Source organism: Cornus florida, unplaced genomic scaffold, assembly GCF_030987335.1.
Source record: "Cornus florida cultivar Cherokee Brave unplaced genomic scaffold, ASM3098733v1 CherokeeBrave_3.0.0_Hap2_Chr10, whole genome shotgun sequence".
Lineage (NCBI taxonomy): Eukaryota > Viridiplantae > Streptophyta > Magnoliopsida > Cornales > Cornaceae > Cornus > Cornus florida.
In genome coordinates, this window is record NW_026775580.1 from 96709473 (window position 1) to 96781561 (window position 72089).

Below are 72089 nucleotides of genomic sequence, written 5' to 3' on the forward strand. Positions count from 1 at the left end.
AAAAGTCGCAAACTCAAATCCTTGACTAATTGAAGAGTACAAGGTTTACGGCTTTGCACGGCTTTGATTGTCTTTAAAAATGGGAAAGAAGTTCAGAAATCAGGGGAAAATGTGCTATTAGAAAGGTAAAGCTTACGAGTACAATTATTTATTTATTTATTTTCCTGGTAAATAAAATCAATTACATAATTGCAGTGTTAAAGTAGGTTTCTGTCACATAGTATGTGCATGTCCTTTCTTGTGAATTATCCTCAATTATATAATAACCTACTTGAGGACTTACAGACAAAACTAAAATTAGCAAATCTCTTTGGGGATAGGCTCATCGTCCGGGATATATTTTCCCCAGAACCAATGTGCCTTCCACACTCTGTTCATGTCTTCGATGGGGATGTTCTTAGTCTCGATCAGGCAAGAAGAAGTAGGCAAAAACAGTCATTATGAACAAGAATCCGGCAGAGAAGAAGAAGAGGCCGAACTTAAAGTTGCAGAGCATAGAGAGGAAGCACTGAGCTATAGTGAAGGTGAAGAACATGTTCATGGAGACGTTGATGGACTGCCCAGCTGATCGAATCTCAAGTGGAAAGATCTCACTCGGTAGCAACCATCCCAATGCACCATAAGACCAGGCGAATCCAACTACGTATAAACATATAAACACCAATGCAAAATCGCCAGCCGCTTTGCTGATGCTTTCTACTTCACCAACTCCAAACTCTTTTCCTATAATGGCTCCTTTAACAACCCATAATGAAATAATGTATGTTAATTCATAGAGAATAATAGAGAGTCTGACAGTAGACACATCCAATTAATTTTATGTAAGGACTGATATGATATGACATCATCATAATGTCAGTCCTCGCTCATATAAATCTTTCAGATAGATAGATACCTGGCAAATGAGCATCTGAATGCCACCTTGAAGGAACAATACCCTTTTCCCGAACTTGTCGACACAGAAGATTGACACCAATATAGCAAAGACATTAACAATGCCAGTTATGACAACACTCATAAGGAAGGCATCGCTACCAAGTCCGAGTATCTTGAAAAGAACATGAGCGTAAAACATGGTGACATTGATGCCGGTGAGCTGTTGGAAGAACGGTATGAGGAGGACCATGACAAGTTGAGGCCTATATCTCGGTTGCCTGATATTCTTCCAGGGGTGTTTTGTAAGATTATTTATTAATTGTGTGGTCCACATGATTTGGACATGTGATATATTTCTTTAATTAATGATTAAGTAAATAGATATCAGATTAAAATTATATTATTTGGTCAACTTATAAATTAATTACTTTTATGGTAATTAATTATTGGAGAAGCGGTTTCCTATTTATTCTTTACTTTGATGGAAAGTGAAATTAAGGTTACTAAAAGGAAAACTGATCATCTCTTTGTCTTTATAAAAGTGCATATATCCCATCAATTATGTACGCTAATGAAAACATCAGGTATAATGTTTATGTGTGCAAAATGTTAAGAGAGATAAATCAGTTTCTACGCTTTGTCAATTGTTTGGAGTTGTAGCATAGTTTGTTGTTAAAGGTTCGCGAAGTTGGACTTGATCTCAATGAGATTTGCAATTACAGATCGAGGTATTTATATCTAACTATTTATTTATGCGTTATAGGAATGCGAGAATAATGAAGTTCTAAGATTTTGGGATTTATGTGTATTTGTGATTAATGATTTGTACGAATAATTAAAGTTTACATGTGGTATAAGATCTTATGGTTTTGGGACTCGTTATTTTCCACTAAAGTTTGCATAAATAATATATATACAAATTTAAAATAAAATTAAATATTTGTACTACATACAATTTAGTTTTTTGTAATCGGTGTGCAATATATGTTTATTTATTTATTTATTTGGTCTGGACTATTTGTGAAGTACAAGGGTATTGTCATAGATTCTTGCTTCTGTGAGGTTGTGTTATAAACTTGTACTTCAGGAACAAATATATATATGTATGTATATATATATATATATATATATATATATATATATGTATGTATATATCTGAATGTGCTAATGTTTTTGATTCCATTAATAAAGTCTTGTCTGTATATCAATTATTGTTGGATGATTATACAGATTCTATTTTATTAATTATTTAAAAAATTAAAAAATTATTGATTAATAAAATACATGTATTTATTTATTTCATTAAAATATAAATTTCTGAAATAATGTGTAAGTCTAGAAATTTAATTGAATATTATTGGACATACAAATAATTTATTGTTTTGTATCCAAACATACATACATGAAGGAAAATTAATTTTAAATTAATTCAATTATAATGTCCAAGTTCGAAATAAAAAAAAATATATATGCTTTATTTTATATATACAGTAAAATGATATTTTTATTGAATTTTCGGACTATTAAGTTTTTAGGATTGAACTTACCTAAACTTGGATGAGTATGTAAGTATAATGTTAAATGGGTAAATTAATGATTAATTAGTTATTAGCTAATTTAATATTTATATTATGTGAGAGTTAGTAGCTACCAAAGTGGTCTAACTATAATGGTTGATGAATATTAATTTTAGTAGTAAATATAACTTAATGATAAAAATGTCACTAAATAATTTAATATTCATATTATGTGAGGGTTGGTAACTGCCAAAGTGTCATACTATGATGATTGATGAATATTAAATTTTAGTAGTAAACATAATTAATGATGAATTAGTAACTAGCTAACTTAATATGCATATTATGTAAATATTGGTAGCTATCAAAGTGGCCCAACCATAATGGTTGATGGATATTAATTTTAGTCGTAGACATAATTGCAATATTTCATGAATTACGATGCTTATGATTTTTTGTGATATTCATAAATATTGAGTTTTTTTTTTTTTTTTTAATTATAAGAAATAATTCCCCAAAGGGAATTGATTTTTAAGTGATTAAATAAAAATTAAGGAGTTGTATGTATTTTTAATTGGATAGGAATATGATATTCAAAGGTAACTTATTTGTTTAATTAAATAATGCATTACCAATGAAGGTATGATATAAATATCAATAAGTATCATTATTAGTATTTTATAGTTGCCACCCAAAGGGATACTATAGTTATACATTATATTTATATTTTAAGTCATATATACATGTTAACTCAAAGTATTATTTTTGTAAGCATTTTATCTTATTATGTTTGTTTTATTACATCTCTTAATTCGCATGCTACATCTATTCTGATTTTCAATAAGACTAACTTTTGATAATGGAATTGGTAAGTTAAGTTCAAAATTTAGGTGTGTTAAATCTTAATTTAGTATTTTAAATTGAGAAACCTGTTGTCATATTGATAAAGACAACGAGGAAGAAAATATTCTCCATAAAGGTTGGGAGAGATCGAACAGATTAAGCATTATGGTTATGCGAATAATTGTTCCCTATAGTGATAGTATAGTGCTAATGAATATTTAATTATAAAAATGCTTTCGTATTGTAGATAAATATCTAAAACAAAAATTATTTTTTGATAACACTACTATGTATTTTTGTTGGTACTCGTATCATGCATAAGCATATTTTTAGATGACTACTATTGCTGCAAAATTGAGAATCTTATGGATGATTGTGGATCATAATTTTCTTATTTAATTTATTTTCAATTTCTTGTTTACTCAGTATAGGTCATTTCGAATTAACACTATTAAGACAAGTGGAAAGTGAAAGAATTGATCATTATGTTAAATTAGGAGGAGTCAAGTGTTAAGCAACAAGATAATCATTATATTCATCTCATGACTCAAGAAATTATAAAGAAATTTGGGAAGAAGCTTGAAAGGACATTAAGTGAGCAACACCCAAAAATAAAAGACTTTGATTAATCTATTAAAAGAAAGGAATGTAATAATACAAAAATGTCATTTATGTATTGAATACTTTTAGAAAGATTACATAAAGCATAAAGAATGATTCAAAAAGAAATGCAAGCCCTTTGACTTTTGTATATTGCGAATTACTTATTAATATTCATTCTAAGACATGATAGGTTGACTTAAGTACTAATGTTTATGTTTCTAAAAGATGTAAAGGTTTCTTATGGCCTAAACCATAAATTCAAATGAGAATTTCTTATTTATGAGAATTGAAATTTTTTTTTGTTGAAACCATTGAGATATTTTGTTTAGTCTTAGATAAAGAATTTTATTGAAATTGTTTTAAATTCTTTATATTTCTTCAATTTCGCATAGTTTGATTTTATATCAAAAATTTTATTTTAATGGTTTTTTCTTTAAATTTGATAATGATGTTTATTCAAGAAATTCTAATTTATGAGTTGTATTATTCTTTTGATGATTTCTTTAAATTCAAACTTGATAGTTTATTTATTAAAGGGCAAATTTCGTAAAACCCCCAATACTTTCATTTTTTGATCATAAAACCCCAACCTGTTTCTAAAAACCCCTATACTTTTAAAAAGTGTTCACATTGTCCCAATATCCGTATCCGACCCGTTAATTGGGCTGTGAAATGACAAATTTGAACTTACCATTTAATATTAAATTAAAAAATAAATTTTTTTTTTTATTAAATTACAAAAAAACCCTTAAATAGGGAACAAGCGGAGAAGAAGGCGGTGGCCGCCGCTTCTGCGGCGGCGGGTGGTGGGGATTCGAAGAGCTTTCCGAGATTGAGGGATGCGGTGAGCACCAAGCCGAAGAAGAAGAATATAAGCTTGCAGGAGTTCACGATGCAACGCCCAGAACCGGCATTTGATTACAAAGGTTTGACGCCGGACAAGATGTTCAGGCTTCCAATCGGGCCGAAGGAGCGGTCTGCAGAAGAAACGCAGTCCGGCCGGCTCGGCAGGGGTTTCTCGTCTTATGGCCGGTACGGTGGAGGACCGGGTCGTATGCGGGATCGAGACGGAGATGGTGATAATACTTGGGGAAGTAATCGGAGATCTTACAGTGGTGGATTTGATGACGATCGTTGGGGTCTGCCTTTTAGGGTTTCGGATTTTGATCAACCTTCGAGAGCTGATGAGGTCGATAATTGGGCATCGGGGAAGAAATCTCTACCGTCCTTCGATACAGGTAGCTTGGTGGTGGTGGTGGTGGTGTGGAGGTAAGAGGCATGTCTAGGGCTGACGAAGTTGATAATTGGGCATCTGTGAAGAAGCCAATGCCTGCAAGATCTTCAACTTTTGGTTCGGGTTTTCGTAATTCCGGTCCAGAACCAGATCGTTAGACCAGGGGAGGATTGCACAAGGAGGATGGGGAGCTGGAGCACTGCCGTTTGGTTTTGGAACCGCCAGGGGTGAGGGAGATAAAGTTGAGCCAGTGGTAAGAATGAATAAGTCGAACCCATTTGGGTTTGCACAGCCGAGGGAAGATATTTTGGCTGAGGAGGGTTTGGACTGGAAAAAGCTTGACTTGGCAATTGAGGCAAAGAAAACCAACAGACCTACGAGTTCCCAGTCTAGCAGGCCTTCAAGTGTGCAATCAAGTCGGTCAGAGGGTCCAGCATTGTAGGGGATAGAACAGTCAGTGAAATCAAGGCCAAAGGTGAACCCTTTTGGTGATGCTAAGCCCAGGGAAGTTTTGCTTCAACAGAAAGGAATGGATTGGAGAAAGATTGATTTGGAATTAGTAAGCATAGGGTTCCGGGCGTGGTCAGTAGTTTATTGACAGTAGATGGTCTGTTTTAGAGAGAGAGAATAGGGTGAAGAAGAAGAAGATTTGAAGGGTATTTTAGTAATTTAAAAAAATAATTTTCAGTTTTTAATTTAATATTAAATGGTAAGGTCAAATTTGTCATTTCACAGCTCAATTAACGGGTCGGATACGGATATTGGGGCAATGTGAACACTTTTTAAAAGTATAGGGGTTTTTAGAAACTGGTTGGGGTTTTATGATCAAAAATTGAAAGTATTGTGGGTTTTACGAAATTTGCCCTTTATTAAAATACTTTTGACCTTGCATCAAATGTTAGAATTAAGCGTAACTCAATTAATGAAAATTCATTTATCTTGTGGTATAAAAGACTGGATAATATTTAGTGAAAGGTTAGCAAAATTAGTAAATGATGCGATTCTATTAAATCTAGACTTTACTGGTTGTGTTGTGTGTGTGAATTGTATTAAGGGTAAACAAACCAAACACACAAAGAAATGAGTCACAAGAAATACAGAGCTTCTTGAAATTATTTACACAGACATTTATGGACCTTCTGATGTTCCATCTTTTGGTGAAAAAAAGTATTTTATCGCCTTTATAGTTAATTTTTCATGTTATGGATAAATCTATTTGTTGCATGAAATATCTCAAGCAGTGGGTACTCTTGAAGTATACATAAATGAGGTTGAAAAATAACTAGATAGAAAAGTGAAAATCATAAGATCATATAGAGTTGGTGAATATTATGAAAAGTATGATGAAACGGGTTAAACTCTAACTGTTTGCTAAATTCCTTGAAATGTATGGTATTTGTGCTCAATACACTTTGCTATATATGTCACAGCAGAAACATGTATCTGAAAGGCGTAATCGTACTCTTATGGATATGGTTAGAAGTATGTCAGGTAATTTCTTGTTACCTATAATCTAAAGGGTACAAGTTTTACTATTCTAAACATAGTATGAGAATTGTTGAAACCGGAAATGTCAGATTTATTGAGAATGGTGAAGTCAGCCGCTTTTCAGAGGTATCCTTGATGAACTCAGGACCTAAGAATCGTTTCTCTCCAACCTCCATCCAACAAACAGGTGATCGACACGATCGACCGTATAACGCCTTAAAAGGTGCCATCCCAATAGTCTTCTGGAAACTATTGTTATAAGCAAACTCCAAAAGTGGCAAATAGTCCTCCCAGTGGCCCTTGAAATCCAGAACACACGACCGAAGCATATCTTCCATAATCTGATTCACCCTCTCAGTCTATCCGTCAGTCTGAGGATGATAAGCAGTACTAAGGTGTAACTCCGTACCTAAAGCCTGCTGAAAACTCTTCCAAAATCCAGATACAAAGCTCGAATCCCTGTCCGATATAATAAACAATGGAATGCCATGTAGCTTCACAATCTTTGAAATGTAAAGCCTCGCCAACCGCTCCGAAGTGTAGTCAGTGCAAATAGGCAAGAAATGAGCTGACTTGGTCAACCTATCCACAATGACCCATATGGAATTATGCCCTTTGAAAGAATTTGGCAACCCTTCCACAAAATCCATAGATATGCTCTCCCATTTCCACTTCGGAATTGGTAGTGGCTGTAGAGCTCCTGGCGGCCTCTGATGATCAATCTTAACCATCTGATAAGTACTACACTGAGAAACAAAAAGAGCAATGTCCCTCTTCATACCTGCCCACCAAAACTGTCGCTTCATATCTTGATACATCTTATCGCCTCCTGGATGAACAGAGAACTCAGAGTGATGAGTCTCAGTCATCACATCCTTCCTCAAATTATCAGCAGAAGGTACCACTAACCGTCCCTTGTACCTTAAACCTCCGTCAGCCCCAACATAGTAGAATGGAACCTCTCCGGAAGCTATCTCTGCGACCTTGTCGACACACTGCTGATCGGTGAGTTGTGCTTGTAAAACCTTGCGAATGATGGAAGGTGTAACCACCATGCAAGCCATAAAAGTGTCTGACAACTCATCTACATTCTTCAAAGCATTCCACTCAGTAGTGAATAGAGCAAAAAGACTACCAACCATGTCGGCGACTGAGTGCATCCGCCACCACATTCGCTTTCCCTGGATGGTACTTGTATAGAAAAATAATAGTCTTTTACAAACTCCAACCATCTGCGCTGTCTCATATTCAGCTCCCGCTGAGTGAACAAGTACTGCAGACTCTTGTGATCACTGAATAATCTGAAGGACTCACCCAACAGATAATGCCTCCAAATACGCAAGGCAAAGACCACTGCTGCCAACTCCAAATCATGTGTTGGATAATTAAGCTCATGAGGCTTAAGTTTCCGAGATCCATAAGAAATCAGCCACTCCTCCTGCATCAATACACATCCAAGACCCTGCAACGAAGCATCCGTGTAAACAAGATACTCTATCCCGTTCTGTGAAGTAGCCAGAACCGGTGCAGAAGTCAGCTTCCTTTTTACCTTATCAAAAGCTCACTGACAGTGTTCACCCTACACGAACTGTACACCCTTCTTGGTCAGATGAGTGAGTGGTCCTGCTATCTTGGAGAACCCCTGGATGAATCTCCTGTAATATCCTGCCAGACCGAGAAAACTCCAAATCTCTGTAGGTGATGTAGGCTGTCCCCACTCAACCACCGCTGAAACCTTGGCCGGATCCACTGCTATCCCCTTTTCTGACACCACGTGACCCGGAAATTTCACCTCCCGCTGCCAAAATTCACACTTTTCGAACTTGGCATATAACTGGTGCTCACGAAACGTCTGCAAGACTATGCGAAGATGTATAGCATGATCGTCCTCCGACCGAGAATAGATCAAGATGTCATCAATAAAGACAATAACAAACTGATCCAAATAAGCCTGGAAGACTCTATTCATTAAGTCAATAAATACTGCAGGTGCATTAGTCGTCCCAAACGGCATAACACGAAATTCATAAGAACCATATCTCGTGAGAAATGCTGTCTTAGGAACATCCTATTCCCTAACCCTCAGCTGATGATACCCAGAACGCAGATCAATCTTGGAGAAGTATGTGGCTCCCCTTAATTGATCAAACAAGTCATCAATCCTGGGCAAAGGATACTTGTTACGAATCGTAACTTTGTTCAACTCCCTGTAATCTATACACAGACGAAGCGAACCATCATTCTTCTTCACAAATAGCACCGGTGCTCCCCAAGGTGATGTACTCCAACGAATAAAACCCTGGCTGAATAGCTGCTGAATCTGATCCCTCAGCTCTCTCATCTCCACCGGTGCCATCCTATAGGGTGCCCTAGCAGTAGGCGCAGTGCCTGGAGCTAAGTCTATCACAAAATCAATCTCTCGACTAGGTGGCAACCCTGGAATCTCCTGAAATACATCCGGGAAATCCTGTATAATCGGTATATTATCCAATGGCACAGTAATCCCCTCCTCATTTTCCTCCTCCACAAGGAACAAATAGGTACTACCGTCCCCTTTAGAACGTGGCATAGCTACTACGTACATATCCTGACCAGGTATGGTAAAAATAATAGATCTATCAAAACAATTAACTTGGGCATGGTAGTGAGACAACCAATCCATCCCAAGTATCACATCATAAGTGTGCATGTCCAGGACCAATAGATTGGCTAAAAATCTGAGTTTGCCAATATCTAGTGTTACAGGCCCATCACTCTCATGTAAAATAGCTGTATCACCCAATGGTGTAGAAATACCCTGAGGTCTAGTGCATACCCTCGTCCTCATCCCTGATAAAGTAACAAAAGTCCTAGCTACAAATGAGTGTGTAGCACCCGTATCAAATAAAACATGTCCATGTAAACCATGAATAGGAAACTTACCCTCAATAGTCTGAGGTGCCTGAACATCCTGTGGCTTGGGGTTATACACCCTGCCATAGTGCAACTGTTGTGGTGCCTGTCACTGAGTCTACGGCGGTGCCGGTAAAGCCAGATGTGTCTGTCCCTGAATCCGTGGAACCTGTGGAGCTGGTAGAGGCACTGGCACCCTCTGTCCCTGCTGCACATGCTGTCCCTGTCCCTGTCCCCGTCCTGTTTTAGGACACTGCCTGGTGGTATAACCATACTCTCCACAAGTGTAACAACTACCCTGGAAAGTACCAAATGGCCTCCTTTGTCGGTTAGCCTGTGGCTGACCCTGTCCTGCCTGTGGTCCCCCATTCTGTTGCCTCTGAATAGGTGCCCCATTCCGGTGAGCATCTGAACCACCCTTGTGCTTCTTCTAAGGCTGTTGTCCCTAGAACTGGCCTTTGTCATTCTGCCGGTGACCATTTCCACTCCTCTTTTCAGCTGACTGATTAGTAGAGTCTTTATCTCCCCGCTTCTCACCATGAGCCTATCTGATGTCCACAGTCAACTGATACTGTTGTAGAGCGGCGTCTACCACCTGAGCATAGGTAGTATAGGCTGGACTACCTGTAATAGCTCTCTTGATAGACCACATTAGTCCCTTAACGAAACTGTTACACTTCTTCTCCTCTGTATCCACCTCCTCCGGTGTAAAGAGAGACAAGCGTGTGAACTGCTGCTCATACTCCGCCACTGTCATGTTTCCCTGCTGCAGATTTAGAAACTCGGTCTTCATAGCTGCCCTGACTGCATACGGAAAATATTTCTCGTCAAAGCGAGCACTGAACTCATCATAAGTCAATGTCATCCTCTCCTCTGGGGTGGTAACTGACTCCCACCACTGTAGTGCATCCCCAACTAGCTTGAATGTAGCAAGCATCTGCTTCTGAACCTCCGTGCACTGATTCAAATGAAGATGACGCTCAATGTCCTGTTTCCACTGGTGAGCTACTCTCGCATCGGTGGAGCCTGAGAACGCAGGTGGACTCCCCTTTGTGAAAGAGCTCCTAGCCTTTCCCCAAGAATCCATTTGAACCACTGGTGCTGGTAGTGGTGCCGGCTGTACCTGAGGTTGATTCTGAAGTGCAGCTGTTACCCCTGCCTCTATAGCCAGAGCAATAAGGTCATTAAGGTGAGGAGGAAACTCTGGATTTCCTCCCTGATCCCCAGTCTGCTGAACTTTCTCCTGCTCCTCATAAAACTGACCTTCATCCTCCTGACGCTGCCTACGGGCCGCTTCCCTTCGTTGCCGATTGTTCCATCTGGTTCTTGCATTAGCCATTCTGTCAACACAGAAAGACAGACATCAGCACGATTAAACCGAACCGTAAAGAATACAATAAATCCTAAACTTAAGCTCTAAACAATAGAGAACGTTACGCAGAAGTCTTATACGATAGAATCCTAGAGACACTTGAACCTGGAGTGTTCTGATACCAACTGTGATACCCCTCGGATCCGAGACACGGGTTGATCAGGCCCAGGCCCAAACCCAAGGGATGTCAAACAATTAATATGTAACCAACACAGAATACAAGATAAAATAAGAAATAAAAAAAATAATAAGCTGGTAGAGTGATAACTGAAAATCCTTAAGATATAAATATTGAAATCCAAAAATCCAAAACTCCATAAGTTTACAACTCGGGAATCCATCCATTGAACCCCTTATTAAAATTCTCCAAAAGATACTGAAATATTAAAAATAAAATCCAAAGCTAACATAGAGAAGATTCCTACATAATCGGAGGAATGAATAGCTGTATCTGCTCTACACGTCCAAACTCTAACCCTGAAACTGATGAGCACCTGAAAAATAAAGAAGTGGGTCAGGCCCACATGCAAGTCCTGATCTACTACAATCCAAACAGTAATCTGATACCCAGATACATCCTAGGAAGACTCAACAATATCTAGAGTAATCCATATCTGTATATAGTACACACTATAGGACGCTCGCTAGTCCAGTAGGTTTGTCTCAGCCTGAATAGAAGGCAACATGCGAATACGCACCCTAGGGTGGGCATGAGTACCCAAACCAACCAAGGAACAACACCTATGTCCAGTTATCCATCCTAGGCGATATGCGGGCCCTAACCATGGTCATGAGACTCAAGCTCATTCCACGGCACCATATAATATATATATATAAAGTCCGTACTCCTCCTAATATACAATACCATCCATCTGTATAGTGGTCTGATATATGTATAAAAAATCCATCCTGAAATTCCAGTAGGTCATTCAATTCACAACTGATATGACACATGTAGATGATGGAGTTAACCTTTATGATTAATCCATACCTTGATCCAAATTAGGTAGGACTTAATGTTAGAATTAGTCCATACCTAGTATGTCACCGTCCCATACCGGTACATACCATCCTCCAGTTAACAGTGTTGATAAAACAGTACTAGATAGTCATCAACCCAACTCCCAAATTATGCACAAACCAAATTAATCCATAATTATAAAACTTAGGCATTCAGTCCAGGCCTAAAAATTATATTCCAACCATTAAATTTGTTATTTATAAAACATAGCATTTACATCATGCAACAAGTCCACTAATTGATAAAATTAACTGATTTGTTATATCAATTTACTTCCAACCAAACATAGCTAATTCCAAGAATTTACTATGCTTAGAAAACTGTGTAAATATAATTTAGACAGTATTAAACCAAGAAATCCAAATTACAGTCCGTTAAATAATAAACAAAGACATGAAATTTACTTATCCAACCATTACCATAACTGATGCAATCTATATCCCGTTTACACGATCAGTTAATTCCATCCATGCATACATTTGACTATACTTCTATATGCTTGTATCACAACATAAACATGATTAGCAGTTTAAGATTTGGCAGAGGAAGCAAAATTCGAAAATCAGTAAACAATAGAAATTTAATTTCCATTCATCCTCCTACCAGTTTTCTATCTAAGCTCGGATTAATTCCATCCTCATTATTCGAATGTAGGCATGTTCCCCAACACTTTTATAAGTTTTAAAACTTAAGTCTCAACCTTCAGTAGCTTTCAATTAATTTTAAAAAAAAAATCAAACCTTAGACAAACGGACCACAAAATGCAATTTCTGGACAGTTTAAGAGAGAGTAGGCTCTAGAAATTAAAAGAGCCTGCTCTTCTTTTCTTCAAAGCCGGCTCTAGGCTCATTAAAGCCGGCTCCACAATATCCTAGAGCCGGCTCTACCTTCTAGGAGCCGGCTCTAAGTGTTTTTCAGAGCCTGCTCCCTTTTCCCCTTAGCAGCTTCGTCCGTTTCATCGTCTTCTCTGATTTCTGTGAGTACTAGTTCTTGTAGTAAACTTTTAGTGCATGTTCTAAGGTCTAATTCAGTTCCAGATTGATTATAAAACAATGATATACCATCAAACTTAAATTGAAAACAAAACACTACATAACGGAGCAAGGTTACAGAACTACAGTTTCTTTACTATCTTTCTGAAATAACGAAGAACAGGTTAAATTTCATGAGTTTAAACATTAATTAAACATGCATAAAGATTATAATTAAGCCTTAGTTTAATTCCTGGAGTCTTCCTAAACATGCACAGAACACAGATTAAAGAGATAGAGAAGAACAAGACTTGCTTTTGAGACTTTAGATTAAAATCTCTAACCGTCGTCTCTATCAAATCCAGCAACGTCGGTTATGCTAAACTACCTCTACTGCTCCTAATTCAGTCCCAAACTCCTCCTTGAATCCCTCCTTTAATCTTTTAAGGTTCTCTTTGTATCTTGTCTCACAAAAGATTCAGTTGCTCTCTGTATCTCAAGGTCTCTCTGTTTTTACAGAATTTGACTTAGTTTTCTAAAACCCTAAACCCCGAGATGCTTATATTTATAGGTGAATCCTGATAACCCTAAGTCCATAAAGATATAACTCGGCCCATAATTACCTAGGTTATAATCAACGTCGGCTACCCATGTAAATTTTAAACCTAACTTACGATAAGTAAATAAATTAAAAAAAAATGAAAACAATTAATTAATAACAATTCTATCAGGTAATTAACCAAATAACACAATTTAATGAAATTAACGCCAAATAAATAATTAAAACAGTTAACTCAAATAATCAAGCAATTAAAAAAAAAAAACATTTAAATAAGACAATTAAGTCAATCAACTAATTAAAACACTTAAACAAATAATTGCTATTAAATAATCAAATTAAATCAATTAATTCAACTAATCACACATAATCAAATAAAATAATCACACATAATCAAATAAAATAATCACATATAATCAAATGAAAAGCAGTTAAATAATAAAATAAAAACCCAGGAATATCCTTTTAAACTAGGGGTATTACATTCTTCAACTCTAACAAAAGGAATTCCGTCCTTGGAATTCGCTCTTACCTTCTTCCAATATTTCAGGAAACTGGGAGCGAATAACATCGTCCCGTTCCCAAGTGGACTCAGCCTCATTGTGATGATTCCACTGAACACGAACCAATGGAATAACCTTGTTACGAAGGATTTGATCCCGACGGTCGACAATACGACACGGTGGCTCCAAATAAGTTGTATCCGGCTGCAACTCAATCTCCCCAACATCGATATACTGATACAGATCCTCATCTCGTAGAAATTGCCACAACATGGACACATGGAATACGTTATGTACGCGGTCCAAATTATCCGGCAGTGCCAACCGATAAGCAACAGCTCCAACTCGATCCGTAATCATGAATGGACCGACAAACCGCGGAGACAACTTCCCTTTCTTCCCAAAGCGCATAACACCCTTCATAAGAGATACTTTGAGAAGAACCTGATCCCCAACCCGAAACTCCAAAGCACGAGTGCGAAGATCAGCATAGCTCTTCTGCCTACTTTGGGTAGTACGCATGCGATCTCGAATAAGAGCAATCTTTTCAGAGGTATCCTTGATGAACTCAGGACCTAAGAATCGTTTCTCTCCAACCTCCATCCAACAAACAGGTGATCGACACGGTCGACCGTATAACGCCTCAGAAGGTGCCATCCCAATAGTCTTCTAGAAACTATTGTTATAAGCAAACTCCACAAGTGGCAAATAGTCCTCCCAGTGGCCCTTGAAATCTAGAACACACGACCGAAGCATATCTTCCATAATCTGATTCACCCTCTCAGTCTGTCCGTCAGTCTGAGGATGATAAGTAGTACTAAGGTGTAACTCCGTACCTAAAGCCTGCTGAAAACTCTTCCAAAATCCAGATACAAAGCTCGAATCCCTGTCCGATATAATAGACAATGGAATGACATGTAGCTTCACAATTTTTGAAATGTAAAGCCTCGCCAACTGTGATACCCCTCGATTCTAGAGCCATGGGTGATCAAGTCCGAGCACAGAATACAAGGGATATCAAACAATTAATATTTAAACAAGCATTGGAATACAAGATGAATTAAAAATAAACAGATAAGCTGAAAGGAAAACTAAATAATAAATTCTTATTTAAAAATCCTCAAATAAATAATGATTAAAATTCCATAATAAAATCCTCCAATCTTCTGATACCAGTAATTAATTAAACTACAACTCGGGAATCCATACTGTGGACCCCTAATAATATCCTAACTGACATAACTGAATCGAAAAAATAATAAGTTACTAATGAAGAAGAGTCCTACGTAGAGTCGGAAGAATGAATGGCTGTCTCTGCTCGGCACGAACAATCTCTAAGACTGGAACTGACGAACACCTTTGTTAGGGGGGAAGAATGTAATACCCCTGATTTTAAAAGGATAGTCTCGGTATTTTTTTTTAAAAAAATTATTTTAATTGCATTTAATTATTTAGTTGATTTCTTGGCTAAATGTGTTAATTGATTTAATTGTTTAAATGAAATTGTGTGTGATGATGTGTATTTATTTAGGAATTTAATTGTTTTATTTTATTTTTATTTTAATATTTTTAGGGAATTGGATATGGATAGTAGTAATGGACCAACTAATTGGGCTCCATGGACTACTTGGATAAGGGGTTTAATGGGTACGGATAATTACCCATGTATATGTATATTTAATAAATAAATAAATATATATATATATATATAAGGAAAGTCATATATATTTATATATTACATATAAAAAGGATTACACATAGATTATACGTACCATATATTTTAGTTACCTTTTTAGTATTTAGATTTTATTTTATTTTTATTATTAGTTTGGCTTGGATTGGGAAAAGGATTAGTGTTATTTTATTTGACTATAAATATATAATTATAGGGTTGTGAAAGAGGTTAGAAAATATATTACGTACTATATTTTAGAGAGAGAAAGAAGGAAGAGGAAGGAAGAGAAAAGGAAGAAGGAGGTTAGAGTTTTTATCTAATCCCTAAAGGCAAGTTTTAATTCTTCTCTTCTCCTTTGATTCATACCCTATGCATGTTAGATTAATTCTAGGTTCTTTAAATAAATTAATTGAATCTAATTATATAAATTTATTTGAAAAATTCAGTTCATGTGTTTTACTAATGGGTTTGAAATAATTTTCATATTTTGATAAATTAAATTTTCATGTGTTGTATTATAGTTTGGGTTTTAATTATGTTGTAATATATTATGGGTTTAGTATAGAGTAATTTATATAATTCAGATGGAATTAGAGTTGATTCACACGCGCCGAACAAGGAAGCCATTGATAGTTGTTTTTGAAAAAAAAAAAACAAACAAACAGATTGTAATGTAATGTTAATTAGAATTTCTGTTTGTTTACTTCATGCACGCGTCACGAGGAATTTCTTTTAGCATTAGCATGAATCAAATTGGCATGCACCAGTTATATATATATATACGAATCTGTGTGGTTCCTTGTATACACGCCGAACGAGGTCAACTAGATATGTTTCCATTAATCAGTTTATGAATGAAGTATATAAGAATTCAAAACTAAATTTTCTTTGTAAATTTGGCACGCCGAAAAAAGAAGTAACCATCAGTTTTGGTCACTTTTGCATTCTAGAATTCTACGCATTAATTGTAAGCAACAATCTGTTTGTAGCAAGATATGACTTTAACATAAACTAGTTTATAATATAATTATAATTGAAATTTGTTTTATTCATAAAGTGTACACGCAGAACGAAATTTGTATAAAGTATAAGTCAGTTTAATACAATAGTATTGGTTTTGCATTAAATAAGTTGTATGTGAATCTGATTAATGCAAGAATATTAAATTAATATTAGTATTATTGATTGATGGATCTGAGTTAAATATTTATTTAATTTAATTAGATTCATTAAGAATTAGAATGCATGATTTAAGTTTTCATGCTAAGTATGGAATGTAATTAATTTTAAAAGAATAAATTAATTAGATATTGTTGGATTATATTATTTTAATCAATTGTTTAGATTTAAATTAATTTAATTCGAACATGGTGATGTACAATTTAGCTGAGATGCATTTTAATGTTCTATGATGTAAATTAAATACATGCTATTTAGAGTTTATATTTTTGCTCAAGTAAATACAAAGGATGTGTATATAATTTGTGTCATATTTATTTGGATTAGTATATGTAAACATTACTGACATTTTTCTTGGATTCGAAACTTGATTATGATATGGATTAATGCACCATTATGGGATGGGGGCATAGTAGGGACGGATTAACGTAAGAGTTAAGTCCTACCTATTTTTAATAAGGGAACGGATTAACCACAGTGTTAAGTTCTACTTATTCGTGTCAGGTCAACGGAATAGTTGGATGACATAGTATTGAAATAATAATTGGATAGTTTATTTTTTAATGTTGGATAGGACGGATTTTAAATATATAATTATACACCATGATATGAGCTTGAGTCTCAGGATCAGTGGTTAGGGTGCGTATATTGCCAGGGATGTGTAGCTAGATATAGCATAGTTGTGTACCCTGGTAGGTCTAGGTACTCATGCCCACTATATGTGCGTTTTGCATGTTGCCTACTATTCAGGTTGAGACAACTCTATAGTCTAGTGAGGTTCCTTTAGTGTGTGTATATATCTATATATGGACTATTTAGTTATTGTTGAATTAATTAGGATGTGTACGTGTATCGGGTCTCTGTTTGGGATGTAGTAGATTAGAACTTGTATGTGGGCCTGACCCACCATTATTTTTCGTGTATCGGGTCTCTGTTTGGGATGTAGTAGATTAGAACTTGTATGTGGGCCTGACCTACCATTATTTTTCAGGTGTTCGTCAGTTCCAGTCTTAGAGATTGTTCGTGCCGAGCAGAGACAGCCATTCATTCTTCCGACTCTACGTAGGACTCTTCTTCATTAGTAACTTATTATTTTTTCGATTCAGTTATGTCAGTTAGGATATTATTAGGGGTCCACAGTATGGATTCCCGAGTTGTAGTTTAATTAATTACTGGTATCAGAAGATTGGAGGATTTTATTATGGAATTTTAATCATTATTTATTTGAGGATTTTTAAATAAGAATTTATTATTTAGTTTTCCTTTCAGCTTATCTGTTTATTTTTAATTCATCTTGTATTCCAATGCTTGTTTAAATATTAATTGTTTGATATCCCTTGTATTCTGTGCTCGGACTTGATCACCCGTGGCTCTAGAATCGAGGGGTATCACAAATGGTATCAGAGCCTGACCCAGCCGGAAATGTGCCGACGGGGATGTCGGGCCTCCAAGGGGGGTGGATTGTGATGACCCTGTGGGCGGGTGTGCCGTGGGCGGGTGCGAGAGACACTGTTAGGCTACCACACTGGCGAGCTACGGGTGCACAGTCCCACATCGCCTGGGTAGAGGAAAGGTGAAGTGCTTATATGTAAGTGTGTCATCTTCAATTGGTATGAGGCCTTTTGGGATGAAACCCAAGAGCAAAACCGTGCGGGCTCAGGCCCAAAGCGGACAATATCATACCATGTGGTGGAGTGGGTCGTTACACCAACTGCTCCGAAGTGTAGTCAGTGCAAATAGGCAAGAAATGAGCTGACTTGGTCAACCTATCCATAATGACCCATATGGAATTATGCCCCTTGAAAGAATTTGGCAACCCTTCTACAAAATTCATAGATATGCTCTCCCATTTCCACTCTGGAATTGGTAGTGGCTGTAGAGCTCCTGGTGGCCTCTGATGATCAATCTTAACCATCTGATAAGTACTACACTGAGAAGCAAAAAGAGCAATGTCCCTCTTCATACCTGCCCACCAAAACTGTCGCTTCATATCTTGATACATCTTATCGCCTCCTGGATGAACAGAGAACTCAGAGTGATGAGTCTCAGTCATCACATCCTTCCTCAAATTATCAGCAGAAGGTACCACTAACCATCCCTTGTACCTTAAACCTCCGTCAGCCCCAACATAGTACAATGGAACCTCTCCGGAAGCTATCTCTGCAACCTTGTCGACACACTGCTGATCGGTGAGTTGTGCTTGTAAAACTTTGCGAATGATGGAAGGTGTAACCACCATGCAAGCCATAAAAGTGTCTGACAACTCATCTATATTCTTCAAAGCATTCCACTCAGTAGTGAATAGAGCAGAAAGACTACCAACAGGTCGGCGACTGAGTGCATCCGCCACCACATTCGCTTTCTCTGGATGGTACTTGTATTGAAAAATGATAGTCTTTTACAAACTCCAACCATCTGTGCTGTCTCATATTCAGCTCCCGTTGAGTGACCAAGTACTACAAACTCTTGTGATCACTGAATAATCTGAAGGACTCACCCAACAGATAATGCCTCCAAATACGCAAGGCAAAGATCACTGCTGCCAACTCCAAATCATGTGTTGGATAATTAAGCTCATGAGGCTTAAGTTTCCGAGATTTATAAGAAATCAGCGGCTCCTCCTGCATCAATACACATCCAAGACCCTGCAACGAAGCATCCGTGTAAACAAGATACTCTATCCCGCTCTGTGGAGTAGCCAGAACCGGTGCAGAAGTTAGCTTCCTTTTCAGCTTATCAAAAGCTCGCTGACAGTGTTCACCCCACACGAACTGTACACCCTTCTTGGTTAGATGAATGAGTGGTCCTGCTATCTTAGAGAACCCCTGGATGAATCTCCTGTAATATCCTGCCAGACCGAGAAAACTCTGAATCTCTGTAGGTGATGTAGGCTGTCCCCACTCAACCACCGCTGAAACCTTGGCCGGATCCACTGCTATCCCCTTTTCTGACACCACGTGACCCAGAAATTTCACCTCCCGCTGCCAAAATTCACACTTCTCGAACTTGGCATATAACTGGTGCTCACGAAGCGTTTGCAAGATTATGCGAAGATGTCTAGCATGATCGTCCTCCGACCGAGAATAGATCAAGATGTCATCAATAAAGACAATAACAAACTGATCCAAATAAGCCCGGAAAACTCTATTCATTAAGTCCATGAATACTGCAGGTGCATTAGTCGTCCCAAACGGCATAACACGAAATTCATAAGAACCGTATCTCGTGAGAAATGCTGTCTTAGGAACATCCTGCTCCTTAACCCTCAGCTGATGATACCCAGAACGCAGATTAATCTTGGAGAAGTATGTGGCTCCCCTTAATTGATCAAACAAGTCATCAATCCTGGGCAAAGGATACTTGTTACGAATCGTAACCTTGTTCAACTCCCTGTAATCTATACATAGACGAAGCGAACCATCATTCTTCTTCACAAATAGCACCGGTGCTCCCCAAGGTAATATACTCCTACAAATAAAACCCTGGCTGAGTAGCTGCTGAATCTGATCCCTCAGCTCTCTCATCTCCACCGGTGCCATCCTATAGGGTGCCCTAGTAGTAGGCGCAGTGCCTGGAGCTAAGTCTATCATAAAATCAATCTCTCGACTAGGTGGCAACCCTGGAATCTCCTGAAATACATCCGGAAAATCCTGTACAATCGGTATATTATCCAATGGCACAGTAATCCCCTCTTCATTTTCCTCCTTCACATGGAACAAATAGGTACTACCGCCCCCTTTAGAACGTGGCATAGCTACTACGTACATATCCTGACCAGGTATGGTAAAAATAATAGATCTATCAAAATAATCAACTTGGGCATGATAGTGAGACAACCAATCCATCCCAAGTATCACATCATAAGTGTGCATGTCCAGGACCAATAGATTGGCTAGAAATCTGAGTTTGCCAATATCTAGTGTCACAAGCCCATCACTCTCATGTAAAATAGCTGTTTCACCCAATGGTGTAGAAATACCCTGAGGTCTAGTGCATACCCTCGTCCTCATCCCAGATAAAGCAACAAAAGCCCTAACTACAAATGAGTGTGTAGCACCCGTATCAAATAAAACACGTCCATGTAAACCATGAATAGGAAACTTACCCTCAATAGTCTGAGGTGCCTGAACATCCTGTGGCTTGGGGTTATACACCCTGCCATAGTGCAACTGTTATGGTGCCTGTCCCTGAGTCTGCGGCGGTGCCGGTAAAGCCAGATGTGTCTGTCCCTGAATCCGTGGAACTTATGAAGCTAGTAGAGGCACTGGCACCCTCTGTCCCTGCTGCACATACTGTCCCTGTCCCCTTCCTGCTTTAGGACACTTCCTGGTGGTATGATCATACTCTCCACAAGTGTAACAACTACCCTGGAAAGTACCAAATGGCCTCCTCTGTCGGTTAGCCTGTGGCTGACCCTGTCCTGCCTGTGGTCCCCCATTCTGTTGCCTCTGAATAGGTGCCCCATTCCGATAAGCATCTGAACCACCCTTGTTCTTCCAAGGCTGTTGTCCCTGGAACTGGCCTTTGTCATTCTGTCGGTGACCATTTCCACTCCCCTTTTCAGCTGACTGATTAGTAGAGTCTTTATCTCCCTGCTTCTCACCACGAGCCTGTCTTATGTCCACAGTTAACTGATACTGTTGTAGAGCGGCGTCTACCACCTGAGCATAGGTAGTATAGGCTGGACTACCTGTAATAGCTCTCTTGATAGACCACATCAGTCCCTTAACGAAACTGTTACGCTTCTTTTCCTCTGTATCCACCTCTTCCGGTGTAAAGAGAGACATGCATGTGAACTGCTGCTCATACTCCGCCACTGTCATGTTTCCCTGCTGCAGATTTAGAAACTCGGTCTTCATAGCTGCCCTGACTGCATAGGGAAAATATTTCTCGTCAAAGCGAGCACTGAACTCATCATAAGTCAATGTCATCCTCTCCTCTGGGGTGGTAACTGACTCCCACTACTGTAGTGCATCCCCAACTAGCTTGAATGTAGCAAGCATCTGCTTCTGAAGCTCCGTGCACTGAATCAAACGAAGATGACGCTCAATGTCCTGCTTCCACTAGTGAGCTACTCTCGCATCGGTGGAGCCTGAGAACACAGGTGGACTCCCCTTTGTGAAAGAGCTTCTAGCCTTTCCCCAAGAATCCGTTTGAACCACTGGTGCTGGTAGTGGTGCCGGCTGTACCTGAGGTTGATTTCGAAGTGCAGTTGTTACTCCTACCTCTATAGCCCGAGCAATAAGGTCATTAAAGTGAGGAGGAAACTCTGGATTTCCTCCCTGATCCCCAGTCTGCTGAACTTCCTCCTGCTCCTCATAAAACTGACCTTCATCCTCCTGACGCTACCTACGGGCCGCTTCCCTTCGTTGCCGATTGTTCCGTCTGGTTCTTGCATCAGCCATTCTGTCAACACAGAAAGACAGACATCAGCACGATTAAACTGAACCGTAAAGAATACAATGAATCCTAAACTTAAGCTCTAAACAATAGAGAACGCTACGCGGAAGTCTTATACGATAGAATCCTAGAGACACTTGAACCTGGAGTGTTCTGATACCAACTGTGATACCCCTCGGATCTGAGACACGGGTTGATCAGGCCCAGGCCCAAACCCGAGGGATGTCAAATAATTAATATGTAACCGAACATAGAATACAAGATAAAATAAGAAATAAAAAAAAATAATAAGCTGGTAGAGTGCTAACTGAAAATCCTTAAGATATAAATATTGAAATCCAAAAATCCAAAACTCCATAAGTTTACAACTTGGGAATCCATCCATTGGACCCCTTATTAAAATTCTCCAAAAGATATTGAAATAATAAAAATAAAATCCAAAGCTAACATAGAGAAGATTCCTACATAATCGGAGGAATGAATAACTGTATCTGCTCTGCACGTCCAAACTCTAACCCTAAAACTGATGAGCACCTGAAAAATAAAGAAGTGGGTCAGGCCCACATGCAAGTCCTGATCTACTACAATCCAAACAGTAATCCGATACGCAGATACATCCTAGGAAGACTCAACAATATCTAGAGTAGTCCATATATGTATATAGTACACACTATAGGACGCTCGCTAGTCCAGTAGGTTTGTCTCAGCCTGAATAGAAGGCAACATGCGAATACGCACCTTAGGGTGGGCATGAGTACCCAAACCTACCAGGGAACAACACCTATGTCCAGTTATCCATCCTAAGCGATATACGCGCCCTAACCATGGTCATGAGACTCAAGCTCATTCCACGGCACTATATAATATATATATAAAGTCTGTACTCCTCCTAATATACAATACCATCCATCTGTATAGTGGTCTGATATATGTATAACAAATCCATCCTGAAATTCCAGTAGGTCATTCAATTCACAACTGATATGACACATGTAGATGATGGACTTAACCTTTATGATTAATCCATACCTTAATCCAAATTAGGTAGGACTTAATGTTGGAATTAGTCCATACCTAGTATGTCACCGTCCCATACCGGTACATACCATCCTCCAGTTAACAGTGTTGATAAAACAGTACTAGATAGTCATCATCCCAACTCCCAAATTATGCACAAACCAAATTAATCCATAATTATAAAACTTAGGCATTCAGTCCAGGCCTAAAAATTATATTCCAACCATTAAATTTGTTATTTATAAAACATAGCATTTACATCATGCAACAAGTCCACTAATTGATAAAATTAACTGATTTGTTATATCAATTTACTTCCAACCAAACATAGATAATTCCAAGAATTTACTATGCTTAGAAAACTGTGTAAATATAATTTAGACAGTATTAAACCAAGAAATCCAAATTACAGTCCGTTAAATGATAAACAAAGACATGAAATTTACTTATCCAACCATTACCATAACTGATGCAATCTATATCCCGTTTACACGATCAGTTAATTCCATCCATGCATACATTTGACTATACTTCTATATGCTTGTATCACAACATAAACATGATTAGCAGTTTATGATTTGGCAGAGGAAGCAAAATTCCAAAATCAGTAAACAACAGAAATTTAATTTCCATTCAACCTCCTACCAGTTTTCTATCTAAGCTCGGATTAATTCCATCCTCATTATTCGAATGTAGGCATGTTCCCCAACACTTTTATAAGTTTTAAAACTTAAGTCTCAACCTTCAGTAGCTTTCAATTAATTTTTTAAAAAAATCAAACCTCAGCCAAACGGACCACAAAATGCAATTTCTGGACAGTTTAAGAGAGAGCAGGCTCTAGAAATTAAAAGAGCCTGCTCTTCTTTTCTTCAGAGCCGGCTCTAGGCTCATTAGAGCCGGCTCCACAATATCCTAGAGCCGGCTCTACCTTCTAGGAGCCGGCTCTAAGGGTTTTTCAGAGCTTGCTCCCTTTTCCCCTTAGCAGCTTCGTCCGTTTCATCGTCTTCTCTGATTTCTGTGAGTACCAGTTCTTGTAGCAAACTTTTAGTGCATGTTCTAAGGTCTAATTTAGTTCCAGATTGATTGTAAAACAATGATATACCATCAAACTTAAATTGAAAATGAAACACTACATAACGGAGCAAGGTTACAGAACTACAGTTTCTTTACTATCTTTCTGAAACAACGAAGAACAGGTTAAATTTCATGAGTTTAAACATTAATTAAGCATGCATAAAGATTATAATTAAGCCTTAGTTTAATTCCTGGAGCCTTCCTAAACATGCACAGAACACAAATTAAAGAGATAGAGAAGAACAAGACTTGCCTTTGAGACTTTAGATTAAAATCTCTAACCGTCGTCTCTATCAAATCCAGCAACGTCGGTTGTGCTAAACTACCTCTACTGCTCCTAATTCAGTCCCAAACTCCTCCTTGAATCCCTCCTTTAATTTTTTAAGGTTCTCTCTGTATCTTGTCTCACAAAAGATTCAGTTGCTCTCTGTATCTCAAGGTCTCTCTGTTTTTACAGAATTTGACTTAGTTTTCTAAAACCCTAAACCCCAGTATGCTTATATTTATAGGTGAATTCTGATAACCCTAAGTCCATAAAGATATAACTCGGCCCATAAGTACCTAGGTTATAATCAACGTCGACTACCCATGTAAATTTTAAACCTAACTTACGATAAGTAAATAAATTAAAAAAAAATGAAAACAATTAATTAATAACAATTCTATCAGGTAATTAACCAAATAACACAATTTAATGAAATTAACGCCAAATAAATAATTAAAACAGTTAACTCAAATAATCAAGCAATTTAAAAAAAAAAACATTTAAATAAGACAATTAAGTCAATCAACTAATTAAAACACTTAAACAAATAATTCCTATTAAATAATCAAATTAAATCAATTAATTCAACTAATCACACATAATCAAATAAAATAATCACACATAATCAAATGAAAAGCAGTTAAATAATAAAATAAAAACCCAAGAATATCCTTTTAAACTAGGGGTATTACAGGACACCCGCAAGACCTAAGGAAATTCTCCTACCAATGCCTCCTTTGAGCTTGGACGTGCCATAGTTCACCAAGTTTGCAATGAGAATACCTATCGTAATGGCCATTGAAAAGCTAATGTTGAGTGCACCTCTTATTTTTGCTGGTGCCATTTCTAATTGATACACTGACAGAGACAGTGTCAACAATTAAATTTAATAAGATTAAGAGGCCTTTGTTGGATATAATATTATTCATTGGGGTCACACAAAAAATTGACTGTTATTTGCCGCGTTACTCACATATCTATTTACCCTATAAAAGTGTATTCTAATTTTAATTTTTGTATACACTTTTTTAAATATTTTATAAGCATATTTTTAAAGCGTTGTCTCGATTGTCACACTTTTTATTTTTTATTTTTAATTTTTACACGTCGTCTCAATTTTCACACTTTTTTCAATATTTTATAAGCGTTGTCTGATTTTTAAGCATATATACGCAGTTTCCTATAAAGCGTCATTTCAAGTCTTTATTTTTAATTTTTATATACACTTTTTCCAATATTTTATAAGCCTCGTATACACTTTTTTCAATATTTTATAAGTCTCGTATACGCAGTTTTTAGTTATACAAATTTTCTCATTACATACGTTTCTTAAGAAAACATCAGTTTTATTTGAAGAATTTTTAAAAAACAAAAAAATGCATGAGAGATTTTTAATTTCTAAACGTCGTCTCAATTTTCACACTTTTTTCAATATTTTATAAGTGTTGTCTAATTTTTAAACACGTATACGCAGTTTCCTATAAAGCGTCGTTTCAAGTCTCTATTTTTAATTTTTATATACATTTTTTCCAATATTTTATAAGCCTCGTATACACTTTTTCCAATATTTTATAAGCCTTCAGTTTTCGGTCACACAAATTTTCTCATTACATACGTTTCTTAAGAAGACATCAGTTTTAATTTAAGAATTTTTAAAAAACAAAAAAAACGTTTCTTAAGAAGACATCAGTTTTAATTTAAGAATTTTTAAAAAACAAAAAAAATGCGTCCCTCATTCCATCTTTGTCCATACTACACGTATTGTAGACATTGAGTCAATCTCTAATTAAGGAAAATTTTTGTTGGACCGTGATTTTACTTGAATACTAATATTTATTCTGAGAACTCATATAAGATTTATGCAAAGAGTTATTCTTACTCAAAATATTCTTTAAATATTTAATTGATCTCTTCTTTTTATAACGTGTCTCTCCACTCCAACTGTATTATTTGTTTCCTATTTCTCCAATTGTATTATTTATTTCCTCTTTCCTTAACTCTAAACTAATAAATGTTTAAAATTTATCATCTAATGAAAAATCTGTGAATTTTTTTAATTTATTTTCGTAAAATACTTATCATATACTAATTATTTTATTTTAAATTAAAAAAGAATGTTCCTAACTATTGCAACTTGTACCAACAATGTGCTTTTTGGAAAGACTACATGCTCTGTAAATGGTAATACAATTATTTAGAAAAAAAAAAATTAAAGATAAATATATACCATCAATTTTATTTTTAGAATTTTTTAAAAAACAAAACAGTTTTCCTTTATAGTTTTTGGTAATAATATAATATAAGACAATACTTAGCTATTTACTGGTGAGTAGCTTTACCCTCCTTACCCCTTAGGTGTTCCACATCAACTTTAATAATAAAATCAGTAAAATAATAAATAAAAAAAAGTAGAAGAAAGTCGGATCGACCTGTTTTAATTGGATAATCACTCTTTTTCTTTTCACTCTCCTCTTTCATCGATTCCCAACTCACGGCTTATCTCTCCACTGTTCTTCTTCACCATTTCTCTTTTATTTCTTTTTTTTTTTTTTTTTTTTTTTTTATCACTTTTGGCATCAATCCTCTGAATATTCTATATATATGGAATGGTAGTCATCCAAACTGGCGGAGTGGTCCATGGAATGGCCAGGTTTTTATTGCTATACCGGACATGCCTTCAGCAAACTACTTCAAATTTGAAATTGCATATGAGAAGGAATTAAGGAATCATAGATACAAGTTACACTTTTTAAAAATTTATACTTGACCTTAAGTTCTGATGGAACTCTAACTCTGAAGTACTATGAAAACGGAAAGGAAACATGGGACATTCGATGGTCAACTCAACAAACTGAAGTGATGCATATGGCAAGTTTGGTCTTTTTGGAAGTCGCGATGTGCAGCGTTGACCAATTTGCACTTGTTTACAAGGGGTTCATCCAAAGAATATGGAGTAGACGAAATTGGTCGTCCTGTGAATGTCTAAGGAGGAGTCAATTGTAGTGCGAGAGAAACAACAGTACCGGTGGTGAAAAGGGTAAAGAAGAATAAATGAGAAATGGTGAAGAAGAAGAACAGTAGAAAGAGGAGGGCGTGAGTTGGGAATCAATAAAAGAGTAGAGAGAAAATAGAAAAGAGAAAGGGTGATTCTCCAATTAAAACGGGTCGATCTGACTTTTTTCTTCTTTTTATTTTTTTTTTTATTTTGCTGATTTTGTTATTAAAGATGATGTATTATTTTGTTATTGGAATACCTAAGGAGTAAGTAGGGTGAAACTACTCACCGATGAGTAGCTAAGCATTGTCCTATAATATATACTTGATTTCAATATTTTAAAAGTGCTATTTTAAAAAACATATATGTCATTACATACGTTGCTTAAGACGACGTCAATTTGATTTTAAGAAATTTTTAAAAATAAAACAGTTTTTCATTATTTTCCCCTTCTTCTTTAAAGAAAAATAAAAAATAAAAAATAAATATTCCTTTTTTTATTATTATTGTTCAAACCGACACGTCTTCTTTTTTCTTCTTCTTTCATGTCTACTGGGCTATTTTTCTTTCTGATCCCCTTTTTCTTTTTCTTTTTTTTATTTTATTTTTAAAAAAAAAAAATTTATTTTTTTCCATTGTTTCGAAACAATAGCAATTAAACCGACACGTCTTCTTCTTTCATGTCTACTTGGCCTTGCTTATTCTACCCATCTCTTCTTTCAACATTTATTATCTAACTCTACTTCAAAAGTTAGTATTTGGTTGAAGCGCATAACTCAAAGCCTATTTTGGCTTAAGGTATGGCTCAATCTATATTTTGTGTTATTTATATTTTGTTTTTGAGGATGCAATGTTTGAATTTTTTTTTTCCTATTATGTTTCTTAGTTATGTGAAATTGTTGACCATAATTGAGAATTATTCATCATGGGTTCTCATTCTTTAATTGTGCTAGTATGCTTCTAAATGTTCATTTGGGTATAACCCAAGTCATGATTTGGGTCTTTTGTGTTTCTAACCTTACAACCTCAGCAATTTCTTTTGCTCTCTCTCTCTCTCTGTCCTCCTTGTTTGCGGGCTTGGAGTTTTAATTTATTCATTTTTTCCACCAAAAATTTCATTTATAAATCTTTGTTATTTTACTTTTTGAGGTTTAAGACTTTAATAAATTTAATTTCTATTTTCTAGTGTGTGTGTGTATATATATATATATGTGTGTGTGTGTATATGTCTGATTTTATTACCCGGTTGGCATATCCAACACTAGGGATGGCAATGGGGCGGGTTTCCCATTCCCCATCCCCGCCCCCGTTTAATTTTGGTGCCCCCGAAACCGCCCCATAACCAGTTAATTTTTTGCCTCTAATCCCCATAACCGCCCCCGCCCCCGCCCCACTTGCCCCACCCCCGCCCCATAATCGATTATATTTTTAGGGCAACTCAAGTTAGCCTCCCAGTCGCCTCCATCTCTATTCTCGTTCTCAACTCTGAACTTGCCCTCTCTCTCTTTCTTTACAACTGCAGACTACAAAATCTATAAGAATCAAAAACTCAAAACCCATATATTTCATTTTATCTATTGTCTGCAATAATCAAAAGTTCAAAACCCATATCTGCATATCATTTCAGATTGTTCAAAAAGTCAAAACCCATATCTTTCAGTTTATCTATTGACTGCAATAATCAAAAAATCAAAACCCATATCGGTATATCATTTCAGATTGTTCAAGAATCAAAATTTCAAAACTCTGAACTTGCCCTCTCTCTCTCTGCAACTGCAAACTACAAAATCTACACTCTCCAACGACTCATCCCGACTCACCCACCAACTCGCCGCCTTGCCGCCTCCCAAACTCACCCAACATGGTGGATGTATTCTGGGTTTGAGATAGAGAGAGCTCAGAGAGAGACATGGCTGCCATGGTGGATGTATTCTGGGTTTGAGATAGAGAGAGCTCAGAGAGACACGGCTGCTGCTGCTATTGAAGTGTAGGGTTTGAAACTTATGTGTAGGGTTTCCAATATATATATATATAGTGAAGGTTAATTTGGTAAATATATTAACATAGCAGGGTAAATTAGTAATTTAAAATATTAAACGGGACGATTATGGGGCGGGGATCTTAGTCCCCTGCCCCCGCCCCGCAACCGACCGGTTTTTTTTTTTTAACCCCCATCCCTACCTCATTTAAGTAAACGGTTCTCCAAACCCGCTTTAAATGGGGCGGGGGCAGGGCGGTTCCCCACCGGGTTGAGGATTTTTGCCACCCCTATCCAACACCAACACCTAGCCAAATACGACCAATGATCAGCATTGCCACATTTTTGGCAAGACCATTAAAGAGAGAGCTAGCGAGAAACACCATCCCTCCAAAAAGCATGGAGATCTTCGTCCAAAAACCCTCGTTGTTTCATAGGCAAAGAATGAAGTTGCGACTGCAGCTATGTAAAGTGAAGAGGTGAACAGTTGAAGTATCTGGCTTTGCAGTACTGATTATAATAGTGACCAGAGAGATTTTTCTCCTTCAAGTACACTGATGGGAAGAACTTTTCCAATAATTCATCCATGAATGTCACACCTCCTGCATAACATAACATTGAATGTAATTTATCTCATAATAAAAAATATTACTAATAACTATCAAAACATCAATTATAAATCAAATATTTCATTCACTACAACAAATTAGGGTTTTTGCCACAAGACACTTCGTAGCAAAAACCTTCAAATTTCGTGGCGAAAGCCTTTTAGCCATAAGAAATAGCTTGTGGCTCAATCGTGGGCGTAGCCCCGTCACAGATTGCAAATAACCACGACTAAAAATTTTCGTGGCAAAATGTGGAACTTTTGCCATAAAATTTGAACTCGTGGTAAAATACCTCTTATCGCCACAAGTTATTTCGTTGCTAAATAACAATACTTTCGTGGCAATTAGCAATCTCGATATAAGAATTAATCGTGGCTAATTCAATACTTTTGCAACAAAAATATATATCGGGGCTAATTTAACCGTTTTCCCATGGAGTTCATTCGTGGCTATAAATCTAATTACCCACGAATATACGTCGTAGCAAATATCCAAAAAGGCCACGGAGTTCATTCGTGGCTATAAATCTAATTGCCCACGAATATACGTCGTGACAAATATCCAAAAAGGCCACGGAGTTTATCCGTGGCTATTCTATTATTAATAAAATAAAATTTAATTTAATAACCAAAAATATATATTGTGGTAAACACCAAAACAATGCCATATATTTATTGTGGCACAATAAGAATTTGTAGCAAATCTGTAAATTATTAACATTATAAACATGAGAAATAATATTAAAAAAAAAAAATTATCACATCAACACGATTATGCAAACAAATAAATACTTGATATTGCGTAAGTTACACCAACCAAAAAATGTATTGTTTACAACATACATAATAAAGCCCATCACGTAAAAAAATGAGTCTTCTCATCTAAAACAATTTCAACTCCAATAATTTGGACCAAAACAAGCTAGTATCTTAAATAAAATGTTTCAAGATCTCAGACAAAAATGAGCAATAGATTCCTAAACAAAGGGTTCAAAGACTTGGACATGCACTACTTAAACCATCTTAAATAAAAAGAGCTTGAAGTCTTGTAGCATGAGCCCATCCAAAAATCTGCAAAACAAACAATAAATAAATACAATTACTAATTTTTATTGCCTTGTTTTGGTTCCATATGTGCATTAAATTAGTTGAAGAATTGTTAGGATTTAAATGAAGAGTAGTATTGGAAAATGAAACCAAAAATGCTGATTTTAAAACTGAAATCTCTATACTTAGAACTATTATCTTTTAAATTAAGTTTTGGATATGAAAGTACAATTGTTAATGAGTTTACATGATTTTGTTTGGCTCAAATTGATTGAATTTGAAATTACTATAGATTTTTGAAGTTAATGTTAACATGCTGTCAAAAATGGTTTAGTACTTTGATAATAGTTTTCAAGACTTCAAAAACAGCGAACCATTTTAAGAGAACTAGAAAAGAAAGTTGTCTATATCATACATTTTTTAACTCAGTTTTCACAGATAGGTTTTGAGATAAACGGCAACCAAATGAATATATATTATTTTTAAACTTTATTCTGTTTTCAAGTGCTCTTAAAACTATTCCCAAAAAGCTAAACCAAATAGGCCCTATATTTCTGAATAGGAAGATTTCAATAATCTGGGATACCCATAGAACAAAAATATGAAATTAAATAATTGTGACTTAGTTCAACTGAACATGTATTTCAAAATTTTCTTTTGTTTTCCTATGATTTCTCGTTAACAGATTCATGTATCAATTAATAATTGGGTAAGGTAACTTAATTCGCAACAGTATCCGAGTGCAAATTCAATAAATTAGACCTTAGAACCAGCGAATGAAAGGGGAAATAAAACCCTACAAAAATTAAGAATTACAACATATATACATATATATATAGAGAGAGAGAGAGAGAGAGAAAGAGAGAGAGAGAGAGAAGGAGATAATACAAAGAGAGATACCTCAGATGGGATCTTGAAGGTTTTTCTTTTGAAAGAAGAATTCTTGGTATCCATTTGGTGGGGTTTGATGATCTTTCCTCCACCTGCAACAACAATCAAACCACAAAAGACAAAAAGAGGAAACAAAAACAGAGAAAAGAGAAGAAAGAAAATCCAAGTAATGGGATACAACTTATGAATGCATTACATTACAACCAGCCAAACACACAAGTTCATAGGGTAGGCACAACACACAATTTGCAAGGGAAAAAAATATTTAACTTTTTAAGCATTGAATGCATTGCCAAGGATTACCATATGGATTAAACATGATAGTGGAGATAAAATAAATAAATAAATAAATAAATAAATATAAATATATATATATATATATATATATATATATATATATATATCTTACCAAGCATATCTTAAGTTATTTTATATTTCATTCTCACTTTCTTAAAAAACCAAACATGTAAATCGTAATTTCCTATCAAGTAGTAATGAAAAAGAAGTATACTCTAACCTTTGTTGTAAACTGAAATCAATTAATTTTGTTGCTCCGGAAAAATAAAGACATATATAAAAGAAAATAAGTACTTGAAAATCAAATCCTTTTATCACATGATAACCAGTAAAACAGAATCATCAATTCAACAAGGTTTCAATATGCACTTACTTTCTTGTTAAAGGTGTGGCCATGTCCCATTAATTAAACATAGTAATGTAGATTATCAAATTGTGATTACACATTGTGAGAACCCACTACGCATTTTTGCGAGAGAGAGAGATGCAAAAAGGTTTACTTAATTGATACTTGACCCTTTTTTTAATGACAAGGAGTGAAAGCTAAACTGTAGGTACTCACTCTATTGAAATTCATATTTATGAATAAAGCAATCACTATATAATATTACTCATTACATAGGAAAGGGAAAATTTGGAAAAACACAATAAATTAATATGGTTAATTTGAACATCCTAATGTGAACAGTGTAAAAGGTGAACTTACCCAGCATGCTAGCTATTACATCACAATGGCTGCCTCTACAGAGATTAATAAACTTCCGAGCACCACCTGGTGACAATCTAGATAGACATGATAATAAACTTCTGCTTCAGCAAGCATACACATGATTATAAACAAGTTAGTCAACCCACCATGATAATAAACAAGGAATTGGTTTTATCTTTACCTTATATTAAATTGTTTTTCATAGAAAAAAGGTAGTATCAACCTGATAATAAATAAGTAGGGATAAAGAGGGGAACAATTAGTATCTCTTCGCACGCTTCATCTACAAATTCACCCAATAATCCTTCAATTGGTTTCTGACATATAAATATATAATTTATAGACTATAGAGAGAGAAAGAGATTGAGAGAGAGAGAGAGAAGTAGTTATAGAATAGGTACTTACGGCTATCAGCTATGGAAAATTAAGAGATTGGATCAACAAAGTATATAGACAAGTGCTATAGGCATTAGTATCTACAAAGTATATGCCAATAAATATGAACAATAATTTGAACTCAATTAATTAAAATTTAACAAATCAGTCAAATGGAAGAAAGGAAAGAGGAGCCAATGATTATTTGTACTTCTATATATGTTCATGTATATTTGTGATTTGTGTGCATGTATATTTAAATCCAAACCATTCCACTGGAAATAATTGTCAATGGCATGAAAAGAGTAGGATCATGGTAAGGAGGAGGAAGGGGAAGGGCTTAACACTGCCCTGGTTTGGTCCTAGCACGATTTGGGGGCATTTTACTTCAAAAAATTCTAGTAGCAAAGCTGGAGATTTGGTTCACATAATTTTACAAGCACCTTGAGTGCACATTTCTAAGCTTCATTATCTCAGCAATAGTCTTTATAACCCATATCTTCAACGTCTCCTCTTCCTTTCCTTTAAATCACGAAACTTTTTTCACTAATTCACAAACATAAAACATAATAGGACTCTAATTAAACCTAGGGCTTCAAGAAAATCAATAAATTGCATCAAATTAATTTAGTAAAATCCTCAAATCCCAAAATCCCCAACTGATTTTTCATCACAATTACTTATCCACATACGGAGATAAATATTCCGCCAACATTTTGAGATGAAAGATAAGAGAGAAACATTTACCTGTAGAGTTCTGCAATTTTGGTCGATTGCTGATCTTCAAGTCCTTACTCAACATCGGCCATGTTAATAGACAAATGAGGTTGTGAAGGAGCCATGGCGAGAGTGAGAGTGAATGATGGAAGAGGGAGAACACTTACCAGCGAAGATCGAGAAGAGAACGATTCGATGTGGCCGCTAACATGATCAGATAATGCTATGGAAGGGAGCGTCCTTATGAGAGAGTAGAGGAAATGAGAGAATTAATGTAAAAGAATGAGGTATCTATCTCGATTTAGCATCCCAATACGAAATAAATCTCATTTTCCTTTTGCCAAATTTCAGGCGCCAAACTTTGGTGCTCCTGCACTTAGCTAAAAAGATAAAAAATAAAAGATTATTTAAATATAAAAAAATTTATAACCTGTTTAAATATTTAGAACTTTTTATAAACCATTTAAATAAATAAATTATTTTGTTAAATAGTATGATATCATATACTACAAGTGTTATATAAGTGTCATACAAATTAAATTAATTTTCATATATAAGTAAATTTATTTATATATATTGTTTTCTCAATATGGCATACACTAATTGATAGTGAAATTCATCTTTATTTATGTTTTTTACGGTTTGTTTTGTAGGTGTTTAATAAATATGAGACTAATAGACTTAGTATTTTCTCTAATGACACCAATATAAGTTCGATTTACTATATTTTAAAAACCTATATTAAAAGGAAAAATTATTACTAAGTCCTACTTTTATCATTGAGAAACAAATAAATCCTAAAAAATTTCATCATGAGCAATAAGTCCTTTTTTTAAATCTTTTTTCCCATTAAAGTCCCAATATATAAATAGATACTCTTTTATTAGCGATTGAATTATTTTTTTAAAAACGTATGTATATTGAGGCACTCCGAATCGAGTTTGGAAAAATCCGAAGCGCGAAATTTTCCCGCTTCAACACACTTAAAAACTTTTGATAAAAAAGCAAAAAATAAATAAAAATTTTTTAAAAATATTTTTAATATAGTTTTTCTTAAAAATGTTTTATAAATGATTTACATTTATAAATAAACTACTTATTATATGTTATCATATTTAATTAAATCAACTTAATTAATAAAATAATTAAAAAATTTAAGTACAAGTAATTATATTTTTTATAATATAATATGTTTAAATTTTAGTTTTCTAAACATTTTACATTTTATATATGATTTTCAGACAAAAAAAATATTTTAAAAGAAATGAAAAACTTATCAATTAATGGTATGAATTGTTATTATTGCGTTTGTATATATATATACGTACGTCAACTCTTTGAATGAGTGTTTATGAATATTATATATTTATATATATATACACATTAATATTAATGTTTCTACATTTGATTTTATTAATCTAATTAATTTATATATTTAAGTAATAAATAATTATAAATTCCAATTATACATAATTTTACCTCCTATTCGGGATCAAAAAATGCTCGGGACTTGGCTTGGCCAAGAAATTCACTATAAAAAAAGAGAGTACGACGAGTCTAGTTCAACATGATACCTCCAGACTCAGCAAGACAGCAAATCCTCAATGTTGGTTGAATTATATATATATATATATATATATAAGGTTGATAATAAAATCGGATAAAATCCGATTTGACTAATTAATATGTAATGAGTAAATATCGGGAAAAATTATTATGAAAATATCTTTATTTCAAATTATTATTATTATTTTATACTTAGCCAAAAACAGCAAAAATAGATTTTCATAAGAAATGAACAGGTCATAAAGTCTTTTATCCAGTCATGGTAACAAAGGCCTTGTGGATGAAAAATAAGTTCAATGCCTTAGAGTCTATTTTATAGAAACCAAAATAAATCATATGATTGATGTGCATGGTTCTAGCATTTCTAACCTAAGTGTTGAGTTTTTTTAAAGCTTATGCAAGCTTGAATTAACTCATTCTTTAGCAATAACTTCATATGACAAATATATATATATATATATATATATATATATATATATATGATGAAATCTATTTAAAGCTTATCTCTATTGGATCAAGCATATCATTACATCATTCATATGAGTCTTTAAACCATTAGGATGATGAAGTTCATAGTCAATTCCTAATGGTTTAAAGACTCATATGAATGATGTAATGATATGCTTGATCTAATAGAGATAAGCTTTAAATAGATTTTATCATATATATATACATTTGACATATGGTCCTATAGAGATAAGCTTCAAATAGATTCATAAATACTTTAACATTGAATTCTAAATACTTACCATCCTATCTATCGCTTTCTTCAAGCTTTGTCCATAATCATTTGCTTGATTGATCATTGTTGTCCAAGTTATCATTGGATAGACTTGCATTTAGCTCTTTGTAACTTCATAGCTTCTTTAGCTCTTTGATATGATCTTGAATAATGGAATACTTGGAATTAATCTTTATACCTTCATTGAGGTCAATCTTTGAATGTAGATAATCTATAACACTTAATGTAAATATTAGTCCATACACATCATTAATGATTTGTAATCATCAAAACAATTAGATTCTCCTTGAATGAAATCCTTAAGGTCAACATAGTACAATGTCGTAATAATAATTATAATGTTTTAAGATTTAATATTAATTATTGTATCCAACTTAGTGGTATGAAATTAAGTTCACTAAAAGTCATCTCAATCGGTGATCAATTAATATATAATAGAATAGGTCGTATAATAAGTTAATTATTTTGTAATTGTAAATTTATTCAAGATTTGATATATGATATATATTTTTTATTATATCTTTAATTATTTAATTACTTGTAAATATTGCATTATGGATTTATATATATATGTGTGTGTGTGTGTGTGTGTGATTAATTTAAATTCAATATAAGAATGTTTGGTACGTTTTTTTTTTTTTAATTTTTTTTTTTTTTATAAAAGAAATACCATTTTGGATTTTTATTTAACAATTAATTACTTTGCTTAGGGATTCGGTGTTCTAGGCCTCTTATTTAAGGAATTACAAAATCTAAATAAATAAATAAATAATAGTCAACAAAGATATCCTAATTGCCACGAAAACAAATTTGTTGACAAAAATGGCGATTCGCCACAAGGATTGAAAATTCGTGGCAAAATAGTTCCTAATTGCCACGAAAACAAATTATCAAACATCTCTACAGCAATTGATACGAAACCATTATTTCACTCCAGAGTTGTAAAAAAAGGCATTTCGCCACAAGGATTGAAAATTTGTGGCAAAAGATATTATTTGTCACGAATAAAGCATCATTGTAAATAACTAATAGATTTGGCACGGTAATAGTTTCGTGGCAATAGAGCATATCATAGCCACAACTAATAATTCGTGGCAGAATCCACCTTTTAGCCACGAGAAAAAAATTTCGTGCCAAAAAATTATATTTGCCACGAGAAAAACATCATGGCAAATTGTAAAGTGATTTGCCACGAAAATATATTTGTGGCAAAAGAAACATACGATTGCCACGAATAGAATTTCGTGGCACAAATAGCATTTTGCCACAACTTTTTATGTCGTCCTTAATTCGTCGTGGCAAAATTGATATTTTACCACAAATTTTTAGGTCGTCCTTAATATTTGTGGCAAGAACAAGTATTTGCTACGAAAAATTTATTCCGTGGCAAACACATATATTAGCCACAAGAAGTTTATTTTGTGGCCAAAAGGTACTTTTTGCCACAAAATTTTATGCATGGCAAAAAATTTGGTGGCAAGAGCCCAAATTTGTTGTAGTGATTATATATATTTTCATGTATGCAAAACTTATTAAAGGAAAAAAATTACTAACCATTTAGCATAATTATTAGTCTCAACAATCTTAATTTTTTTTTTTTTTTTTTTTTTTTTTTTTGCAGATATGAATTGACATCCCCAAATGTGAAATTGCCATAATTTAGGTTGTATATATCTGTACATTGCACAAATAAAAGGATGTAATGAGAACTTTGCCCCAAAAAAATAAATGATAAATAAACTACATAAATTCGAAAAAAAAATTTTCCCTTCAGTTTAGAAAGAAACATGATCATGAACCACCGAAAATTTGACTTGAAAGTTGAATGGTATTTCCTCAGCCTTCTCATAGGAGAGATTGAAAGTTCAAGCTCGACAAGGTGTGTGTACATATATATATGTGTGTGTTATACAAGATTTATGTAAATATTAAAAGTTGCACCCTTCTTTACTGTTTAAATTTGAAGAGTGGATACTGGATGGTGATTAGTAAAAATATATACCAACTTGATATTCCGATGCCATAGCCGAAGATGCGACCACCGGTGGCGGCAACAATACATGTGATCACGACAAATGCGGTGACGCCGCCCTCATACTGTTTGGAACCATTCTTAACAAAAACTCCTCCTGCCATCTTGTTGCCAAACAATAGTAGTAGTACTGAAAGGAATCTTGATTTCTTTTCTTCTCAACTCTCTCTTCTCCTTTTTGGTACGTATCAGTGAGGAGAGGGAGGCAAGTTTGACCAGTTTTATTGAGGTCCTCGAGCGGTAGGTGGGTATTCCAAAGTTTGGAAAGTTTGAACACTGGCAATCCGCAGCCCATTAGTGGAACCCATTTTTCGCGAGCCAAATGAGCTTTCTCTCTTGCAGCGGGCTCTTCAAATAGGTAGGGCCCATTTTAGGCTCGCGGTATTCAACGAGCCGGCCCGCGATCGTGGAAATTTTTTTTTTTTTGTCTTTTCTGCGCCAAAACGATGTCATTTGCAAAAAGGCTGGTATTTTGTTTTTTCTCCTGCTGTAACAGTGTGCCAAACAGTGCCTTAAAAAAAAGGTTATTTAGAAGGCACTGTTTTGCAGTTTTTAAAAAAAAAAAAAAAAAACCTAAAAATAGGTTATTTAGAGCTCTTTTTTTTGGAAAAAAAATTAAATAAAATTCATTAAATAAAAAATATATTGTTTAGGCATTGTTTGTCGAAAAAAAAAAATTAGGCCAAAAATATATTAAAAATACTTTTTTTTTTCCCCCCTTAAAATTTAGTTTTTTTTTTTTTTTTTTTAATTTTTTTGCTTTAAATTTTAAATGTGTATGCCAAATAGTGTATTTGGTCGTAAGGCATTGTTTCTACAGTACCAAACAGTGCCTTAACGGCTATAATTTAAAAAAAAAAAAGTTTAAAAATTCAAATTTTACCTTTTTTTTTTTCCCTTAAAATTTGGTTTTTTATTTTTATTTTTTTGCTTTAAATTTTAAACGAGTAGGCTAAATAGTGTATTTGGCCGTTAAGGCACTGTTTCTACAGTACCAAACAGTGCCTTAACGGCTATAATTTAAAAAAAAAAATTAAAATAAAATACTTATTTTCTTATTCCAATCTTAAAAAACCATTACATAATAAAAAATACTAGTACACGAAATGTCATAACATCTTAATATAAAACAAAATGTAACATAAATTAAACATCTTCATCAGCATAGCGGTTCCACAAATTTTTTATCAAATCATTCATCAACCGTGTATTTGTCTCTCTGTTACGAATCTGAAGTTGGCGATGTGTCGTTAAAACCGATGGGCATTGACTTAAAGTGGGAATCGGGATTGTATCCTTCGGTTGCGGAGTCCATCTTCCAACATTTGCGTGACGCTCATCTTCAATGATCATATTGTGAAGAATGATGCACGTTTTCATTATGAGGCATAAGTCATCTTTCTCCCAGTAACGCACTGGTCCTTGCGTTATTGCCACTTGATCTGCAATACTCCAAAAGCTCGTTCCACATCTTTCCTTGCTGCTTCTTGTCGCTGAGCAAATAATTTTTCTTTTGTAGTGGTTGGATGCGGGATGGTCTGCATCAAAGTTGCCCACTTAGGATATATACCATAAGACAGGTAATACCCCATTCTATAGTGATGTCCATTCACTACATAATTAACCGGAGGTAATTGGCCATTGACGATACTGTTGAATACCGAGGAATGATCCAACACATTTATATCATTGTGTGAACTCGGCATTCCGAAGAATGCATGCCGGATTCACAAATCTTGTGAGGCAACTGCTTCCAATATGAGAGTTTTCTTGCCAGATCATCCCCTATGTGTGCCTTGCCACTCCACTGAGCAATTCTTCCACTCTCAGTGCATAGAGTCGATAGAACTAAACATACCCGGAAATCCTCTCTGCTCCCCTTTTTTAAGCAGATGTGCTATGTCGGCTTCGTTGGGTAGGCACATATACTCTTCTGCATACACAGCAACAATAACATTACAAAATGCCTTCAAGCATTTAATGGCAGTGCTTTCGCCAATTTTAATATACTCATCATAGTGATTGGTTGCACAACCATATGCGAGTATACGAACAGCAGTTGTCATCTTCTGTATAGAAGACAACCCCAGATGACCAGTCGCATCATTTTTTTGGACAAAGTAATCATCATAAGCTTTGACATCATTAAGGATGCGAAGAAAAAGTTCTCGTCGCATCCGGAATCGCCTGTGAAAGTACTCTGGTGGATATGTGCAATTGTCGTTGAAGTAGTCTTTCATTAGCTGATAGTGGCTTCCCTCTCGGTCATGCTGAATGTACCGCTTCTTTTTACGGACTGAAAATACTTACTCAACTATCTCTGGCCTCACTGAATTCATAATCTCATAGAATTCGTCTTGATCTTGTTGAATCAACGCCCCAAAAGGATCATCTTTCGAAGAGGAAGATGAAGAATTAGAGTAAGCTAAAGGAAAAGCCTGTGATGACGAAGCCATTCGAATTTCGAAATTGAAAAAGATGGATGATGATATTTTGCTACAATGGTGAGAGATGAATATTGTGATGATTTTTAGAAGAGCAAATGAGTTTCATTATATAAGATGAAAAATATAGCCGTTACAAATATAACCGTTAAAAATATAGCTATCACAAATATAGCCGTTTAGGAAAAGTTTAAAAAAAAAAAAATTTATTTTAATTTATTATTATTATTTTTTTTGGAGAGCGAAAATTCGGAAAGTCTAATGGAGTGCATGTTTCTGGAGAGCGAAAACCGTGACTCTTGAAATTACTGATGTGATTCTTAAAAAAGCTGATGTGACATTTTTAGAGAGTTAAAATTCAAAAAGATCGGTTCAGATGGCATAAGTAAAACACAGATCTCATATGAATGAAATTGATAGCCAAAGTAATTCATTCATTCTAAGTGGATAATAAGATATTGAATAAGGCGACATGTCAGGTCGAGAAAAAAAAAAATAATTAATTTTACCGTAATAAAATGAATTCCAACACTTAAAAAATTACTGTACTTACAATCACTTTTTATTTACTAATTTATTATATTTTCAGTGATCTACCAATAATATCTACTCACCGAACCCAGGAACAGACACCGGTGTATAACTTCAAATCTTAGAAATCAATCTCAATAATTGATTGGACTGCAGTGACGAATCTAGCTAAGGCTTGTGGGCAAAAGTCTTCAATTTTGCACGCTAATGTAATCACGTGTTGTGCATCTTTGGTAAGACAGCAATACCCAAATTAAAAAAAAAAAAAAAAAATACACACACACACATTTGCTTGAGTATAATTTGGATTATGTTATGTAATAATTTGCCCCCTCCGAATTTTTTTCAAACATCTATTAATGGAAATTATTTAATATTATTAATTGTGATTTTGTGTAGCAAAATTCAAGCACGCCCCTTCAAATTTTTAATTTTTTTTAGTTATTATCTTTTTAGTTAGGAATGTCTCAAAAATTAAAGAAAAAAGAGAGTACATTTTCATAATTACTAAATAATTTTAAAAGAGAACATTGCATTAATTACACATTCCCTTAAAAAGTCTTAATATCTAAAGTGGATAACCTTTTTTTATTTTTTTTTATTTTTTTTATTTTTATAAAAGAGAATGTATATAGGCCAACATACACACTATTTAAGCAATACTTACCTTCTGGAGACGTGAGTAACTATGTTTTTTTTTTATAAATATCTCAATTGAATAATGAATATAAGACGGAGTGAGTATAATTATTATTAAAGGTGGTCTGACTTATAAATTAAATTAGGTCTATTTATTTTTACTTAAATCCCACCCTTTTTATTTTTTCCTTCAAATTTTGATATTGGTCCCTTTTTAGGTTTATTTATTTTTTCTTAAATCCCATCATCCCTATTTTTAGATTTATTTGTTAGTCAACAAATAGTCTACTAAGACTAAGTAATGGTAACATTTTGTGTTTGGAATGGAGGGATTTAACCGGAATTGGATTTAAGATGTTTAGAATGAGTGGGATTTTAAAAGGGATGGATTTCATGGAAAATATTATGACATAAAAAAATTAGAGGATTTGAGGGGGTTTGGTAACCTATTGCCCTTTTATTTTTAACTTATAGTCTTCTCTCCAAATTACACACTCTCCCTATATAACACAGACCATAACCAAAGTCTCTCATCGTCTCTGTTGTCCGAATTATCTATTGAATTTTTAAAAAAGTATGGCTATCTAACTCTACCTCAGAAGATCTGAGTACGAATTAGGCAAATTGTTTATCTGTACAAAATAATAAAGAACACCATGAAAAGTCATTTACATAAAAAATTGGATTAAGTACAAAAAAATTCCTCTGAATTATGGGGGTTTTGCAGCTAGCCCGGAATTACAATAAATTTTTCTGAACTTTTAATTTATTGCAATTTGCTCACTCAGGTCGTCCGAAAAAAAAAAAAAAAGAGACGATACTGCCTTTCCTAAATTGACTTATTGACGTGGCAAACATAAGAGAAAAAAACAGCTTTGTATAAACACAAACATACACACACTGTTCATCTTCTTCACAAGGCATTCATATGAACTCACCACAAGTCCGTCTCCACTGGATCCAGTAAGTTTTTGTTCCTGTTTGGGTGAGTTGTGGTTCAATTTGGTTCCAATTCTGGTGAGCTTTGACTGATTCAACGGCAAGCTCCAAGATACCACGACCCTCTTCGGTGAATCCAACAATCCGGCTTATCACAGAGACATAAAAGCCTCAGTCCTGTAACAATCAGTTCCATATATTTGAGGGTATCAGTCAAACAAAAGGAATAATAATTTATTCTTATTTCGTCCATGGCAATTGGCAGAAATAAAAGAACCACAAAGAGACACAGAGAGGAGAGGGAGCACATCAATGAATTGTTGAACGCCGCCGCGAGATTTTGCATCAACAAACGTTAGACCAGTCGATGTTCTTGATTTGGGTTTACCGAAACAAACAATTGAGTCTCAATTTGAATCATCAAATTCAACACGAATTTATGTGAAGGCGAAAGGGGGGTATGCATATATATATATATATACACACACATATATACTATTTTCGAGCTTTTGAAGCAGCGATTTTCACTTCAATTGGTACCCATAAAGGAATTAATTGTTGAAAACGAAGCTCGCAATGGAGGATGGTGGCGTTGCCGACTCCGGACCTTCACCTCGTTGCCGCTCTTTGCAAATTGAGAGATCTCTTTGCAATTTGTCATCGGAAACCATTCGCTATTGCAGCAGAAAATTGCATCGATCATCGTCGTAGCCGCCGAGCGAGAGAGAGAGGGGTGAAGGTGATGGAAGCTAGCAAGCGAGAGAGAGCTCGGCGGCGTAGAGTATGGCCGGTGGAGAGCTCGGCAGTGCAGAATAGCGACTAAAGAAGTCGCGATTCCGGCCCAAATCAAAGATTGGCACAGCGGTGATGGATTCGGCGTTGGCGACGACGGCTTTGCACGCCAGCGATTGACAGAAAAGCCGGTAATATGGGCTGTGGATGAACTTCGGCAGTGCTCAGATGGGGTGAGACAGTGACGGCAAGATTTTGTAGCGGTGGGCGACGGGTTGTGGAGAGGACTCAGCTGCGATTGGGTGCTTCGCAGCGTGATAGCAGCGGTGAGCTTGCCTTCGAATGATGGAAATTAAGGGCATTTTAGTCCTTTCATGCGTCCAAGGGGGCAGTATGGTAATTTAAAATAAGTCAACTATTTTAAATGGGCAACATTCACCAAAACTTGGCAAAATTGGGTGATTTGCAACTTTTTTACATAATTTAGGAGTTTCTTGCATTTTTAGAAGTTCAAGGGATTAGTTGTAAGTTTCTCCATAGTTCAGGGGGGTAATTTCACATAGTATTTAAAATTTAGGGATGTCAATTTTTACCGCCCCGTCGGGGCCCTATCTAGTTAATAACGGATATAGGAACGCTTTTTATACCGTTGGGACATGCATGGATATAAATTTTGTACTTGTCGCGGGTCACGGGGTGGATAAGGGTTTAATATACATATCCTAGGGGTCCCGCCCCGCTAAGCATATATATATCTATATATTATATTAACAACTTATTTTAGTGGCTTACCCAACAACTTATCTTATTTTAGTGGCTTACCCAGTTACCTATCTCTTATAACTTTAATTTGGGATGTAAACTTGGTATTAAATTTGCTTTTATTTTGGTTATGGTAGAAGTTTTAATTTGGTTGTATTAAACTTTTATTTTATTTGAAAAAAATTTGTTAGCTGGGCGGGCACGAGGGCACAGTATTTTCTAACGGGACAGGACTGAACATGAAAATTCAACCCATTGCAAATTTCGAGGCAAATATGAACTTGATAAAAATTTAAAAGAATGGGATGATATTGAAGGTAACCTGCTCCAAACCTCCCGTTGCCATCTCTATTAAAATTATATCAACATATCTACTATGGTTCGTAATAGTAATGTTTGACTGATTTATTAGGCAGAATTGATGTTGTGGTCCAGCTGGCATAAATTAATTATATTTGACTTCAATGCGTTGACATCATCACACGCACGCGCCATTCTCTGATCACAACTCTGCGAATATTCGAGCAACAACCAAAACAAAGGCGAAGCTCTCGGCACTCTGGCACACGGCGGGCCACAACAAGGCACGGCGACGGTAAACAAAACACCGACGACAAGATTGACCCCAACTGCAACCTACCACGAGGAGGACTGCTTGGAGTCGAGAATCTGCCAGTAACAAGTTTTCGATGAAGAAGAGGACAGCCAAGAACGCCGGCAAACCTCTGCAACTTCCGACGAAACCAAACTCACCGACCTCATCACTACCGGACTCCATCATTGTCATGTCCCATCATCTCACCGAAACTGTGAAGCTAGCCTTGGTCGCCGTTCAGTACCGCTGTCGACATCCTCGCTCACCAGTACCGCGACGGCCGCTGTACTACGTGCAGAGCCCGTCACGTGACTCCCCACTCTCACTCCTCCGTGGGCCTCCACTCTCGCGAGTCCTCCTCCGGCTACTTCTCAACACACCCATCAATAACAAACCCAAGAAACAGAGACCACACCGGTGCCATACCCTTTGCTGATGCTTCCTACTCCAGCGACTCCAAACACTTTGCCTATAATGGCTCCTACAGCAATCTATACTGAAACAATTCAAATATACACACACTTATTCATTATGAATTTTAAATTTTACAGAACAGATGGTAAAACTTACAATGTTTACCGAACTCTAACATTAGTTTATACACAATATTATGGATAATTAAATTATATTGACCTCTTTTGGAGTTTTAAGTAAATTACATACCATAAACTGCAATTGTTATTTTGACATCTCCTAGCAAGTGATTTTCAGTGTAAAATGTTAATAATACTCTTACATTAATTTGTCATTTCATTACAATCCATGAGATTATTTTTATACTTTTTCAAACGCTAGCTCTCTATGCATCATGATACTGATGATCTGTTTTTTTGGAGAGCAAGAGTGAAAATGTTCGAATTTGATGAAGATGAAGATATGATTAGATAACTTAGTAATATGAACTTTAGTTATATTTTTCCCTCCAAAACTGATATTTGCTGTTATCAGGAATACAAAGAAAAATTAACAGTTGTAAAGTAAAAGATTGATCATGTCTCAAATCATCGACTAATTGAAGAGTACAAGGTTTACATAAATGGGAAAGAAGTTCCAGAAATCAGGGGAGAAGGTGCTATTAGAAAGGTAAAGCTTAAGAGTACAATTTTTTTTTGGTAAATAAAATCAATTACATAATTGCTGTGTTAAAGTAGGTTTCTGTCACATAGTATGTGCATGACCTTTCTTGTGAATTATCGTCAGTTATATAATAACCTGATTGAGGACTTACACCCAACACTAAAATTAACAAATCTCTTTTGGGTCGACCTCATCGTCCGGGATATATTTTCCCCAGAACCAATGTGCCTTCCACACTTTGTTCATGTCTTCGATGGGGATGTTCTTGGTCTCAGGCAAGAAGAAGTAGACAAAAACAGTCATTATGAACAAGAATCCGGCGAAGAAGAAGAAGAGGCCGAACTTAAAGTTGCAGAGCATGGAGAGGAAACACTGAGCTATGATGAAGGTGAAGAACATGTTCGTGGAGACGTTGATGGACTGCCCAGCTGATCGAATCTCAAGTGGAAAGATCTCACTCGGTACCAACCATCCCAATGCACCCCAAGACCAGGCGAATCCAGCTACGTATAAGCATATAAACACCAATGCAAGATCGCCAGCCGCTTTGCTGATGCTTCCTACTCCACCAACTCCAAACTCTTTGCCTATAATGGCTCCTACAACAACCTATAATGAAACAATATATGTATGTTAATTCATAGAGAATAATAGGAGTCCGACAGCAGACACATCAAATTAATTTTATATAAGGGCTGATGTGACATGACATCATCGTAATGTCTGTTCACATAATTAAAATTTTCGAATAGATGGATACCTGGCAAATGAGCATCTGAATACCACCTTGAAGGAACAATACCCTTCTCCCGAACTTGTCGACAAAGAAGATTGACAGCAATGTAGCAAAGACATTAACAATGCCAGTTATGACAGCACTCATAAGGGAGACATCGCTACCAAGTCCCAGTGTCTTGAAAAGAATAGGAGCGTAAAACATGGTGACATTGATGCCGGTGAGCTGTTGGAAAAATGGTATGAGGAGGACCATGACAAGTTGAGGTCTATATCTCCGTTGCCTGATGTTCCTCCAGGGGTGTTTCACTTGCTTTGAAGTCTCGCTCGCCTGAACCAAGTCATGGAACTCCGCGTCAACATTTTCAACGCCTCTGATTTTCTGCAGCATCCCTCTTGCCTTGTCCTTGTGGCCTCGCTCTATGAGGGAATTGGGAGTGTCTGGCAGGAAGTAAGCCCCGAGTGTCATCACGACAGCAGGGACACCCGCGAGACCTAAGGAAATTCTCCAACCAATGCCTCCCTTGAGCTTGGACGTGCCATAGTTCACCAAGTTCGCAATGAGAATTCCTATTGTAAGGGCCATTGAAAACCCAATGTTGAGTGCACCTCTTATTTTTGCTGGTGCCATTTCTGACAGATACAGCGGCACAGACTGTGTCAACAATTAAATTTAATAAGATTAAGAGGCCTTTGTTGGATATTATTCATTGGAGTCATACAAAAAATTGACCGTTATTTGCAGCATTACTCACATATATATTTACTGGTGTATTCTATTTTTAATTTTTATATACATTTTTTTCATATTTTATAAGTTTCTTGTCGATTTTCAATTTTTCACACTTTCTATTTTTAATTTTTAGCCTCGTCTCTATTTTTACATTTTTTTCAATATTTTATAGGCCTCGTTTTAATTTTCAAACACATATACGGAGTTTTCGGTTACAAAATCCTATAAAGCGTCGTTTGGATTCTCTATTTTTTATTTTTCCAATATTTCCTTCTTTGTTCACACTACATAGACACTGAGTCAATCTCTATTTTGCAAGACTTTTTAATAAAAGAAAATTCTTCTTAAACTTGATTTTACTTGAATACTAATATTTATTCTGATAACTCATGCGTAAGATTTATTCAAAGATTTAAACTCTTACTCAAAATACTCTTTAAATATTTAATTGACCTCTTCTTTTTGTAACTGTCTCTCCACTCCAGTTGTATTATTTGTTTTCTCTTTTCTTAACTTTAAAGTAATAAATCTTTAAAATTTATCTTCTAATGGAAAATTGTGAATTTTTTTTTTAATTTTTTATTTAAAAACACTTATCATTTACTAATTATTAATTTTAAATTCAAAAATAGTGTTCCTAACTATTGCAACTTGTACCCAACAATGTGCCGTTTGGAAAAAAATGGTATTACAATTATTTAGAAAAAAAATATTAATAATAATTTATTTTTTAAAAACAAAATAGTTTTCCTTTACTCTTTTTGATAATAATAATAATATATTCTTGATTTCAATATTTTATAAGCATTGTTTCCATTTTTAAAAAACTTATATATTGTTTTCGGTTTTCACAACTTCCTCATTACATACGTTGTTTAAGACGAGGCCAGTTTTTTTTTAAGAAATTTTAAAAATCAAAACAGTTTATTTTATTTTATTTTATTTTTTTATTTATGTTCCCCTTCTTCTTTATAAAAAATAAAAAGTAAAAAATCCTTTTTTTCAATTGTTCAAACAGACACGTCTTCTTCTTTCATGTGTACTCGGCTGTTTTTCTTTGTGATCCTCTTCGTCTTTAAAAAAAAAAAAATTAATAAAAATATTCATTTTTTTTCAATTGTTTCAAAACAATAGCAATCAAACCGACACATCTTCTTCTTTCATGTCTACTTGATTGTTGGTGTCTGAAGAACGTTACATATAATCGGTGGATTGGATCTTGCCTCTCTCATTCTACCTCTCTCGCTTCTTCTACCCATCTCTTCTATCAACATTTACTATCTAACTCTACTTTAAAAACCAGCATTTGGTTGAAACGCATAACTCAAAGCCTATTTTGGCTTAAGGTATATTTCAATCTGTATTTTGTGTTATTTATATTTTTATTTTTGAGGATACAATGATTGAATTTTTTTTTCCTATTCTGTTTCTTAATTATCTAAAGTTTGTTAACTATAATTCAGAATTATCTATCATGGTGTTCTCATTCTTTGTGCTAATATGCCCCTGAATGTTCATTTGGGTATAACCCAAGTCAATGATTTGGGTTTTTTGTGTTTCTAACCTTCCATTCTTTTGCTCTCTCTCTCTCTCCTTCTTGTTTGCGGGTTTGGAATATTTATTCATTTTTAGCCCCCCAAAATTTCATTTATACACATATTGGTTATTTTACTTTTTGTTTTACTGAATAAGTAAAGTCATGCATTTAAGACTTAATAAATCTAATTTCTAAATAGATATAAAATATTAATTATTTATTCAATATAAATTTTTATTTATGTGCAAATGCACGTTAGTATATGTGTGTGATTTTATTACCTGGTTGGCATATCCAACACCAACACCTAGCAATATACGACCAATGATGAGCATTGCCACATTTTTGGCAAGACCATTAAAGAGAGAGCCAGCGAGAAACACCATCCCTCCAAAAAGCATGGAGATCCTTCGTCCGAAAACCCTCGTTGTTTCGGAGGCAACGAATGAAGCTACGAGTGCAGCTATGTAAAGTGAAGAGGTGAACAGTTGAAGTATCTGGCTATCAAATTTGCAGTATTGATTATAATAGTGACCAGAGAGATTTTTCTCCTTGAAGTACACAGATGGGAAGAACTTTTCCAAGAATTCATCCATGGATGTCACACCTCCTGCATTACATAACATTGAATGTAATTTATCCGTTTATGGTTCATAATCATATTACTAATAATTATCAAAACATCAATTATAAATCAAATATTTCATTATATATATTTTCATGTATGCAAAACTTGAAGGAAAAATCTAACCATTTAGCATGATTAGTCTCAACAATCTTAGTTTTTTTTTTTTTTTCTTGAGTATATGGATTGACATCCCCAAATGTGAAAGTGCCTTAAACTAGGTTGCTATCCGTACATTGCACAAATAAAAGGATGTAATGAGAACTTTGCCAAAAAAAAAAAAAAACTACATAAATTCTAAACTTATTTTTCCCTTCAGTTTAGAAAGAAACATGTGTTGGGATTATATGCCCTGGCATAGCAAATTCCTGTTTGGATTAAAGTGACATATGTTCCTGACGTTTATAAAATATTTATGTTTTATACAATTGGTGAATTCAATGTATTATATTTCGATTCATTATAGAATTGATAGTGTCCATTTGATTACAAAAAATATTTATATATATGTATGTGATGACAATCAATGCATGATATATAAATAGTAATCACAAATGGTTCATAGTCGGTAATTATGGATGAACTCATAATTAATTAAGATTTGAACTTGATCCACGTTAGGTTGAGATATATTGCGAGAGCCGTCGTATGCAATTGCTCCCTATCACCGTCATGGCATTTGACTCTTAAGCATTAGAAAATTATAAACTCTTTTATTAATTAATAATTACTTTGATTTGTTCGGCGGATTTTTCGGGATCCTTAGACCGACACTTTGGGTAGTTATGTAATTAATAGTTAGAGGGTTATATTTTCAATATTTGCATCATTGTTACTTGTATTTATTTTGTATTGATTATGGTTGATCACAAAGTAAATTCGAAGGCCTTCGTGTGTTTTTAGACAAAATGATTTATTATATATTTATTTATTTAAATTATTATTTTTGTCAAACAAATGTATTATTGTGATCGAGCCAGAAATAATCAATGGTACCAAAATAAATATATTAATTTAGTAGTCGGATTGATGGCTTTATTTATCCGATAACTAATTATACATAGAGGGGTCAAAGTGTAAAATTAACTTAGTGGTTATTTATTATTTAATTGGAGTTCAATTAATTTCTTTTAGTGGAGTAGAAATTAATTTATGAATTAATTGAATTGGGTCCATGGACCGGGCCAATTATTAATTCATCGTAGCCAATAAAATAATAGGCCCAATGGATTCTCACTCATAACCCAACTTGATATTGGAATCATATTAGATTTGAGACATGTGAATTAGAGATAGAGAAGGATTTGTTGTTTCCTTTTCTTTACATTTATGTTGCCTATAAATATACATGGTCTATGAATATTTTGGGGTGTGATTTTTGGAAGAAGAAAAAAGGAATAAATTTTCTCTCTCTAGAAAATTAGGGTTAGTGTTCTCATCTAATGGAGGCTCCCATAAGCCTAGTTTTCCAAGGCCATTCATGGAGGCTTATGAGTGATTCCTAAAGGCAAGACTATTACCAAGAAGATGGAGATCCATGGAAAAGGTGTCTAGCAAAAGGGATCTACAATAAGTGAGAACATTCACTTTAGAGGAGAGATCTAAGGTTTACTCAAACCTTGATGTAAGTATTCAATCTTTTAATTGAATGATACATCATGTTTTATTTTTGCATAAAACTTGTCTCTATGTGATGAATCAAGATCTATGAATCAAAATCCCTCGAAAAGTTTTTAAAACTTGCACGTTTCCCAACAGTGGTATCAGAGCATGGTTTGATTCATTACTAGAGATCATGTTTTTATCAAAATCATCATCATGGATCCAAATTATATATATATATTGATGCATGATTTAATATATTGATACATGATGATGTATGTATAATTGTGAATGAATGATGATGTGTGTTTGGGCCATGGATGAAGCTTATATGTTAATTGAATGTAATTTTATCTTTGGATGACTGTAATTAAGGCTTTGATTTAGCCGTTTGAAAGTTCAATGATGTAATTTAATTTTTTCATTGTATTTCAAATTGTAAATTTATTTGAAGCCATGTAATCTTCATCAAAGGATGCTATAAAGCTTCAAGAAGGTCAAAGAGGGTTAAATTAGGCTTCAGGAATTTTCTGGGATTTTTTAGAAATTTTCTGGAATTTTTCTGGAATTAACGGCGGTTTTCCGGTGACCGGAGGCTCGCTGGCGGCAAGAGGCAGGACTGGAGGAAGAGATGGGATCCGGTGCAGCGCAGGACCATGCAACCAGATCCACAACCGTTGATCAAGGGCTGCAATCAAGTGCAACACCAACATAATACACCTGGCGCGTGAGGAACACGCGCCAGGGTCATCAGTTTGCTGGCGCGTGAGAAGCACGTGCCAGCACAAGTCAACCTCTTCCACGCGCGCGTGCAGGCGCGTAGAGGTGCTCCCACGCCCCCCAGGTGCGTGCAAGCGCGTGGGGGCGCGTGTCTTGACCTGGCAGCTCCCCTAGGCGCGTGGGAGCGCGTGTGGGGTCCTTCGGGCTTGTTCCAGGCACTGTTATGCTTCTTCAGGCGCGTTCTTGTCTCCTAGGGTGTTTATAAGTGGATGGAGGACCCTCGGGCAATACTTAGAGCAATTAAATGTTAAAAGCTAAATCCATTGGCCATTTAAATTGTTTCTGTCTGTGGTTTAATTATTTATTGATGTATGTGATGCATGGAATAGATAATTGATTATTAATTATTATTCATGCATTGGATCCATGATATTTATTTAAATGGCTTGATTTACATTAATTAAATTATGAAAATTAATTGGATGAGATTACTAATTAATTTGAGGGCACTTATTGGGAAACGAAAAATTATTTTTGTAAATTATTTTTAAAGTGTGCTTCAAATTAAATATTAGTGAATCATTTAAAGTCCAAATATTTTCTAAATTTAATGGGATTAAAATCAAGATGTTTTGCATGCATTATATCATGTAAATTGAAAACCCTAATTATTAATGACTAAAAATTGAGTGGGAGCGGGGATTTTTATATATTGCCCCATGGCCTTCGCTATTAAAACCATTGTAATTAGATCTTCAAAAATAAGGCCCCATGCATGATTTGAAGAGTCTTAATATTACAAGAATGGTTGTCTCATGAAAATAAAAATGTTAAATGTTCATTGTAATTAGATCTTTAAAAACAAGGCCCTACGCATGATTTAAAGAGTCTAGATTATAATGACAACATATTTAATGTTTTATTTTTCATTAGAGCTTTAATAACGTTATACACTCAATCTAAAATCAATAGTGTTAGCTCCCCAACGGAGTGGTCTACACTAGGTGATTTTAGAAAGGTTAAACATAATCGGGAATCATTTCATATAAATAGACAAGGCATTGTCTTAAGAGATATGGAAATGATGGGATTTGCCCGCCAATAGCAATAATGAACTTCGCCAACCGAATAAGTTATTGGCGTATTGGTTATTCGATTTTTCATGCAGTGGTTAAGGGACCCACATACTATTTTAATGGAAGTGCTCGCCTAATAGTAAATGAATCTCAACAATAGTAATAATGAACTCCTTCAACAGGATAAGTTATTGACATATTGATTGGTTGATTTATTATGCTACAGAGTTGAGGGACCCGCATTAATTAAAAGGGATTGTTCACCAATAATGATAATGATCTCTTGTTCGATTGAGATTTATTGTATTATGTGGTTAACAAGCTCATTTTAATTTTAAATATGCATGACAGTATTAATAATTCACCTTGCATATTGTATGAATGTATTTATATTCAGATTAATTATGTCTAATCCAATTTATCTACTTGCTTATATATTCAATGCAACTGGACCTCATTAATATTGACTGAGAAATGAACTTAGATATTTTATTCACAACGTAAGGGTACAAATGTATTTACTACTCCTAAACCCAATCCTTTTACTTTAAGATACCCAAGAGAACATTAATGCTTTGAATAAGTGAAATAAGGCAAATGAGATGACTTGGTGCAATATTCTAGAGTTTACCTCGAATACGCTCCAAAGCTAACATTTACATTATTTTATTTTCTTCAAGCATCATGTTAAATGTCAATAAGATGTTTTGGTGAGATTAGATAGAAAGTATGCCAAAGTACGATGTCAGACTTGAATAGCATTAAGATAGCCTAAGAAACTCCAGTATGAAATCAAATTTTGGAAAATGATTGTTTATTATTTAAAATTAGCTGGAGATCAATAGGGCTAACTTGGGTGGTAAGTTTCAAGTTGACATGATTATTGCCTTGTTACCAAACTCATTCGACTCTGTTAGAGTGAACTAAATAAGGAATCAGTTGGAGTTCACACTCGCTGATATTCTTATAAAATTGGTAACAGATGAAGGGATAATCAAAAGTATGGGCGTTCCTATCAATCTAACCTAGTCTATACCATCTTCTTCTAGGCCCAAGTGGATGGGCAAAGCAAAGAAGAAGAATGATAATAGGACTAGGCTAACACAAAACGTGGGTATCCAAAAGGTTAAAGGGAATAAGGCAGTGTATGTTGAGGGCAAAGAAAACTGTTTCTTTTGTCGTTAACTAAGACAATAAGGACAAACTGTCTAAGCAATGACGTGGCATAGGAAAATATATATTTAATCATTGAGCCATGTTATATGGTTGTATCTATTAATTCCTGATGAATAAATTCTGGAGCCACTAAACATGTTTGTAATTCATTGCAAGGATTTCAAGAATCCAGAAGCCTCGATGATATGGAATATATTTGTACTTGACCTGATGTCAAGGTTGTAGCTAAGTCAGTGGGAGTATTACATCTGAAATTAGAGAGTATGAGGATATTAGTATTAGAGAATTATCTTTATGCACAGAGGTTAGACGCTATCTAATTTTTGTTTCACTTGTGGTTTATAAAAACTGTGTTGTTATTTTCTAAAACTGGTTTTATAAAATTGAATAGATATGCGATTGCTTCTGGTGCATTAAAAGATGATTAATATACTATAATCACAAACTCTTAAGATTTGCAGGATGTAGAAACTAATGTTGCATCTTCTAGATTGAATGTTAAGAGAAAATTTGTTATTCCTGACTCATTGTATTTTTAATGTCTATTTTTGGGTTGTTATCAATCAAAATGAGATTCAAAGATTGGTCAAAGAAGGTTTATTACCTAGTGAGGCAGAGGAGCCTAAACCAAACTTGTGAACCCTGTTTTGAAGGATAGATAACTCTAAGGGCTTAATCAGCCAGATGAAATAGACATAAAGGACAATGAGAGTCGGTACACACGGACACGTGTGGTCTTGTGAACATCCAAGCAAGATTACTCACGTTTTGGATAAATTTACCTGTTGCGACACAAGTCTTATACTTTTGGTATATTCCGAGAGGGTCAAGACTGATGTGGAGCATAGATTAGGTAAACTTATCAAGACACTTCGATCTGATCGAGGATATGAGTATTTCTTGAGATACTGCAAAGACTATATGGTCAATGAGGGTGTTGTGTACCAGTTTTCCACAATTGACGCTAAATGCATTTAGGTGTCAAATAGGAATAACAGAATTCCACTTAACATGGTTAGATCTATGATCAGTTATGCTATATTATCTCTTTCATTTAAGAGTTTAGCGTTAATTACATCGATGCGCATTATGAACTGTATTCCATCTTAGTCTGTCTCAAGGATACCGTTGAGCTGTGTTTTTAACTAAATCTTAGTTTGAATCACATGCACATATTGGGTAGTCTTGCACATGTGCGCTTGATATGGACAAGTAAGTTGGAAACAGATCATACGCATGATAGATTTGATAGCTACTCTAAAAGTCACTAGAATGGATTATTTTATGATCTCAATGATAAAAGTTGATTGTTTACACTCACTGTTTATCTATAGGAGGATCATATTATGAATTACATACCTAGTAGCATAATGTTAGAGAATATGGTATGAGTACCAGATGTACCACATGTGAATACACTTATTATAGATATTGAGAATAATAAATGAATTCCCTATTGATGCATCAGCATCATCTAGTACACAGATTCCGGTATCGGTACATTAATGTAGTGGGAGGATTATCATTCAATCCGACAGAATCATGTTTTTAGGTGAGACCATTATGGACATCCCTGTTAAACATGAGTTGGACTCAGTAAGCTACACGGAAGCATGAACCGATATGGATACAAATCGTTTTGGCGAGTTACTATGAAATCAGAGTTGGAATCTATGTATTCTAATAAATTCTGGAATCTTGTAGAACTTTCTAGTAGGGTGATTCCTATGGAAGGCAAGTTAATCTACAAAAAAATATCAGAAGATTTTTTTAGTGAATAAATCATAAGTGTTCAAGGGAATGTCATTATATTTCTGATTCTATATATATTGATGATATCCTACTCATTTAGAATGATGTGGAAGTTTTGTCATCAATAAAGAGGTAGTTGTTCAATTACTTTTAAATAAAGGATTTTTCAAGATGTAAGCTATATTCCTAGGATCAAGCTTTTGCAAGATCGGGTTAAAAGGAAAATAAGCTTATCTTAATAATCTTACATTGATAAAGTTTTGACCAGGTTTGGTATGTATAACTCAAAGAATGAGTTTTTGCTTTATTAATATGGATTGCTCTCTCTAGGAAGTAGTTTTCCAAGACTAGCAGAGGAGATTGAGCAAATAAGACTGGAACTATATGTTTTGGCATATGGGAGTCTCATATATGCCATGGTCTATACCAAACAGGACATCCGCTACATAGTACGGATAGTCAGTAGATATCAGTCCAATTTTGGACTTGATAACTGGTCTGTTGTGAAAAATATCATTAAGTATCTAAGGAGGACCAAGGATATCATACTCATTTATGGATGTGATGATATGGTCCTAGTCAGGCATGCTAGTTCTGATTTTCAATCAGAAGTAGATACTATGAGGTTCATGACTTAGTGTATGTTCACTTAATGGAAGGGAAATTAGTTGGTAGATTGTTAAGCAGATTTCAACTGCTGACTCAAACCTGCAGGTGGAATATATTGCAGCCTTAAAGGCGGCAAAGGAAGCCTATTGGTTTGATCTCACTGATTTGGAGGTTGTGGAGTATACTAGCCTGCCTATTGAGTTATGTTGCGACAATAGTGTAGAAGTAGTCCAAATCAATGACCCAAGATTCTATAGAGGAACAAGATACACTGAGAGGAAGTATCATGTTCTACATGATATTATCCGGCAAGAAAATGTACTTGTAGTTAGAACATTGCATTAGAACATAACTTTGTTGATCCATTATCAAAGGTGTCATTGATCAATAATTTTGATCATCATCTGGATAACATTGGAGTTAGGTGCAATTTGAATTGGCTATGAGGGCAAGTGGGAGCTGTTGGGGTTATATGCCCTGGCATAGCAAATTCCTGTTTGGATTAAAGTGACATATGTTCCTGACGTTTATGAAATATTTATGTTTTATACAATTGGTGAATTCAATGTATTATATTTCGATTCATTATAGAATTGATAGTGTCCATTTGATTACAAAAAATATTTATATATATGTATGTGATGGCAATCAATGCATGATATATAAATAGTAATCATAAATGGTTCATAGTCGGTAATTATGGATGAACTCATAATTAATTAAGATTTGAACTGGATCCGCGTTAGGTTGAGATATATTGCGAGAGCCGTCGTATGCAATTGCTCCCTATCACCGTCATGACATTTGACTCTTAAGCATGAGAAAATTATAGACTCTTTTATTAATTAATAATTACTTTGATTTGTTCGGCGGATTTTTCGGGATCCTTAGACCGACACTTTGGGTAGTTATGTAATTAATAGTTAGAGGGTTATATTTTCAATATTTGCATCATTGTTACTTGTATTTATTTTGTATTGATTATGGTTGATCACAAAGTAAATTCGAAGGCCTTCGTGTGTTTTTAGACAAAATGATTTATTATATATTTATTTATTTAAATTATTATTTTTGTCAAATAAATGTTTTATTGTGATCGAGCCAGAAATAATCAATGGTACCAAAATAAATATATTAATTTAGTAGTCGGATTGATGGCTTTATTTATCCGATAACTAATTATGCATAGAGGGGTCAAAGTGCAATATTGACTTAGTGGTTATTTATTATTTAATTGGAGTTCAATTAATTTCTTTTAGTGGAGTAGAAATTAATTTATGAATTAATTGAATTGGGTCCATGGACCGGGCCAATTATTAATTCATCGTAGCCAATAAAATAATAGGCCCAATGGATTCTCACTCATAGCCCAACTTGATATTGGAATCATATTAGATTTGAGACATGTGAATTAGAGATAGAGAAGGATTTGTTGTTTCCTTTTCTTTACCTTTATGTTGCCTATAAATATACATGGTTTATGAATATTTTGGGGTGTGATTTTTGGAAGAAGGAAAAAGGAATAAATTTTCTCTCTCTAGAAAATTAGGGTTAGTGTTCTCATCTAATGGAGGCTCCCATAAGCCTAGTTTTCCAAGGCCATTCATGGAGGCTTATGAGTGATTCCTAAAGGCAAGACTATTACCAAGAAGATGGAGATCCATGGAAAAGGTGTCTAGCAAAAGGGATCTACAATAAGTGAGAACATTCACTTTAGAGGAGAGATCTAAGGTTTACTCAAACCTTGATGTAAGTATTCAATCTTTTAATTGAATGATACATCATGTTTTATTTTTGCATAAAACTTGTCTCTACGTGATGAATCAAGATCTATGAATCAAAATCCTTCGAAAAGTTTTTAAAACTTGCACGTTTCCCAACAACATGATCATGAGAACCACCGAAAATTTTACTTGAATGGTATTTCCTCAGCCTTCTCATAGGAGAGATTGAAAGTTCAAGCTCGAGCAAGGTGTGTGTATATATGTGTGTGTTATACAAGATTTATGTAAATATTAAAAGTTGCACCCTTCTTTACTGTTTAAATTTGAAGAGTGGATGGTGATTAATAAAAGTATATACCAACCTGATATTCCGATGCCATAGCCGAAGATGAGACCACCGGTGGCGGCAACAATACATGTGATCACCACGAATGCGGTGATGCCGCCCTCATACTGTTTGGAACCATTCTTAACAAAAACTCCTCCTGCCATCTTGTAGCCAAATAACAGTAGTACTGAAAGGACTCTTGATTTCTTTTCTTCTCAAGTCTCTCTTCTCCTCCTTGGTACATATCAGTGAGGAGAGGGAGCGCAAGTTTGGCCAGTTTTATTGAGGTTCTCGAGCGGTAGGCGGGAATCCCGAATCTTGGAAAGTTTAAGCACTGTTGTTATCTAGAAGTAGAAGACACATCTCACATGTTGCTATACTTATTCTCTCATCCAGTAATATTATTTTTGGCTATCAATTTCATTCTATCGAACCGAATAATAAGATGTTAGGTATATTAGATAAACTGGACATATCATGTCATCAAATGAAAAAACAGCTAATTAATGGTAAGATAGCAATACGCAAATTAAAAAATAAAAATAAAATTAAAAAAACCTTTGCATGAGAATAATTTGGATTATGTCTTGTAAATGGTGTCCACTGTATTAGTGGTCTAAGTGGACTTAATGGATTGATGACCGTATTAGTATTATGTAAGGTAAAGTGGACTTAATGGGTTTTCCACTTACATGCACTAAGTCGTAATCTTGGTTCATTAAGGCTAAATATACATGAATCAATTGTATGAAAAAGATGTGCGAAGAGAATAAAATAAAAAGTTCTCTTTTTGGTTTTCGTTTGTCCTAATGGCTTACTTCTCCATCATATATGTTTGATCTATATTTATAATATATTATTGGCATGAGTCTTTAACCAAGTGAGACTTGAAAGAGAAGCTCTCACTCCCTTTCTCTATCTCAACTCATATATCTTACTTGTGATATTGGTTTTGATAGATTATTGGATTTGTTTGTTTTGCTGAAACAAATTTTACTTTTCACTTTAAAGGATAAACACTTTTTATATTAATGTCATTCAATATTTAAGTATGATATGCGCATATTTATAAGGGTAGGTTTTACCACCTTGTGATTATATTGTATGAAAAATTAAATTGCTGAATCTGAAGTCTCGCAAATATATAATTATTTATAATTCACACGTTTACATACTAGAATTTGCAATATGAGCCTAAAGCTTCATGAAAAAGAATTATTTACGAATCTGAAAGTTTGCAACATTTGTCCGAAGCTTCACAAAAACTTAGTACTCTTTGCATATCCGAAGTTTTGTAAGTAAACTCGAAGTTTCGCAAAATTTATTGGCATGAATCTATTCATATTATGTACCATTTGCGAGCCTAAAGCTACGCAGAACAATTTCTACATATGTACGTCTGTGTGTGTATTCCTTACTTTACTAATTGGTGTTATTTATTTTTCAATTTCAATTACGTATCATGATGACCTTCTTGATTTTTGTCCGTGGACCATGGTTATATCCATGATGAAATTAGTTTTAGAATTTTGTGACACAAAATAATATTTAAGTTATTATTTCTATTTTCGTTAATAGTGTGATAATCATAGTTCATGGATTTTTGTTTGGACGAACGAGTTCTTCAATTTTATGCTGTATATGCCACTACCAATTCTTATTGCTTCCTCTTATTACATGTGATATTGAGATTTTAAGTAGAATTAATGTTATATATATTATGCTGACGCTATACCATGTGACCGTGCATGTCACTGTGCGCTTTAAAGCATATGTTTTTAGTGCGAGCTAGCGTCCTTCAGGATAATGTTTTTCTATTTGTTCATCCAATCTGTTTCTACAGCATTTGCATTACGAATTATTAATTAAATGTGAGAACCAGAAGATCATATTACATATTAGAGCGATGAAATACAGGATATATATATATATATATATATATATATATATATATATATATATGGAGAGAGAGAGAGAGAATGGGGTCCACCATTATTTACCACCACTTATCATACCAAGTTGATTTAGACAATGGGTTTCCAAATGGTGCGCTTCAGATATCTGTATAATTGTAGTGTATGTCTAATATACATGCATTATTAAGATGCAACAATTGTTTCATTAGCTGGCTGTGCAAGTTCTAAATACAAGTAATCTTGTATGCAAAATGGTGTGTGAAGAGAAGTGTGAGAAGCTAACAGAAATTATTTCCTGCATTCTTTCTCTCTATGATATTATGGGTGTAATCTTTGTGTTCTAAGATTCATTCTATGAAGAGAAGGGTATTGTGAACTTTCTAAAAAAGTTCAGTATGAGTGAATGCAAATGTGGTTGCACGATTATAAAATTATTGACGATTATAATTTGGCCTTATTTATAATCAGCTATATTGAGATAATGTGGAGAAATAATTACTCATAAGCATGTATTGAAAAGAACACCATCCACTAATAGATGTATGAAATATTTAATGTGGAAAAAATATTACTAAGGTATATATGGACAAAGAGATAATAATGAGTCGCTAAAGGATCATAGTATTGATATTCTTCTGTTCTCATTTTAATGAGGAACTATAGTTTAATATGACTGGATGCCCATGTCATATAACTTCGCACCCGAAGTAGCCATATCAATTATACTCTTGAAGTAGCAATATTGAAAGCATCTTGGTATAATAAAGTGGAAATCACGGGAGAGTATTATAGATTATATATAGTGTCCATTATGTGAAAAAGCTATAAAGATACACGTGGTATGGTGTCCACTATGTGGCGTGACTGTAAAGGTACATATGGTACTTGTAAAGGATGATGTCCACTATGTGGCATGTCTATATATGTATGCATGGTATTTATAATTCTAGAAGGAAATTCAAACAAAACCACTAGAAGAGTACAAAAAGAAGAAAGAAAAGCGAGATGTATACGCAATAATCCTTTCATTATATATGAGAAAAAATCTTACTTGAGTGTGACATAAACGTACCTATAGTACGTCCATGCATATCTATGATATCTTTTAGCTAATGATATCTTTTAGCTATAGTACGTCCATGCATATCTATACTTGAGTGGATCTAGCTAATGAATTAATTAAGTCCAAGATGAATAATAATGATATATCTAACAAACGTTGCAACGCACACTATTCTTTGAGATAGGCTATTCTTTGAGATAGAAAATATTTATCCATATGACATTAGCCGAAGTTAATTTAGATATAATATCAGGTCCCACAGACTTGATTGAATTTGATACCCCTAGGAGTATTACATTGAAGGTCCTAGAAAAGCTAATATTTTGTTATCATGTGAAACAAAATTATATATTGATGATGCGTTGTACTCAACCAGATCTCGAAAAAATCTGTTGAGTTTTAAAGATATATATTGTAATTGATACAATATTAACTACAGTCGCATGCTAGAAATATGTAATTGAAAATTTTCATGCTCTCTCTTCTGGGTTATATTATAAGAGCAACCTGTAGTCAAACGCCTGAAGTGTTATATTGCACCAAAAGTGCAAACACCTGAAGTGTTATGATGTACCAGAAGTGCTACAAGGCACCAGAAGTGCTATGACGTAAAGATTTTTAGCATGATCATTTTGGTCATCTTGGGTCAATAATGACACATCAGATCATTGAAAATATTACATGGGAAACCACCTTTTGATTATCCATGTATTATCTACTTATAAGGCATGGTTTGCTACGTGTCATGTTGATGAGATTGTTTTCTTACCATTAGGGGGAGAAAAAACACAACTAGCATAGTGACATAAGATTAATTGAAATATCTCAGCTTTATCTTATTTTGATATTTGCACAAATGAATATGAACTGGAAGTTTAGAGGATCATTCATTTGCATGGTATTGAAAATCAATTGCTAGAATCACTTATTGACACGGAAAGTGATAAAATCCCATATCCCTAAAGGATAATTCATCAGTACTGTAGTTGATGCATCTAAAACATGCGAAAAACGTGACAGGCCTATTGATACAAAAGATATTATTATCGGGAATAAAAAAGTACAAGAGATAATTAATAAGATGTTGGTGATCCTAGAAAAGCCACACTTGCAAATGGAGCAATAGAATAATTGATTAATCTAAATTGTATGCAAGTGACCCAGAAAAGGCATATTCCTCAAAAGAGATAGAAACCACAAAAGTGGAATTAGCCTAAAAATGGCATAACCCCCAGAAATGGTATAAGCCCCAGAAGTGGAATTATGTAATACTCCTAATTTTAAAAGGATAGTCTCGGTATTTATTTAATTATTTTAATTGCATTTTTATTTGATTAATTAATTATTTGCTTATTTGGCTATTTGTTATATGGTTAATTGAATTAATTATTTAAATTAAATTGTGTGTGCTTACATTTTTTTATTTAAATGAAATTATTTATGATGTGTTTGTTTAATTGGTTTGATTACTTAAATGTTGTGTTTATTTAAGTGTAATTATTTGTTAGATTAAATATTTTATTTTAATTTAAAAAGGAGTATGGAGATGGATAGTAGTACTGGACCAAACAACTGGGTCGCATGGGCTACTTGGATAGGAGGTGTAGTGGGTACGGATATTGCCTATGGGTGGTTGTATATATATATATGAGTATATATGTATAGGAGGATAACTTATTAGTATCATCATTATTGTTAAATAATTAATATTAATGATAATATTTTAATAGTCAGTATATATATATATATATATATATATATATATATATATATATATATAGCTTGTATTATACACATATATGTAAATCACGTTGGTTCTCTAATTTATATATATGTATTATTTGTTTTATTTTTATTATTTATTTTCCTTATTATTAGACTTATAGTATACATAGGATTAGGAGTAAGTTATATTTTATATAAGCCTATATATATAAGATTTATCTGCCATATGGTTAAAAACACTATTCACGTTAGTTATTGGAGGCAGAGAGAAAGAGAGGAACTGAGAGAGAAAAGGCTAGGGTTTGGCCGAAGGTTGAAGGCCGGACCAAGGAGGAAGGAAGAGGGCTTGCTCATTGGTAGAACCAGGAGTAGCAGAGGTGTCCTTGATGGCAGCCACGATCGCCGGAAAAGTTAGGAAGAAAAAGTTAAAGTTTCAACCCGAAACTTAGAGGCAAATTCTATATCTAACTCTCTCCCTTAGGCTTCGTGTTCTTTACATGCCTAAACAATTCCAAGAGTAATTGAATATTAAATTGATCTTTCATGCATGTTGAATTTTATTAAAGTAGTATGTATGTTAAAGCAATCTTAATTACTTGTTTACTTGCATAATTATTGGTTTTACTTAATGTTAACAATGCATAATGGATTTAAATATTTTCTGGAATAATCTGGGACTTAGTTAGGACTATTAGAGATCGTAATAGAGAGGGTTGGAATGATTGAAAGGCGCCGGAGATGAGAACGATGGATGATATCAGGGAGAGAGACGACTCCCTCTTGGAGGGAGGCGGCTCCCATGAAGAAGAGACGGACGAGCGTTCGGTGCTGAGGATTGTCGGACAAGCGTTCGGTGCTGAGGATTGTCGGACAAGCGTCGTGCTGATGATTACCGAACGAGCGTTCGGATGGCTTTGGACAAATGCTCGGTGTTGATGATTGCCGAATGAGCGTTTGAATGGTTTTGGACAAGCGCTCAGTGCTTATGATTACCGGACGAGTGTTCGGTGCTGATGATTGCCAAACGAGCATTCGGATGGCTTTGGACGAGCGCTTAGTGCTTATCAGGGATGCGGCTCTCTTGTTGTGATTACACTACTAGGTGTATTTTGACGTTCTTTTTGGGTTTTCAAAGGCTCCAGTATATATCTGAACTGTTGTGGGGGATTTATGTGATACCCTCGGATTTACGAATGCGGGTTGGCTAGGCCCACGCCCGAATACTCGGGGATATAAAAAACAAATCGGTAATAAACGAATACAGAGTACAAAAGAATAAAGAAGAATAAATAAAATGCTGACAAGAAACTAAAATGATAATCTAATAATAAACCTCATAATATATTTCCATTAATTAATAAACTCTTCTGATACAACTGATCCTCCAAAATACAACTCGGGAATCCATACTATGTGGACCCCTAGAAAATCCAAACTAAACAAATAACAGTAATAACTGTCTAAATCAGGAAACTGAATCATAAAAGAACTCCTATGTAGCATCGGAAGAATGAAGTAGACTGATCCCCGCTCAGCACGAACAACATCTACTCCTGACGAACACCTGAAAAATAATGGTGGGTCAGGCCCACAAACAAGTTCTACTCTACTACAGTCCAAGCAGAGATCCGATACACGTATACATCCTAGTCAATCTAACAGTAACTAGTAGTCCGTATATATATACACACACACACACTAAAGAAACCTCACTAGACTATAGAGTTGTCTCAACCTGAATAGTAGGCAACATGCAAAACGCACATATAGTGGGCATGAGTACCTAGATCTACCAGGGTACACAACTACACTATATCTAGTTACACATCCCTGGCGATATACGTACCCTAACCACTGATCCTGAGACTCAAACTCATATCATGGCACCATACTTATATATATATAATCTAGTAACCATCCTATTCAGTATAAATTAATCTTCCATAAGTCATTCAACTTGTTTAGCTGACCTGACTTGAATATAAGTAGGACTTAACATTTTAGTTAATCTATTCCCTTATATAATAAATTAATCCCCCATAAGTCATTCAACTTGTTCAGCTGACCTGACTTGAATATAAGTAGAAGTTAACATTTTAGTTAATCCATTCCCTTATATAAAATAGGTAGGACTTAACTGATAAGTTAATCCGTCCCTAGAATGCCACCGTCCCATACCGGTGCATTAAACCACACAATCCAACAATTAATGTAACGATTAAGGAAATACATCAAACAATACAGAAATAACTATGATAATATGATATCAAGTTATCACAAAATAGGAATGACTTATTATTTATTTAAGCTTCCTATATTATATGTCCTACATAAACTGAATCTTATACATATGATGATATTTTATTATACCGTCAAATAAGCATTCTCCATATCCAATTCATTCTACACATTTAATCTCAATTGCTAAAACATATTAAAAGATTAAATTCATTTGTTTGTTTAAAACATTCAAATAGCAAGCATCATTATGATTGAGTTTATTTAAATTTATTTAAACCCAAACCTAGTTCCTATTTAATGTTCAGGAATCCTAGACATGTTTCTACGTTCCATCATTCCACATATATGAAAAATATATAATTTAAACATGTAAAAATTCACACCGGAAATCAAATCAAAATCATGCATTTATCAATTCATAACACAAGAACAGATATGAACCAAATTCATAAAACCTATGTTCTAATCCAATTAAACATGCATAATTATTTAATTTTATGTGTTTAATAAATCCTGAAATTTCATAGGCATGTATAGAAACACGAATCAAAGGGAAAGAGATAGAAGAAGAACTTGCCTTAAACTTTCAGATCGAAAGTTACACTTCTTCTTCCTTGATCTTCTCTCTATATGATTTTTCTCCTCCTTCGTTCCTTAATTTTCCTCCTTCCCTCTCTAACTCTCTCTCTAGAATATATCACGTGAATATTTCTAACCCCTTTTACAACCTATAGTTATATATTTATAGGCTAAATAAAATAATCCTAACCCTTTTCCCAATCCAAGTCAACTTAAAAAATATATATATTAAAATATTAAAAATGTAAGTAAAATATGTTAAGTATATAATTTATATATATATTTATTAAATAAATAAATTATACACATTCCATTATTTATGAATGGATCATCCAATAATACTTAAGTTACCATAATATTATAAAATAACTTAAAACATAACACATATCAAATATATGTATATTTTTATTATTTAAATATAAAACATATACATCAGATTAAATATTACTATCCAAGTTACTATAAAAGTAATTAATAAATTATCCATTACTTATTAATGGATTATGCAATAATACTTAAGTTATCATAATATTATAAAGTAACTTAAAATATAATACGTATCAAATCTATATATATTTTTATTATTTAAATATAAAATATATACATCACATTAAATATTACTACCCAAGTTACCATAAAAGTAATTAATAAATTACCCATTATTTATTAATGGATTATTCAATAATACTTAAGGTACCATAATATTATAAAGTAACTTAAAACATAACACGTATCAAATCTATGTATATTTTTATTATTTAAATATAAAACATATACATCAGATTAAATATTACTACCCAAGTTACCATAAAAGTAATTAATAAATTACTTTCCCTTTTATATATGTATATATAATATATATCTATATATATACATACACAACTATCCATGGGTAATAATCCATACCTATCCAACCTCCTATCCAAATAATTCATGAGACCTAATTGTTTGGCCCATTGCTACTAACTATAACTATAAAATAAAAATAAAAGAAAATAATAAAATAAAATAAAACATTCAATTTACAATTAATCAAAATACCATTGAAGCACATAATCTAATTAAATAATTAACACACAGACAAATACAAATAAATTAATCAAAACACCATTTAAGCACATAATCTAATTAAACAATTAACACATAGACACATAATCAAATACTCAAGTAACACTTAATTTAATTAAACCCATAAACAATTAGTCAAATAATCAATTAAATAATTAAAAATACAATTAAAACAAATAAATAAATACAGAGATTATCCTTTTAAAATTAGGGGTATTACAATTTAAATGTTTTAAATGAGCATGTTAAAATTCCGGAATGATTAATCTATGCTATGAACTTGAACTTCATGAGAATTAAAATTAAATTTGCATGTTGTTAATGGTTTTGAAAGATTTGCTTAGTTATTTATTTGATTTTCATTATATTATTTTCTGGATTTTAATTGATGAGTTACTTTATTTTGTTCTATTAATTATTGGATTGTGTAGATGATTTAATTGCTTCAAACTATTCTAGCAATTTAAATAGAGGTTATATGATTTAAAATCATATATTGGCTGCATAATATGATCATGTACATATCTGATTTTTATTATGCTTATTTTCTAAATGTATCAGTGCATCATTTATGAATCATATGCACCAGTATGAGATAGTGACATATTAGAGACTTAACTAAAAACGTTAAGTCCTACCTATTCATGTAACGGAATGGATTAACAAACAAATGTTAAATCTTACATATACTCATGTCAGGTCAGCTGAATCAGTTGGATGACATACTGGATGTTTATTTTATGTTCTGGATTAGGATGGATAGTTATGAGTCATTATATGAGCTTGAGTCTCAGGAACATGGTTAGGGAGCGTATATACAGTGGGATGCATAGTTGGCTATGATGGTTAGTGGTGTACCCTGTTAGGTCTAGGTACTCATGCCCACTTCAGGTGCATTTTACATGTTGCCTACTATTCAGGTTGAGACCGCCATGTAATCCAATGAGAGTCCCTTAGTGTGTGTGTGTGTGTGTGTGTGTGTGTGTGTGTGTGTGTGTGTGTGTGTGGACTATATAGCTATTGTTGAGTTGTCTAGGATGTATACGTATATCGGGTCTCTATTTGGATTGTCATATAGTAGAACTTATTCGTGGGCCTAACCCACTATTATTTTTCAGGTGTTCGACAGTTCCAGTCTTAAAGATTGTTCGTGCCGAGCAGAGACAGTCATTCACTCTTTCGGATTATCTACATAAGAGTTTTCTTCATAGTTCAATATCTAGTTGTAGACAGTGGTTTACTTTTGATTGTTGGTTTAAGATTTTCTAGGGGTCTACACAGTATGGATTCCGAAATTGTATTTTTGGAAGATTAATGGTATTAGAAGACTTTGTTAATTAATGGAAATTTATTCTGAGGAATTATTGGATTTATCATTTTAGTTTCTTTCCAGCATTTTATTTATTCTTATTTATCATATTTATATTCTGTGTTCGATTATTGCCAATTCGTTTTGATATCCTCGGATATTCAGGCGTGGACCTGGCCTACCCGTATCCGAAAATTCGGGAGTATCACAAATTAGTACTAGAAAGAGTGCATAAGAAAATAAGTGCTCTTAATGAGACCAATTAGCTAACAATGCTAAAGTAGCCCTTAATGAGACAAAATCACTTAATATGGTACATACAAAAGAGCAAGATGAAATGGGTGCTCATTTAGAAACCCAGTTAGCTAAATAAGACACATGGCAAAGAGCACGATGAATGATAAAGTTGTCTTTGATAAAATAAATACCCTTGATGTGGATGTGGCAAAGGGACCTGACGAGGCCCAAGTACCTAACGAGGTCAAATTAAATTAGCTAACTATGAGAATATTGCAAAGGTACCTGAAAATAATAAGATCTTAAAAAATTATTAAAGGAGGTGAAACATATATGAAGTTGTCATGGACAACATATCCTCATATACAATTGCTTTATAAACAATGAAGATTTGGAATCTCAAAATGAAAATGTCAAAGAAAGTCGACCGATACATGATTGGTCATAATGAAAAAGAGTGAAACAGACAGAGCTACTTGCCGTAGCTAAACACTTGATGGTGTCTTAAGGTGTATGAATGTCATATACAAATATAACATATTAACAAACTCATGTTATGATTCATATACATACATAGTATATTGACAAATACATGAGATCAATATCTCTATCCATTCCATATTCAACTATAAAACCATGATGATAATATGTTGTTAATATATGCAATGATTTCTCCTTTTGGAAACTGCATATGTATCTAATGATCATGCTTATGTCATATGGATCACTGGATAATGATATATATGAAAATGCAGGAAGGATTTAAAAATTCTTGAAGCATTTAAAAATTCCTGAAGCAATGCTACATGGTACGTACTCAATAAAGTACTACAATGTAACGACCCGAACCCAGGGGTCTGAATCGCTAACCGGGTCCTTACCCAGACCCGAAGACACGCCAGGGGTAAAATGGTCATTTCACAATAAGTATAGATAATTTGACCTTAATCTAGTTAAATGAAGTTTATAATGATCATCTTATTCATTCCATGACATATGAGAAGTTCTACGGTCATTGGTCATGATTGTTCAAAAGTGCCCCTATTTGGTTCAAGGGAAATCCTGATACTGTCTTCACTAAAACAACCATATCTCTTAGCATGAATGGAATTTCAAGATGAGGTTGGTATCATTGGAAATCTGACTCAAAAATCTTGAGAATGGACTCAAGAATGATCCCATTGGGTTTGAAACGAAGAAGTTATGACCGCTCGAAGTTAGGTGCTCAAAGCTGACAAACCATCAAAGCAAAAATGGACCTTGGGAGCTTAAACCGGTTTAGGACTTCTTGAACCGGTTCAACAAGGGAAGAATGCCCACAATGTGAACCAATTACACCCTTGAACTAGTTCGAAAGAAGTTGAACCAGTTCCACATTACCAGAATGTTGAAATTGGCTCAGAAAAGCCTAAATTGAGTGCTTATGGACATTGACACCTCTTTGGTCCCATGGAAGGTCATTAGGATGCTTTCCAACATACTTAAACATGATATATATAAGACTATAAATGACAACATAATGGAACCCATACATCATTTGAAACATTCGTGTCCGTTTATAGTCAAAACAATAACATGCTTGATAACTTACATTCATAAAGCAATGGCCTTACATTCCTTTGAATGATTACAAATTATTGCAAGTTCATGCTATGCTTTATAAAAAATTAATCTTGGTTACAAGGGATGATCAAAATGAACAACATGCCTACGTCTAAGTTTGTAAGTACGCCCCATCCTCCATCTCACTTCTAAAACCTTAAAAATGTTTATAAATAAGGGGTGGGCACTACCGCTCAGCAGAGTATGCCAAAAGCATGGCTCTTAAAACCCCGTGAAAGGGCACATATAGAAAGGGAAAGCAAGGCAAAAGGGTTATGTTTTTACAAGGAAAAATAACGGAATTAACAAAAAATGGTATTAGCAACAATATGTATATACATCAATATACTCATATCCACACACAAACACAAGTCCATCCCGAAGCTAATAGTGCAATCAATGTATATGCCATGAATCCGTCCCGAACCAATCCCAAAATCTCATTCTACACACAAATACACTTTTTTAACCAAACCAACTCACAACTCAAAACCACACTAGATGCCTTTAACTCCAAATGGGACAAGTCTACCGTTTGTCCACCATTTAGAACACTGGCTAGCTATCCCTAGCGTGAGACCACTGCTTATACAACCATTTGGGGCATAGCTACCGAAATCTCGGAAATAAGACTACCGCTTGTCTTCCATCCATCACAATTCCACTGACATAAAACCACATATTTTCTGCATTCCCCTTTTCACTCACACATTATTTACCCATGAAATGAATATGTGATTTAATAACCTCTAAACCACATTATACAACATACTTCAACAACACAAGATTCAATACCTTAATTTTCATAATTAATCATAAACTACCAAGCATGCTTAAATTCAATTAAATTCCATTTTTAAACACGAAATATCATCTTTATCATGAATTGTCATTACACAAACAATTCAATCAATGCCATGACTAAAAATGCTAGTAAAACACCCATATTACTATTATTTAGCATCCAAATTAACACATCATCCTCACATAAAGCATACTTGAAACTTATTCACATAGGTGGCATGTTATTCACATAAGGAAACCCCAAATTTGTAAAACAATAAATTTAAAACCTTTACAAATTTAATCAAGTAACAACAATATAGTACGAATAGCATGCATTATCATGGACTCAACACATAAGAACTCATACAAACCCAAGACTCCATGAATTAGACACCCTACCTCAAATTAGGGTGAAAACCCTAATCCCGCCAAAACCAAAGTGCTCCTACCGCACATCCGACTCTGTAGGATGAAAAAGAAGGCAAATGAGATCAATAAGTCCTTCTACAGCGCCTCCAAAATCCCAATTTCTCCCTCATCCCAAATCCTCAAAATGTTCCTACTGAAATTCCGAGACAATAACCGCGTAGCTCTCATCGAGGTCGTCACTTTTCCCTTCTACGACGTCACCAAAATCCCATTTGAGCTAGGTCAGATCTAGGATTGAAACATGAAAAATGAAAAGAAAAGAAAAAGGAGAGGAAAAGGTGAGGGGGAGAGAGTTTCACGCAGAGAGAGAGAGAGAGAGAAGATGAAATGAGGATTGTGGCTAAAAAAAAAAA

At 34.5% G+C, this 72089-nt stretch overlaps 2 protein-coding genes, 1 long non-coding RNA gene and 1 pseudogene across 5 annotated transcripts; all 4 read right to left on the bottom strand.

Annotated features, from left to right (window-relative positions):
- Positions 1-297: 297 nt before the first annotated feature.
- On the bottom strand, positions 298-38549 carry LOC132278182 (sugar transport protein MST6-like; annotated as a pseudogene).
- Positions 30842-34466, bottom strand: LOC132276102 (uncharacterized). Of its 3 annotated transcripts, none has more exons than XR_009470835.1 (3): positions 34136-34457; positions 32017-33236; positions 30842-31140 (listed from the first exon to the last, which is right to left on the bottom strand). It is a non-coding gene; the product is annotated as an uncharacterized LOC132276102 (long non-coding RNA). The 3 variants fall into 3 exon arrangements; XR_009470836.1 differs by having other exon boundaries at positions 32017-33087; positions 33195-34456; XR_009470834.1 differs by having other exon boundaries at positions 32017-34466.
- Positions 38550-39591: 1042 nt separating the features above from the next.
- LOC132278183 (uncharacterized) lies at positions 39592-40685 on the bottom strand. The gene is made up of 2 exons (XM_059779989.1): positions 40304-40685; positions 39592-39983 (listed from the first exon to the last, which is right to left on the bottom strand). Exons 1-2 carry the CDS (start codon positions 40683-40685, stop codon positions 39592-39594), a joined length of 774 nt encoding a protein of 257 aa, XP_059635972.1.
- A 5450-nt stretch (positions 40686-46135) lies between these two features.
- On the bottom strand, positions 46136-59043 carry LOC132276104 (sugar transport protein MST6-like). Its single transcript, XM_059777374.1, has 4 exons — positions 58816-59043; positions 49451-49779; positions 46925-47554; positions 46136-46773 (listed from the first exon to the last, which is right to left on the bottom strand). Exons 1-4 carry the CDS (start codon positions 58943-58945, stop codon positions 46330-46332), a joined length of 1533 nt encoding a protein of 510 aa, XP_059633357.1. The 5' UTR covers positions 58946-59043; the 3' UTR covers positions 46136-46329.
- Between the last annotated feature and the right edge of the window lie 13046 nt (positions 59044-72089).

Excerpts from the sequence above, each read along its gene's own strand:
- LOC132278183 (XM_059779989.1), bottom strand. The coding sequence starts at position 40,685 with ATGAAAGACTACTTCAACGACAATTGCACATATCCACCAGAGTACTTT. Across the intron at positions 39,984-40,303 it reads GGAGCAGAGAGGATTTCCGG|ACCATCCCGCATCCAACCAC; the intron begins GTATGTTTAGTT and ends ACTTTGATGCAG.
- LOC132276104 (XM_059777374.1), bottom strand. The coding sequence starts at position 58,945 with ATGGCAGGAGGAGTTTTTGTTAAGAATGGTTCCAAACAGTATGAGGGC. Across the intron at positions 47,555-49,450 it reads GTGTTGGATATGCCAACCAG|TCTGTGCCGCTGTATCTGTC; the intron begins GTAATAAAATCA and ends TTGTTGACACAG. Across the intron at positions 46,774-46,924 it reads TTCAGATGCTCATTTGCCAG|GTTGTTGTAGGAGCCATTAT; the intron begins GTATCCATCTAT and ends GTTTCATTATAG.